This window comes from Ovis canadensis, chromosome 7 (assembly GCF_042477335.2).
Source record: "Ovis canadensis isolate MfBH-ARS-UI-01 breed Bighorn chromosome 7, ARS-UI_OviCan_v2, whole genome shotgun sequence".
Lineage (NCBI taxonomy): Eukaryota > Metazoa > Chordata > Mammalia > Artiodactyla > Bovidae > Ovis > Ovis canadensis.
The window spans coordinates 9407067-9477061 of NC_091251.1; positions in this window are offsets into that span (position 1 = coordinate 9407067).

Sequence of the window (69995 nt, forward strand, 5' to 3'; positions counted from 1 at the left end):
TTCCCACGAGGCTTTCCCACAGGGCTGTCCCACGTGCACACGTGGTGGGAGTCGATCCTCGGCTTGAACGTCAAGGCAGTGCAGGGAAAACAGGTTCCTCTGGAATGGACTGACACATCTGGGGGACACTTGGAATGGTGGCACGACCCTGGAGTTCCTCTCGCCTTTCCTGTGGAGAGCGCCTCCTCTTGAGATGCGACGGGAACGCCGGGAATTCTTTCCCTACGAAACAGGGAAAGGATCCCTCGTCTCGAGCTAGGAGGCGGAAACGGGGCTCCCCTGGATGTGTGCGGGACCCCACGTGCTTCCTCTCGAGTGGAGACGGGTATGTCGGGGAACTTCTTGAGTTGCAGCAATGGTGTGAAGGACCCTTTGGAAGTTCCAGTGGTTAGATGTGATTGGCCTCGAGAACCCTCAGAGGAAATGGGCCTCATCTCATCTGGAGGGCAAAACCTCCTGGATTTTCTAGAGTTGCGGCAGGTGCTCTCGAATTACGACGGGGACCTCAGGGAACCTCTCTGGTGGCCTCAGGAAAGGCCAGTCCCCATGCGAGTTCCTCGGGGGCGTCTCGGGATTCCTCTCCCGTCGATGCCAGGGCCTAAGACCTTGTGTGGAGTCGGGGCCGGAACCTGAGGATTCCTCTCCAGTGCTGACATGGATCTTGGGGTACTTCTGGAGTCTCCCCAGGGGAGTCAGTCCTCGTCTCGAATGCGGGCATGCATTGCGCTTTCCTCCAGAGCGGTAGCAGCAGTGTCACGCATTCCCCGCGTGGATCAAAGGATCTATGGTTTTCCCTCGAGTCTTTCCCACGAGGCTTTCCCACGAGGCTTTCCCACAGGGCTGTCCCACGTGCACACGTGGTGGGAGTCGATCCTCGGCTTGAACGTCAAGTGCAGGGAAAACAGGTTCCTCTGGAATGGACTGACACATCTGGGGGACTCTTGGAATGGTGGCACGACCCTGGAGTTCCTCTCGCCTTTCCTGTGGAGAGCGCCTCCTCTTGAGATGCGACGGGAACGCCGGGAATTCTTTCCCTACGAAACAGGGAAAGGATCCCTCATCTCGAGCTAGGAGGCGGAAACGGGGCTCCCCTGGATGTGTGCGGGACCCACGTGCTTCCTCTCGAGTGGAGACGGGTATGTTGGGGAACTTCTTGAGTTGCAGCAAGGGTGTGAAGGACCCTTTGGAAGTTCCAGTGGTTAGACGTGATTAGCCTCGAGAAGCCTCAACGGAAATGGGCCTCATCTCGCCTGGAGGGCAAAGCCTCGTGGATTTTCTCGAGTTGCGGCAGGTGCTCTCGACTTACGACGGGGACCTCAGGGACCCGCTCTGGTGGCCTCAGGAAAGGCCAGTCCCCATGCGAGTTCCTCGAGGGCCTCTCGGGATTCCTCTCCCGTCGATGCCGGGGCCTAAGACCTTGTGTGGAGTCGGGGCCGGAACCTGAGGATTCCTCTCCAGTGCTGACATGGATCTTGGGGTACTTCTGAAGTCTCCCCAGGGGAGTCAGTCCTCGTCTCGAATGCGGGCATGCACTTTCGCTTTCCTCCAGAGCGGTAGCAGCAGTGTCACGCAGTCCGCCGCGTGGATCAAAGGATCTATGGTTTTCCCTCGAGTCTTTCCCACGAGGCTTTCCCACGAGGCTTTCCCACAGGGCTGTCCCACGTGCACACGTGGTGGGAGTCGATCCTCGGCTTGAACGTCAAGGCAGTGCAGGGAAAACAGGTTCCTCTGGAATGGACTGACACATCTGGGGGACTCTTGGAATGGTGTCACGACCCTGGAGTTCCTCTCGCCTTTCCTGTGGAGAGCGCCTCCTCTTGAGATGCGACGGGCACGCCGGGAATTCTTTCCCTACGAAACAGGGAAAGGATCCCTCATCTCGAGCTAGGAGGCGGAAACGGGGCTCCCCTGGATGTGTGCGGGACTCCACGTGCTTCCTCTCGAGTGGAGACGGGTATGTCGGGGAAGTTCTTGAGTTGCAGCAAGGGTGTGAAGGACCCTTTGGAAGTTCCAGTGGTTAGATGTGATTGGCCTCGAGAAGCCTCAGCGGAAATGGGCCTCATCTCGCCTGGAGGGCAAAACCTCCTGGATTTTCTCGAGTTGCGGCAGGTGCTCTCGACTTACGACGGGGACCTCAGGGACCCGCTCTGGTGGCCTCAGGAAAGGCCAGTCCCCATGCGAGTTCCTCGGGGGCCTCTCGGTATTCCTCTCCCTTCGATGCCGGGGCCTAAGACCTTGTGTGGAGTCGGGGCCGGAACCTGAGGATTCCTCTCCAGTGCTGACATGGATCTTGGGGTACTTCTGGAGTCTCCCCAGGGGAGACAGTCCTCGTCTCGAAGGCGGGCATGCAATTGCGCTTTCCTCCAGAGCGGTAGCAGCAGTGTCACGCAGTTCGCCGCGTGGATCAAAGGATGTTTGGTTTTCCCTCGAGTCTTTCCCACGAGGCTTTCCCACGAGGCTTTCCCACAGGGCTGTCCCACGTGCACACGTGGTGGGAGTCGATCCTCGGCTTGAACGTCAAGGCAGTGCAGGGAAAACAGGTTCCTCTGGAATGGACTGACACATCTGGGGGACTCTTGGAATGGTGGCACGACCCTGGAGTTCCTCTCGCCTTTCCTGTGGAGAGCGCCTCCTCTTGAGATGCGACGGGAACGCCGGGAATTCTTTCCCTACGAAACAGGGAAAGGATCCCTCATCTCGAGCTAGGAGGCGGAAACGGGGCTCCCCTGGATGTGTGCGGGACCCCACGTGCTTCCTCTCGAGTGGAGACGGGTATGTCGGGGAACTTCTTGAGTTGCAGCAAGGGTGTGAAGGACCCTTTGGAAGTTCCAGTGGTTAGATGTGATTGGCCTCGAGAACCCTCAGAGGAAATGGGCCTCATCTCATCTGGAGGGCAAAACCTCCTGGATTTTCTAGAGTTGCGGCAGGTGCTCTCGAATTACGATGGGGACCTCAGGGAACCTCTCTGGTGGCCTCAGGAAAGGCCAGTCCCCATGCGAGTTCCTCGGGGGCGTCTCGGGATTCCTCTCCCGTCGATGCCAGGGCCTAAGACCTTGTGTGGAGTCGGGGCCGGAACCTGAGGATTCCTCTCCAGTGCTGACATGGATCTTGGGGTACTTCTGGAGTCTCCCCAGGGGAGTCAGTCCTCGTCTCGAATGCGGGCATGCATTGCGCTTTCCTCCAGAGCGGTAGCAGCAGTGTCACGCATTCCCCGCGTGGATCAAAGGATCTATGGTTTTCCCTCGAGTCTTTCCCACGAGGCTTTCCCACGAGGCTTTCCCACAGGGCTGTCCCACGTGCACACGTGGTGGGAGTCGATCCTCGGCTTGAACGTCAAGTGCAGGGAAAACAGGTTCCTCTGGAATGGACTGACACATCTGGGGGACTCTTGGAATGGTGGCACGACCCTGGAGTTCCTCTCGCCTTTCCTGTGGAGAGCGCCTCCTCTTGAGATGCGACGGGAACGCCGGGAATTCTTTCCCTACGAAACAGGGAAAGGATCCCTCATCTCGAGCTAGGAGGCGGAAACGGGGCTCCCCTGGATGTGTGCGGGACCCACGTGCTTCCTCTCGAGTGGAGACGGGTATGTTGGGGAACTTCTTGAGTTGCAGCAAGGGTGTGAAGGACCCTTTGGAAGTTCCAGTGGTTAGACGTGATTAGCCTCGAGAAGCCTCAACGGAAATGGGCCTCATCTCGCCTGGAGGGCAAAGCCTCGTGGATTTTCTCGAGTTGCGGCAGGTGCTCTCGACTTACGACGGGGACCTCAGGGACCCGCTCTGGTGGCCTCAGGAAAGGCCAGTCCCCATGCGAGTTCCTCGAGGGCCTCTCGGGATTCCTCTCCCGTCGATGCCGGGGCCTAAGACCTTGTGTGGAGTCGGGGCCGGAACCTGAGGATTCCTCTCCAGTGCTGACATGGATCTTGGGGTACTTCTGAAGTCTCCCCAGGGGAGTCAGTCCTCGTCTCGAATGCGGGCATGCACTTGCGCTTTCCTCCAGAGCGGTAGCAGCAGTGTCACGCAGTCCGCCGCGTGGATCAAAGGATCTATGGTTTTCCCTCGAGTCTTTCCCACGAGGCTTTCCCACGAGGCTTTCCCACAGGGCTGTCCCACGTGCACACGTGGTGGGAGTCGATCCTCGGCTTGAACGTCAAGGCAGTGCAGGGAAAACAGGTTCCTCTGGAATGGACTGACACATCTGGGGGACTCTTGGAATGGTGTCACGACCCTGGAGTTCCTCTCGCCTTTCCTGTGGAGAGCGCCTCCTCTTGAGATGCGACGGGCACGCCGGGAATTCTTTCCCTACGAAACAGGGAAAGGATCCCTCATCTCGAGCTAGGAGGCGGAAACGGGGCTCCCCTGGATGTGTGCGGGACTCCACGTGCTTCCTCTCGAGTGGAGACGGGTATGTCGGGGAAGTTCTTGAGTTGCAGCAAGGGTGTGAAGGACCCTTTGGAAGTTCCAGTGGTTAGATGTGATTGGCCTCGAGAAGCCTCAGCGGAAATGGGCCTCATCTCGCCTGGAGGGCAAAACCTCCTGGATTTTCTCGAGTTGCGGCAGGTGCTCTCGACTTACGACGGGGACCTCAGGGACCCGCTCTGGTGGCCTCAGGAAAGGCCAGTCCCCATGCGAGTTCCTCGGGGGCCTCTCGGTATTCCTCTCCCTTCGATGCCGGGGCCTAAGACCTTGTGTGGATTCGGGGCCGGAACCTGAGGATTCCTCTCCAGTGCTGACATGGATCTTGGGGTACTTCTGGAGTCTCCCCAGGGGAGACAGTCCTCGTCTCGAAGGCGGGCATGCAATTGCGCTTTCCTCCAGAGCGGTAGCAGCAGTGTCACGCAGTTCGCCGCGTGGATCAAAGGATGTTTGGTTTTCCCTCGAGTCTTTCCCACGAGGCTTTCCCACGAGGCTTTCCCACAGGGCTGTCCCACGTGTACACGTGGTGGGAGTCGATCCTCGGCTTGAACGTCAAAGCAGTGCAGGGAAAACAGGTTCCTCTGGAACGGACTGACACATCTGGGGGACTCTTGGAATGGTGGCACGACCCTGGAGTTCCTCTCGCCTTTCCTGTGGAGAGCGCCTCCTCTTGAGATGCGACGGGAACGCCGGGAATTCTTTCCCTACGAAACAGGGAAAGGATCCCTCATCTCGAGCTAGGAGGCAGAAACGGGGCTCCCCTGGATGTGTGCGGGACACCACGTGCTTCCTCTCGAGTGGAGACGGGTATGTTGGGGAACTTCTTGAGTTGCAGCAAGGGTGTGAAGGACCCTTTGGAAGTTCCAGTGGTTAGACGTGATTAGCCTCGAGAAGCCTCAACGGAAATGGGCCTCATCTCGCCTGGAGGGCAAAGCCTCGTGGATTTTCTCGAGTTGCGGCAGGTGCTCTCGACTTACGACGGGGACCTCAGGGACCCGCTCTGGTGGCCTCAGGAAAGGCCAGTCCCCATGCGAGTTCCTCGAGGGCCTCTCGGGATTCCTCTCCCGTCGATGCCGGGGCCTAAGACCTTGTGTGGAGTCGGGGCCGGAACCTGAGGATTCCTCTCCAGTGCTGACATGGATCTTGGGGTACTTCTGAAGTCTCCCCAGGGGAGTCAGTCCTCGTCTCGAATGCGGGCATGCACTTGCGCTTTCCTCCAGAGCGGTAGCAGCAGTGTCACGCAGTCCGCCGCGTGGATCAAAGGATCTATGGTTTTCCCTCGAGTCTTTCCCACGAGGCTTTCCCACGAGGCTTTCCCACAGGGCTGTCCCACGTGCACACGTGGTGGGAGTCGATCCTCGGCTTGAACGTCAAGGCAGTGCAGGGAAAACAGGTTCCTCTGGAATGGACTGACACATCTGGGGGACACTTGGAATGGTGGCACGACCCTGGAGTTCCTCTCGCCTTTCCTGTGGAGAGCGCCTCCTCTTGAGATGCGACGGGAACGCCGGGAATTCTTTCCCTACGAAACAGGGAAAGGATCCCTCATCTCGAGCTAGGAGGCGGAAACGGGTCTCCCCTGGATGTGTGCGGGACCCCACGTGCTTCCTCTCGAGTGGAGACGGGTATGTCGGGGAACTTCTTGAGTTGCAGCAATGGTGTGAAGGACCCTTTGGAAGTTCCAGTGGTTAGATGTGATTGGCCTCGAGAACCCTCAGAGGAAATGGGCCTCATCTCATCTGGAGGGCAAAACCTCCTGGATTTTCTAGAGTTGCGGCAGGCGCTCTCGAATTACGACGGGGACCTCAGGGAACCTCTCTGGTGGCCTCAGGAAAGGCCAGTCCCCATGCGAGTTCCTCGGGGGCGTCTCGGGATTCCTCTCCCGTCGATGCCAGGGCCTAAGACCTTGTGTGGAGTCGGGGCCGGAACCTGAGGATTCCTCTCCAGTGCTGACATGGATCTTGGGGTACTTCTGGAGTCTCCCCAGGGGAGTCAGTCCTCGTCTCGAATGCGGGCATGCATTGCGCTTTCCTCCAGAGCGGTAGCAGCAGTGTCACGCATTCCCCGCGTGGATCAAAGGATCTATGGTTTTCCCTCGAGTCTTTCCCACGAGGCTTTCCCACGAGGCTTTCCCACAGGGCTGTCCCACGTGCACACGTGGTGGGAGTCGATCCTCGGCTTGAACGTCAAGTGCAGGGAAAACAGGTTCCTCTGGAATGGACTGACACATCTGGGGGACTCTTGGAATGGTGGCACGACCCTGGAGTTCCTCTCGCCTTTCCTGTGGAGAGCGCCTCCTCTTGAGATGCGACGGGAACGCCGGGAATTCTTTCCCTACGAAACAGGGAATGGATCCCTCATCTCGAGCTAGGAGGCGGAAACGGGGCTCCCCTGGATGTGTGCGGGACCCACGTGCTTCCTCTCGAGTGGAGACGGGTATGTTGGGGAACTTCTTGAGTTGCAGCAAGGGTGTGAAGGACCCTTTGGAAGTTCCAGTGGTTAGACGTGATTAGCCTCGAGAAGCCTCAACGGAAATGGGCCTCATCTCGCCTGGAGGGCAAAGCCTCGTGGATTTTCTCGAGTTGCGGCAGGTGCTCTCGACTTACGACGGGGACCTCAGGGACCCGCTCTGGTGGCCTCAGGAAAGGCCAGTCCCCATGCGAGTTCCTCGAGGGCCTCTCGGGATTCCTCTCCCGTCGATGCCGGGGCCTAAGACCTTGTGTGGAGTCGGGGCCGGAACCTGAGGATTCCTCTCCAGTGCTGACATGGATCTTGGGGTACTTCTGAAGTCTCCCCAGGGGAGTCAGTCCTCGTCTCGAATGCGGGCATGCACTTGCGCTTTCCTCCAGAGCGGTAGCAGCAGTGTCACGCAGTCCGCCGCGTGGATCAAAGGATCTATGGTTTTCCCTCGAGTCTTTCCCACGAGGCTTTCCCACGAGGCTTTCCCACAGGGCTGTCCCACGTGCACACGTGGTGGGAGTCGATCCTCGGCTTGAACGTCAAGGCAGTGCAGGGAAAACAGGTTCCTCTGGAATGGACTGACACATCTGGGGGACTCTTGGAATGGTGTCACGACCCTGGAGTTCCTCTCGCCTTTCCTGTGGAGAGCGCCTCCTCTTGAGATGCGACGGGAACGCCGGGAATTCTTTCCCTACGAAACAGGGAAAGGATCCCTCATCTCGAGCTAGGAGGCGGAAACGGGGCTCCCCTGGATGTGTGCGGGACTCCACGTGCTTCCTCTCGAGTGGAGACGGGTATGTCGGGGAAGTTCTTGAGTTGCAGCAAGGGTGTGAAGGACCCTTTGGAAGTTCCAGTGGTTAGATGTGATTGGCCTCGAGAAGCCTCAGCGGAAATGGGCCTCATCTCGCCTGGAGGGCAAAACCTCCTGGATTTTCTCGAGTTGCGGCAGGTGCTCTCGACTTACGACGGGGACCTCAGGGACCCGCTCTGGTGGCCTCAGGAAAGGCCAGTCCCCATGCGAGTTCCTCGGGGGCCTCTCGGTATTCCTCTCCCGTCGATGCCGGGGCCTAAGACCTTGTGTGGAGTCGGGGCCGGAACCTGAGGATTCCTCTCGAGTGCTGACATGGATCTTGGGGTACTTCTGGAGTCTCCCCAGGGGAGACAGTCCTCGTCTCGAAGGCGGGCATGCAATTGCGCTTTCCTCCAGAGCGGTAGCAGCAGTGTCACGCAGTTCGCCGCGTGGATCAAAGGATGTTTGGTTTTCCCTCGAGTCTTTCCCACGAGGCTTTCCCACGAGGCTTTCCCACAGGGCTGTCCCACGTGTACACGTGGTGGGAGTCGATCCTCGGCTTGAACGTCAAAGCAGTGCAGGGAAAACAGGTTCCTCTGGAACGGACTGACACATCTGGGGGACTCTTGGAATGGTGGCACGACCCTGGAGTTCCTCTCGCCTTTCCTGTGGAGAGCGCCTCCTCTTGAGATGCGACGGGAACGCCGGGAATTCTTTCCCTACGAAACAGGGAAAGGATCCCTCATCTCGAGCTAGGAGGCAGAAACGGGGCTCCCCTGGATGTGTGCGGGACACCACGTGCTTCCTCTCGAGTGGAGACGGGTATGTCAGGGAACTTCTTGAGTTGCAGCAAGGGTGTGAAGGACCCTTTGGAAATCCAGTGGTTAGACGTGATTAGCCTCGAGAAGCCTCAGCGGAAATGGGCCTCATCTCGCCTGGAGGGCAAAACCTCCTGGATTTTCTCGAGTTGCGGCAGGTGCTCTCGACTTACGACGGGGACCTCAGGGACCCGCTCTGGTGGCCTCAGGAAAGGCCAGTCCCCATGCGAGTTCCTCGGGGGCCTCTCGGGATTCCTCTCCCGTCGATGCCGGGGCCTAAGACCTTGTGTGGAGTCGGGGCCGGAACCTGAGGATTCCTCTCCAGTGCTGACATGGATCTTGGGGTACTTCTGGAGTCTCCCCAGGGGAGTCAGTCCTCGTCTCGAATGCGGGCATGCACTTGCGCTTTCCTCCAGAGCGGTAGCAGCAGTGTCACGCAGTCCGCCGCGTGGATCAAAGGATGTTTGGTTTTCCCTCGAGTCTTTCCCACGAGGCTTTCCCACGAGGCTTTCCCACAGGGCTGTCCCACGTGTACACGTGGTGGGAGTCGATCCTCGGCTTGAACGTCAAGGCAGTGCAGGGAAAACAGGTTCCTCTGGAACGGACTGACACATCTGGGGGACTCTTGGAATGGTGGCACGACCCTGGAGTTCCTCTCGCCTTTCCTGTGGAGAGCGCCTCCTCTTGAGATGCGACGGGAACGCCGGGAATTCTTTCCCTACGAAACAGGGAAAGGATCCCTCATCTCGAGCTAGGAGGCGGAAACGGGGCTCCCCTGGATGTGTGCGGGACACCACGTGCTTCCTCTCGAGTGGAGACGGGTATGTCAGGGAACTTCTTGAGTTGCAGCAAGGGTGTGAAGGACCCTTTGGAAGTTCCAGTGGTTAGATGTGATTGGCCTCGAGAAGCCTCAGCGGAAATGGGCCTCATCTCGCCTGGAGGGCAAAACCTCCTGGATTTTCTCGAGTTGCGGCAGGTGCTCTCGACTTACGACGGGGACCTCAGGGACCCGCTCTGGTGGCCTCAGGAAAGGCCAGTCCCCATGCGAGTTCCTCGGGGGCCTCTCGGGATTCCTCTCCCGTCGATGCCGGGGCCTAAGACCTTGTGTGGAGTCGGGGCCGGAACCTGAGGATTCCTCTCCAGTGCTGACATGGATCTTGGGGTACTTCTGGAGTCTCCCCAGGGGAGTCAGTCCTCGTCTCGAATGCGGGCATGCACTTGCGCTTTCCTCCAGAGCGGTAGCAGCAGTGTCACGCAGTCCTCCGCGTGGATCAAAGGATCTATGGTTTTCCCTCGAGTCTTTCCCACGAGGCTTTCCCACGAAGCTTTCCCACAGGGCTGTCCCACGTGCACACGTGGTGGGAGTCGATCCTCGGCTTGAACGTTAAGGCAGTGCAGTGAAAACAGTTTCCTCTGGAATGGACTGACACATCTGGGGGACTCTTGGAATGGTGGCACGACCCTGGAGTTCCTCTCGCCTTTCCTGTGGAGAGCGCCTCCTCTTGAGATGCGACGGGAACGCCGGGAATTCTTTCCCTACGAAACAGGGAGAGGATCCCTCATCTCGAGCTAGGAGGCGGAAACGGGGCTCCCCTGGATGTGTGCGGGACCCCACGTGCTTCCTCTCGAGTGGACACGGGTATGTCGTGGAACTTCTTGAGTTGCAGCAATGGTGTGAAGGACCCTTTGGAAGTTCCAGTGGTTAGATGTGATTGGCCTCGAGAACCCTCAGCGGAAATGGGCCTCATCTCACCTGGAGGGCAAAACCTCCTGGATTTTCTAGAGTTGCGGCAGGTGCTCTCGACTTACGACGGGGTCCTCAGGGAACCGCTCTGGTGGCCTCATGAAAGGCCAGTCCCCATGCGAGTTCCTCGGGGGCCTCTCGGGATTCCTCTCCCGTCGATGCCGGGGCCTAAGACCTTGTGTGGAGTCGGGGCCGGAACCTGAGGATTCCTCTCCAGTGCTGACATGGATCTTGGGGTACTTCTGGAGTCTCCCCAGGGGAGTCAGTCCTCGTCTCGAATGCGGGCATGCACTTGCGCTTTCCTCCAGAGCGGTAGCAGCAGTGTCACGCAGTCCGCCGCGTGGATCAAAGGATCTATGGTTTTCCCTCGAGTCTTACCCACGAGGCTTTCCCACGAGGCTTTCCCACAGGGCTGTCCCACGTGCACACGTGGTGGGAGTCGATCCTCGGCTTGAACGTCAAGGCAGTGCAGGGAAAACAGGTTCCTATGGAATGGACTGACACATCTGGGGGACTCGGAATGGTGGCACGACCCTGGAGTTCCTCTCGCCTTTCCTGTGGAGAGCGCCTCCTCTTGACATGCGACGGGAATGCCGGGAATTCTTTCCCTACGAAACAGGGAAAGGATCCCTCATCTCGAGCTAGGAGGCGGAAATGGGGCTCCCCTGGATGTGTGCGGAACGCACGTGCTTCCTCTCGAGTGGAGACGTGTATGTCGGGGAACTTCTTGAGTTGCAGCAAGGGTGTGAAGGACCCTTTGGAAGTTCCAGTGGTTAGACGTGATTAGCCTCGAGAAGCCTCAGGGGAAATGGGCCTCATCTCGCCTGGAGGGCAAAACCTCCTGGATTTTCTCGAGTTGCGGCAGGTGCTCTCGACTTACGACGGGGACCTCAGGGACCCGCTCTGGTGGCCTCAGGAAAGGCCAGTCCCCATGCGAGTTCCTCGGGGTTGTCTCGGGATTCCTCTCCCGTCGATGCCGGGGCCTAAGACCTTGTGTGGAGTCGGGGCCGGAACCTGAGGATTCCTCTCCAGTGCTGACATGGATCTTGGGGTACTTCTGGAGTCTCCCCAGGGGAGTCAGTCCTCGTCTCGAATGCGGGCATGCACTTGCGCTTTCCTCCAGAGCGGTAGCAGCAGTGTCACGTAGTCCGCCGCGTGGATCAAAGGATCTATGGTTTTCCCTCGAGTCTTTCCCACGAGGCTTTCCCACGAGGCTTTCCCACAGGGCTGTCCCACGTGCACACGTGTTGGGAGTCGATCCTCGGCTTGAACGTCAAGGCAGTGCAGGGAAAACAGGTTCCTCTGCAATGGACTGACACATCTGGGGGACTCTTGGAATGGTGGCATGACCCTGGAGTTCCTCTCGCCTTTCCTGTGGAGAGCGCCTCCTCTTGAGATGCGACGGGAACGCCGGGAATTCTTTCCCTACGAAACAGGGAAAGGATCCCTCATCTCGAGCTAGGAGGCGGAAACGGGGCTCCCCTGGATGTGTGCGGGACACCACGTGCTTCCTCTCGAGTGCAAACGGGTATGTTGGGGAACTTCTTGAGTTGCAGCAAGGGTGTAAAGGACCCTTTGGAAGTTCCAGTGGTTAGATGTGATTGGCCTCGAGAAGCCTCAGCGGAAATGGGCCTCATCTCGCCTGGAGGGCAATACCTCCTGGATTTTCTCGAGTTGCGGCAGGTGCTCTCGACTTACGACGGGGACCTCAGGGACGCGCTCTGGTGGCCTCAGGAAAGGCCAGTCCCCATGCGAGTTCCTCGGGGGCCTCTCGGGATTCCTCTCCCGTCGATGCTGGGGCCTAAGACCTTGTGTGGAGTCGGGGCCGGAACCTGAGGATTCCTCTCCAGTGCTGACATGGATCTTGGGGTACTTCTGGAGTCTCCCCAGGGGAGTCAGTCCTCGTCTCGAATGCGGGCATGCACTTGCGCTTTCCTCCAGAGCGGTAGCAGCAGTGTCACGCAGTCCGCCGCGTGGATCAAAGGATCTATGGTTTTCCCTCGAGCCTTTCCCACGAGGCTTTCCCACGAGGCTTTCCCACAGGGCTGTCCCAGGTGCACACGTGGTGGGAGTCGATCCTCGGCTTGAACGTCAAGGCAGTGCAGGGAAAACAGGTTCCTCTGGAATGGACTGACACATCTGGGGGACACTTGGCATGGTGGCACGACCCTGGAGTTCCTCTCGCCTTTCCTGTGGAGAGCGCCTCCTCTTGAGATGCGACGGGAACGCCGGGAATTCTTTCCCTACGAAACAGGGAAAGGATCCCTCATCTCGAGCTAGGAGGCGGAAACGGGGCTCCCCTGGATGTGTGCGGGACCCCACGTGCTTCCTCTCGAGTGGAGACGGGTATGTCGGGGAACTTCTTGAGTTGCAGCAATGGTGTGAAGGACCCTTTGGAAGTTCCAGTGGTTAGATGTGATTGGCCTCGAGAACCCTCAGCGGAAATGGGCCTCATCTCATCTGGAGGGCAAAACCTCCTGGATTTTCTAGAGTTGCGGCAGGTGCTCTCGACTTACGACGGGGACCTCAGGGAACCGCTCTGGTGGCCTCAGGAAAGGCCAGTCCCCATGCGAGTTCCTCGGGGGCGTCTCGGGATTCCTCTCCCGTCGATGCCAGGGCCTAAGACCTTGTGTGGAATCGGGGCCGGAACCTGAGGATTCCTCTCCAGTGCTGACATGGATCTTGGGGTACTTCTGGAGTCTCCCCAGGGGAGTCAGTCCTCGTCTCGAATGCGGGCATGCATTGCGCTTTCCTCCAGAGCGGTAGCAGCAGTGTCACGCATTCCCCGCATGGATCAAAGGATCTATGGTTTTCCCTCGAGTCTTTCCCACGAGGCTTTCCCACGAGGCTTTCCCACAGGGCTGTCCCACGTGCACACGTGGTGGGAGTCGATCCTCGGCTTGAACGTCAAGTGCAGGGAAAACAGGTTCCTCTGGAATGGACTGACACATCTGGGGGACTCTTGGAATGGTGGCACGACCCTGGAGTTCCTCTCGCCTTTCCTGTGGAGAGCGCCTCCTCTTGAGATGCGACGGGAACGCCGGGAATTCTTTCCCTACGAAACAGGGAAAGGATCCCTCATCTCGAGCTAGGAGGCGGAAACGGGGCTCCCCTGGATGTGTGCGGGACCCACGTGCTTCCTCTCGAGTGGAGACGGGTATGTTGGGGAAATCCTAGAGTTGCAGCAAGGGTGTGAAGGACCCTTTGGAAGTTCCAGCGGTTAGACGTGATTAGCCTCGAGAAGCCTCAGCGGAAATGGGCCTCATCTCGCCTGGAGGGCAAAACCTCCTGGATTTTCTCGAGTTGCGGCAGGTGCTCTCGACTTACGACGGGGACCTCAGGGACCCGCTCTGGTGGCCTCAGGAAAGGCCAGTCCCCATGCGAGTTCCTCGAGGGCCTCTCGGGATTCCTCTCCCGTCGATGCCGGGGCCTAAGACCTTGTGTGGAGTCGGGGCCGGAACCTGAGGATTCCTCTCCAGTGCTGACATGGATCTTGGGGTACTTCTGAAGTCTCCCCAGGGGAGTCAGTCCTCGTCTCGAATGCGGGCATGCACTTGCGCTTTCCTCCAGAGCGGTAGCAGCAGTGTCACGCAGTCCGCCGCGTGGATCAAAGGATCTATGGTTTTCCCTCGAGTCTTACCCTCGAGGCTTTCCCACGAGGCTTTCCCACAGGGCTGTCCCACGTGCACACGTGGTGGGAGTCGATCCTCGGCTTGAACGTCAAGGCAGTGCAGGGAAAACAGGTTCCTCTGGAATGGACTGACACATCTGGGGGACTCTTGGAATGGTGTCACGACCCTGGAGTTCCTCTCGCCTTTCCTGTGGAGAGCGCCTCCTCTTGAGATGCGACGGGCACGCCGGGAATTCTTTCCCTACGAAACAGGGAAAGGATCCCTCATCTCGAGCTAGGAGGCGGAAACGGGGCTCCCCTGGATGTTTGCGGGACTCCACGTGCTTCCTCTCGAGTGGAGACGGGTAAGTCGGGGTACTTCTTGAGTTGCAGCAATGGTGTGAAGGACCCTTTGGAAGTTCCAGTGGTTAGATGTGATTGGCCACGAGAAGCCTCAGCGGAAATGGGCCTCATCTCGCCTGGAGGGCAAAACCTCCTGGATTTTCTCGAGTTGCGGCAGGTGCTCTCGACTTACGACGGGGACCTCAGGGACCCGCTCTGGTGGCCTCAGGAAAGGCCAGTCCCTATGCGAGTTCCTCGGGGACGTCTCGGGATTCCTCTCCCGTCGATGCCGGGGCCTAAGACCTTGTGTGGAGTCGGGGCCGGAACCTGAGGATTCCTCTCCAGTGCTGACATGGATCTTGGGGTACGTCTGGAGTCTCCCCAGGGGAGTCAGTCCTCGTCTCGAATGCGGGCATGCATTGCGCTTTCCTCCAGAGCGGTAGCAGCAGTGTCACGCATTCCGCCCCGTGGATCAAAGGATCTATGGTTTTCCCTCGAGTCTTTCCCACGAGGCTTTCCCACAGGGCTGTCCCACGTGCACACGTGGTGGGAGTCGATCCTCGGCTTGAACGTCAAGGCAGTGCAGGGAAAACAGGTTCCTCTGGAATGGACTGACACATCTGGGGGACTCTTGGAATGGTGTCACGACCCTGGAGTTCCTCTCCCCTTTCCTGTGGAGAGCGCCTCCTCTTGAGATGCGACGGGAACGCCGGGAATTCTTTCCCTACGAAACAGGGAAAGGATCCCTCATCTCGAGCTAGGAGGCGGAAACGGGGCTCCCCTGGATGTGTGCGGGACCCCACGTGCTTCCTCTCGAGTGGAGACGGGTATGTCGGGGAACTTCTTGAGTTGCAGCAATGGTGTGAAGGACCCTTTGGAAGTTCCAGTGGTTAGATGTGATTGGCCTCGAGAAGCCTCAGCGGAAATGGGCCTCATCTCGCCTGGAGGGCAAAACCTCTTGGATTTTCTCGAGTTGCGGCAGGTGCTCTCGACTTACGACGGGGACCTCAGGGACCCGTTCTGGTGGCCTCAGGAAAGGCCAGTCCCCATGCGAGTTCCTCGGGGGCGTCTCGGGATTCCTCTCCCGTAGATGCCGGGGCCTAAGACCTTGCGTGGAGTCGGGGCCGGAACCTGAGGATTCCTCTCCAGTGCTGACTTGGATCTTGGGGTACTTCTGGAGTCTCCCCATGGGAGTCAGTCCTCGTCTCGAATGCGGGCATGCACTTGCGCTTTCCTCCAGAGCGGTAGCAGCAGTGTCACGCAGTCCGCCGCGTGGATCAAAGGATCTATGGTTTTCCCTCGAGTCTTTCCCACGAGGCTTTCCCACGAGGCTTTCCCACAGGGCTGTCCCACGTGCACACGTGTTGGGAGTCGATCCTCGGCTTGAACGTCAAGGCAGTGCAGGGAAAACAGGTTCCTCTGGAATGGACTGACACATCTGGGGGACTCTTGGAATGGTGGCACGACCCTGGAGTTCCTCTCGCCTTTCCTGTGGAGAGCGCCTCCTCTTGAGATGCGACGGGAACGCCGGGAATTCTTTCCCTACGAAACAGGGAAAGGATCCCTCATCTCGAGCTAGGAGGCGGAAACGGGCTCCCCTGGATGTGTGCGGGACACCACGTGCTTCCTCTCGAGTGGAGACGGGTATGTCGGGGAACATCTTGAGTTGCAGCAATGGTGTGAAGGACCCTTTGGAAGTTCCAGTGGTTAGATGTGATTGGCCTCGAGAAGCCTCACCGGAAATGGGCCTCATCTCGCCTGGAGGGCAAAACCTCCTGGATTTTCTCGAGTTGCGGCAGGTGCTCTCGACTTACGACTGGGACCTCAGGGACCCGCTCTGGTGGCCTCAGGAAAGGCCAGTCCCCAAGCGAGTTCCTCGGGGGCGTCTCGGGATTCCTCTCCCGTAGATGCCGGGGCCTAAGACCTTGCGTGGAGTCGGGGCCCGAACCTGAGGATTCCTCTCCAGTGCTGACATGGATCTTGGGGTACTTCTGGAGTCTCCCCAGGGGCGTCAGTCCTCCTCTCGAATGCGGGTATGCACTTGCGCTTTCCTCCAGAGTGGTAGCAGCAGTGTCACGCAGTCCGCCGCGTGGATCAAAGGATCTATGGTTTTCCCTCGAGTCTTTCCCACGAGGCTTTCCCACGAGGCTTTCCCACAGGGCTGTCCCACGTGCACACGTGGTGGGAGTCGATCCTCGGCTTGAACGTCAAGACAGTGCAGGGAAAACAGGTACCTCTGGAATGGACTGAAACATCTTGGGGACTCTTGGAATGGTGGCACGACCCTGGAGTTCCTCTCGCCTTTCCTGTGGAGAGCGCCTCCTCTTGAGATGCGACGGGAACGCCGGGAATTCTTTCCCTACGAAACAGGGAAAGGATCCCTCATCTCGAGCTAGGAGGCGGAAACGGGGCTCCCCTGGATGTGTGCGGGACCCACGTGCTTCCTCTCGAGTGGAGACGGGTATGTCGGGGAACTTCTTGAGTTGCAGCAATGGTGTGAAGGACCCCTGGAAGTTCCAGTGGTTAGATGTGATTGGCCTCGAGGAGCCTCAGCGGAAATGGGCCTCATCTCGCCTGGAGGGCAAAACCTCCTGGATTTTCTCGAGTTGCGGCAGGTGCTCTCGACTTACGACGGGGACCTCAGGGACCCGCTCTGGTGGCCTCAGGAAAGGCCAGTCCCCATGCGAGTTCCTCGGTTGGCCTCTCGGGATTCCTCTCCCGTCGATGCCGGGGCCTAATACCTTGTGTGGAGTCGGGGCCGGAACCTGAGGATTCCTCTCCAGTGGTGACATGGATCTTGGGGTACTTCTGGAGTCTCCCCAGGGGAATCAGTCCTCGTCTCGAATGCGGGCATGCACTTGCGCTTTCCTCCAGAGCGGTAGCAGCAGTGTCACGCAGTCCGCCGCGTGGATCAAAGGATCTATGGTTTTCCCTCGAGTCTTTCCCACGAGGCTTTCCCACGAGGCTTTCCCACAGGGCTGTCCCACGTACACACGTGGTGGGAGTCGATCCTCGGCTTGAACGTCAAGGCAGTGCTGGGAAAACAGGTTCCTCTGGAATGGACTGACACATCTGGGGGACTCTTGGAATGGTGGCACGACCCTGGAGTTCCTCTCGCCTTTCCTGTGGAGAGCGCCTCCTCTTGAGATGCGACGGGAACGCCGGGAATTCTTTCCCTACGAAACAGGGAAAGGATCCCTCATCTCGAGCTAGGAGGCGGAAAAGGGGCTCCCCTGGATGTGTGCGGGACCCACGTGCTTCCTCTCGAGTGGAGACGGGTATGTCGGGGAACTTCTTGAGTTGCAGCAAGGGTGTGAAGGACCCTTTGGAAGTTCCAGTGGTTAGACGTGATTAGCCTCGAGAAGCCTCAGCGGAAATGGGCCTCATCTCGCCTGGAGGGCAAAACCTCCTGGATTTTTTCGAGTTGCGGCAGGTGCTCTCGACTTACGACGGGGACCTCAGGGACCCGCTCTGGTGGCCTCAGGAAAGGCCAGTCCCCATGCGAGTTCCTCGGGGGCCTCTCGGGTTACCTCTCCCGTCGATGCCGGGGCCTAAGACCTTGTGTGGAGTCGGGGCCGGAACCTGAGGATTCCTCTCCAGTGCTGACATGAATCTTGGGGTATGTCTGGAGTCTCCCCAGGGGAGTCAGTCCTCGTCTCGAATGCGGGCATGCACTTGCACTTTCCTCCAGAGCGGTAGCAGCAGTGTCACGCAGTCCTCCGCGTGGATCAAAGGATCTATGGTTTTCCCTCGAGTCTTTCCCACGAGGCTTTCCCACGAGGCTTTCCCACAGGGCTGTCCCACGTGCACACGTGGTGGGAGTCGATCCTCGGCTTGAAAGTCAAGGCAGTGCAGGGAAAACAGGTTCCTCTGGAATGGACTGACACATCTGGGGGTCTCTTGGAATGGTGGCACGACCCTTGAGTTCCTCTCCCCTTTCCTGTGGAGAGCGCCTCCTCTTGAGATGCGACGGGAACGCCGGGAATTCTTTCCCTACGAAACAGGGAAAGGATCCCTCATCTCGAGCTAAGAGGCGGAAACGGGCTCCCCTGGATGTGTGCGGGACCCCACGTGCTTTCTCTCGAGTGGAGACGGGTATGTCGGGGAAGTTCTTGAGTTGCAGCAAGGGTGTGAAGGACCCTTTGGAAGTTCCAGTGGTTAGACGTGATTAGCCTCGAGAAGCCTCAGCGGAAATGGGCCTCATCTCGCCTGGAGGGCAAAACCTCCTGGATTTTCTCGAGTTGCGGCAGGTGCTCTCGACTTACGACGGGGACCTCAGGGACCCGCTCTGGTGGCCTCAGGAAAGGCCAGTCCCCATGCGAGTTCCTCGGGGGCCTCTCGGGATTCCTCTCCCGTAGATGCCTGGGCCTAAGACCTTGTGTGGAGTCGGGGCCGGAACCTGAGGATTCCTCTCCAGTGCTGACATGGATCTTGGGGTTCTTCTGGAGTCTCCCCAGGGGAGTCAGTCCTCGTCTCGAATGCGGGCATGCACTTGCGCTTTCCTCCAGAGCGGTAGCAGCAGTGTCACGCAGTCCGCCGCGTGGATCAAAGGATCTATGTTTTTCCCTCGAGTCTTTCGCACGAGGCTTTCCCACGAGGCTTTCCCACAGGGCTGTCCCACGTGCACACGTGGTGGGAGTCGATCCTCGGCTTGAACGTCAAGGCAGTGCAGGGAAAACAGTTTCCTCTGGAATGGACTGACACATCTGGGGGACTCTTGGAATGGTGTCACGACCCTGGAGTTCCTCTCGCCTTTCCTGTGGAGAGCGCCTCCTCTTGAGATGCGACGGGAACGCCGGGAATTCTTTCCCTACGAAACAGGGAAAGGATCCCTCATCTCGAGCTAGGAGGCGGAAACGGGGCTCCCCTGGATGTGTGCGGGACCCCACGTGCTTCCTCTCGAGTGGAGACGGGTATGTCGGGGAACTTCTTGAGTTGCAGCAATGGTGTGAAGGACCCTTTGGAAGTTCCAGTGGTTAGATGTGATTGGCCTTGAGAAGCCTCAGCGGAAATGGGCCTCATCTCGCCTGGAGGGCAAAACCGCCTGGATTTTGTCGAGTTGCGGCAGGTACTCTCGACTTACGACGGGGACCTCAGGGACCCGCTCTGGTGGCCTCAGGAAAGGCCAGTATCCATGCGATTTCCTCGGGGGCCTCTGGGGATTCCTCTCCCGTCGATGCCGGGGCCTAAGACCTTGTGTGGAGTCGGGGCCGGAACCTGAGGATTCCTCTCGAGTGCTGACATGGATCTTGGGGTACTTCTGGAGTCTCCCCAGGGGAGACAGTCCTCGTCTCGAAGGCGGGCATGCAATTGCGCTTTCCTCCAGAGCGGTAGCAGCAGTGTCACGCAGTTCGCCGCGTGGATCAAAGGATGTTTGGTTTTCCCTCGAGTCTTTCCCACGAGGCTTTCCCACGAGGCTTTCCCACAGGGCTGTCCCACGTGTACACGTGGTGGGAGTCGATCCTCGGCTTGAACGTCAAAGCAGTGCAGGGAAAACAGGTTCCTCTGGAACGGACTGACACATCTGGGGGACTCTTGGAATGGTGGCACGACCCTGGAGTTCCTCTCGCCTTTCCTGTGGAGAGCGCCTCCTCTTGAGATGCGACGGGAACGCCGGGAATTCTTTCCCTACGAAACAGGGAAAGGATCCCTCATCTCGAGCTAGGAGGCAGAAACGGGGCTCCCCTGGATGTGTGCGGGACACCACGTGCTTCCTCTCGAGTGGAGACGGGTATGTCAGGGAACTTCTTGAGTTGCAGCAAGGGTGTGAAGGACCCTTTGGAAATCCAGTGGTTAGACGTGATTAGCCTCGAGAAGCCTCAGCGGAAATGGGCCTCATCTCGCCTGGAGGGCAAAACCTCCTGGATTTTCTCGAGTTGCGGCAGGTGCTCTCGACTTACGACGGGGACCTCAGGGACCCGCTCTGGTGGCCTCAGGAAAGGCCAGTCCCCATGCGAGTTCCTCGGGGGCCTCTCGGGATTCCTCTCCCGTCGATGCCGGGGCCTAAGACCTTGTGTGGAGTCGGGGCCGGAACCTGAGGATTCCTCTCCAGTGCTGACATGGATCTTGGGGTACTTCTGGAGTCTCCCCAGGGGAGTCAGTCCTCGTCTCGAATGCGGGCATGCACTTGCGCTTTCCTCCAGAGCGGTAGCAGCAGTGTCACGCAGTCCGCCGCGTGGATCAAAGGATGTTTGGTTTTCCCTCGAGTCTTTCCCACGAGGCTTTCCCACGAGGCTTTCCCACAGGGCTGTCCCACGTGTACACGTGGTGGGAGTCGATCCTCGGCTTGAACGTCAAGGCAGTGCAGGGAAAACAGGTTCCTCTGGAACGGACTGACACATCTGGGGGACTCTTGGAATGGTGGCACGACCCTGGAGTTCCTCTCGCCTTTCCTGTGGAGAGCGCCTCCTCTTGAGATGCGACGGGAACGCCGGGAATTCTTTCCCTACGAAACAGGGAAAGGATCCCTCATCTCGAGCTAGGAGGCGGAAACGGGGCTCCCCTGGATGTGTGCGGGACACCACGTGCTTCCTCTCGAGTGGAGACGGGTATGTCAGGGAACTTCTTGAGTTGCAGCAAGGGTGTGAAGGACCCTTTGGAAGTTCCAGTGGTTAGATGTGATTGGCCTCGAGAAGCCTCAGCGGAAATGGGCCTCATCTCGCCTGGAGGGCAAAACCTCCTGGATTTTCTCGAGTTGCGGCAGGTGCTCTCGACTTACGACGGGGACCTCAGGGACCCGCTCTGGTGGCCTCAGGAAAGGCCAGTCCCCATGCGAGTTCCTCGGGGGCCTCTCGGGATTCCTCTCCCGTCGATGCCGGGGCCTAAGACCTTGTGTGGAGTCGGGGCCGGAACCTGAGGATTCCTCTCCAGTGCTGACATGGATCTTGGGGTACTTCTGGAGTCTCCCCAGGGGAGTCAGTCCTCGTCTCGAATGCGGGCATGCACTTGCGCTTTCCTCCAGAGCGGTAGCAGCAGTGTCACGCAGTCCTCCGCGTGGATCAAAGGATCTATGGTTTTCCCTCGAGTCTTTCCCACGAGGCTTTCCCACGAAGCTTTCCCACAGGGCTGTCCCACGTGCACACGTGGTGGGAGTCGATCCTCGGCTTGAACGTTAAGGCAGTGCAGTGAAAACAGTTTCCTCTGGAATGGACTGACACATCTGGGGGACTCTTGGAATGGTGGCACGACCCTGGAGTTCCGCTCGCCTTTCCTGTGGAGAGCGCCTCCTCTTGAGATGCGACGGGAACGCCTGGAATTCTTTCCCTACGAAACAGGGAGAGGATCCCTCATCTCGAGCTAGGAGGCGGAAACGGGGCTCCCCTGGATGTGTGCGGGACCCCACGTGCTTCCTCTCGAGTGGACACGGGTATGTCGTGGAACTTCTTGAGTTGCAGCAATGGTGTGAAGGACCCTTTGGAAGTTCCAGTGGTTAGATGTGATTGGCCTCGAGAACCCTCAGCGGAAATGGGCCTCATCTCACCTGGAGGGCAAAACCTCCTGGATTTTCTAGAGTTGCGGCAGGTGCTCTCGACTTACGACGGGGTCCTCAGGGAACCGCTCTGGTGGCCTCATGAAAGGCCAGTCCCCATGCGATTTCCTCGGGGGCCTCTCGGGATTCCTCTCCCGTCGATGCCGGGGCCTAAGACCTTGTGTGGAGTCGGGGCCGGAACCTGAGGATTCCTCTCCAGTGCTGACATGGATCTTGGGGTACTTCTGGAGTCTCCCCAGGGGAGTCAGTCCTCGTCTCGAATGCGGGCATGCACTTGCGCTTTCCTCCAGAGCGGTAGCAGCAGTGTCACGCAGTCCGCCGCGTGGATCAAAGGATCTATGGTTTTCCCTCGAGTCTTACCCACGAGGCTTTCCCACGAGGCTTTCCCACAGGGCTGTCCCACGTGCACACGTGGTGGGAGTCGATCCTCGGCTTGAACGTCAAGGCAGTGCAGGGAAAACAGGTTCCTATGGAATGGACTGACACATCTGGGGGACTCTTGGAATGGTGGCACGACCCTGGAGTTCCTCTCGCCTTTCCTGTGGAGAGCGCCTCCTCTTGACATGCGACGGGAATGCCGGGAATTCTTTCCCTACGAAACAGGGAAAGGATCCCTCATCTCGAGCTAGGAGGCGGAAATGGGGCTCCCCTGGATGTGTGCGGAACGCACGTGCTTCCTCTCGAGTGGAGACGTGTATGTCGGGGAACTTCTTGAGTTGCAGCAAGGGTGTGAAGGACCCTTTGGAAGTTCCAGTGGTTAGACGTGATTAGCCTCGAGAAGCCTCAGGGGAAATGGGCCTCATCTCGCCTGGAGGGCAAAACCTCCTGGATTTTCTCGAGTTGCGGCAGGTGCTCTCGACTTACGACGGGGACCTCAGGGACCCGCTCTGGTGGCCTCAGGAAAGGCCAGTCCCCATGCGAGTTCCTCGGGGTTGTCTCGGGATTCCTCTCCCGTCGATGCCGGGGCCTAAGACCTTGTGTGGAGTCGGGGCCGGAACCTGAGGATTCCTCTCCAGTGCTGACATGGATCTTGGGGTACTTCTGGAGTCTCCCCAGGGGAGTCAGTCCTCGTCTCGAATGCGGGCATGCACTTGCGCTTTCCTCCAGAGCGGTAGCAGCAGTGTCACGTAGTCCGCCGCGTGGATCAAAGGATCTATGGTTTTCCCTCGAGTCTTTCCCACGAGGCTTTCCCACGAGGCTTTCCCACAGGGCTGTCCCACGTGCACACGTGTTGGGAGTCGATCCTCGGCTTGAACGTCAAGGCAGTGCAGGGAAAACAGGTTCCTCTGCAATGGACTGACACATCTGGGGGACTCTTGGAATGGTGGCATGACCCTGGAGTTCCTCTCGCCTTTCCTGTGGAGAGCGCCTCCTCTTGAGATGCGACGGGAACGCCGGGAATTCTTTCCCTACGAAACAGGGAAAGGATCCCTCATCTCGAGCTAGGAGGCGGAAACGGGGCTCCCCTGGATGTGTGCGGGACACCACGTGCTTCCTCTCGAGTGCAAACGGGTATGTTGGGGAACTTCTTGAGTTGCAGCAAGGGTGTAAAGGACCCTTTGGAAGTTCCAGTGGTTAGATGTGATTGGCCTCGAGAAGCCTCAGCGGAAATGGGCCTCATCTCGCCTGGAGGGCAATACCTCCTGGATTTTCTCGAGTTGCGGCAGGTGCTCTCGACTTACGACGGGGACTTCAGGGACGCGCTCTGGTGGCCTCAGGAAAGGCCAGTCCCCATGCGAGTTCCTCGGGGGCCTCTCGGGATTCCTCTCCCGTCGATGCTGGGGCCTAAGACCTTGTGTGGAGTCGGGGCCGGAACCTGAGGATTCCTCTCCAGTGCTGACATGGATCTTGGGGTACTTCTGGAGTCTCCCCAGGGGAGTCAGTCCTCGTCTCGAATGCGGGCATGCACTTGCGCTTTCCTCCAGAGCGGTAGCAGCAGTGTCACGCAGTCCGCCGCGTGGATCAAAGGATCTATGGTTTTCCCTCGAGCCTTTCCCACGAGGCTTTCCCACGAGGCTTTCCCACAGGGCTGTCCCACGTGCACACGTGGTGGGAGTCGATCCTCGGCTTGAACGTCAAGGCAGTGCAGGGAAAACAGGTTCCTCTGGAATGGACTGACACATCTGGGGGACACTTGGCATGGTGGCACGACCCTGGAGTTCCTCTCGCCTTTCCTGTGGAGAGCGCCTCCTCTTGAGATGCGACGGGAACGCCGGGAATTCTTTCCCTACGAAACAGGGAAAGGATCCCTCATCTCGAGCTAGGAGGCGGAAACGGGGCTCCCCTGGATGTGTGCGGGACCCCACGTGCTTCCTCTCGAGTGGAGACGGGTATGTCGGGGAACTTCTTGAGTTGCAGAAATGGTGTGAAGGACCCTTTGGAAGTTCCAGTGGTTAGATGTGATTGGCCTCGAGAACCCTCAGCGGAAATGGGCCTCATCTCATCTGGAGGGCAAAACCTCCTGGATTTTCTAGAGTTGCGGCAGGTGCTCTCGACTTACGACGGGGACCTCAGGGAACCGCTCTGGTGGCCTCAGGAAAGGCCAGTCCCCATGCGAGTTCCTCGGGGGCGTCTCGGGATTCCTCTCCCGTCGATGCCAGGGCCTAAGACCTTGTGTGGAATCGGGGCCGGAACCTGAGGATTCCTCTCCAGTGCTGACATGGATCTTGGGGTACTTCTGGAGTCTCCCCAGGGGAGTCAGTCCTCGTCTCGAATGCGGGCATGCATTGCGCTTTCCTCCAGAGCGGTAGCAGCAGTGTCACGCATTCCCCGCATGGATCAAAGGATCTATGGTTTTCCCTCGAGTCTTTCCCACGAGGCTTTCCCACGAGGCTTTCCCACAGGGCTGTCCCACGTGCACACGTGGTGGGAGTCGATCCTCGGCTTGAACGTCAAGTGCAGGGAAAACAGGTTCCTCTGGAATGGACTGACACATCTGGGGGACTCTTGGAATGGTGGCACGACCCTGGAGTTCCTCTCGCCTTTCCTGTGGAGAGCGCCTCCTCTTGAGATGCGACGGGAACGCCGGGAATTCTTTCCCTACGAAACAGGGAAAGGATCCCTCATCTCGAGCTAGGAGGCGGAAACGGGGCTCCCCTGGATGTGTGCGGGACCCACGTGCTTCCTCTCGAGTGGAGACGGGTATGTTGGGGAAATCCTAGAGTTGCAGCAAGGGTGTGAAGGACCCTTTGGAAGTTCCAGCGGTTAGACGTGATTAGCCTCGAGAAGCCTCAGCGGAAATGGGCCTCATCTCGCCTGGAGGGCAAAACCTCCTGGATTTTCTCGAGTTGCGGCAGGTGCTCTCGACTTACGACGGGGACCTCAGGGACCCGCTCTGGTGGCCTCAGGAAAGGCCAGTCCCCATGCGAGTTCCTCGAGGGCCTCTCGGGATTCCTCTCCCGTCGATGCCGGGGCCTAAGACCTTGTGTGGAGTCGGGGCCGGAACCTGAGGATTCCTCTCCAGTGCTGACATGGATCTTGGGGTACTTCTGAAGTCTCCCCAGGGGAGTCAGTCCTCGTCTCGAATGCGGGCATGCACTTGCGCTTTCCTCCAGAGCGGTAGCAGCAGTGTCACGCAGTCCGCCGCGTGGATCAAAGGATCTATGGTTTTCCCTCGAGTCTTACCCTCGAGGCTTTCCCACGAGGCTTTCCCACAGGGCTGTCCCACGTGCACACGTGGTGGGAGTCGATCCTCGGCTTGAACGTCAAGGCAGTGCAGGGAAAACAGGTTCCTCTGGAATGGACTGACACATCTGGGGGACTCTTGGAATGGTGTCACGACCCTGGAGTTCCTCTCGCCTTTCCTGTGGAGAGCGCCTCCTCTTGAGATGCGACGGGCACGCCGGGAAGTCTTTCCCTACGAAACAGGGAAAGGATCCCTCATCTCGAGCTAGGAGGCGGAAACGGGGCTCCCCTGGATGTTTGCGGGACTCCACGTGCTTCCTCTCGAGTGGAGACGGGTAAGTCGGGGTACTTCTTGAGTTGCAGCAATGGTGTGAAGGACCCTTTGGAAGTTCCAGTGGTTAGATGTGATTGGCCACGAGAAGCCTCAGCGGAAATGGGCCTCATCTCGCCTGGAGGGCAAAACCTCCTGGATTTTCTCGAGTTGCGGCAGGTGCTCTCGACTTATGACGGGGACCTCAGGGACCCGCTCTGGTGGCCTCAGGAAAGGCCAGTCCCTATGCGAGTTCCTCGGGGACGTCTCGGGATTCCTCTCCCGTCGATGCCGGGGCCTAAGACCTTGTGTGGAGTCGGGGCCGGAACCTGAGGATTCCTCTCCAGTGCTGACATGGATCTTGGGGTACGTCTGGAGTCTCCCCAGGGGAGTCAGTCCTCGTCTCGAATGCGGGCATGCATTGCGCTTTCCTCCAGAGCGGTAGCAGCAGTGTCACGCATTCCGCCCCGTGGATCAAAGGATCTATGGTTTTCCCTCGAGTCTTTCCCACGAGGCTTTCCCACAGGGCTGTCCCACGTGCACACGTGGTGGGAGTCGATCCTCGGCTTGAACGTCAAGGCAGTGCAGGGAAAACAGGTTCCTCTGGAATGGACTGACACATCTGGGGGACTCTTGGAATGGTGTCACGACCCTGGAGTTCCTCTCCCCTTTCCTGTGGAGAGCGCCTCCTCTTGAGATGCGACGGGAACGCCGGGAATTCTTTCCCTACGAAACAGGGAAAGGATCCCTCATCTCGAGCTAGGAGGCGGAAACGGGGCTCCCCTGGATGTGTGCGGGACCCCACGTGCTTCCTCTCGAGTGGAGACGGGTATGTCGGGGAACTTCTTGAGTTGCAGCAATGGTGTGAAGGACCCTTTGGAAGTTCCAGTGGTTAGATGTGATTGGCCTCGAGAAGCCTCAGCGGAAATGGGCCTCATCTCGCCTGGAGGGCAAAACCTCTTGGATTTTCTCGAGTTGCGGCAGGTGCTCTCGACTTACGACGGGGACCTCAGGGACCCGTTCTGGTGGCCTCAGGAAAGGCCAGTCCCCAAGCGAGTTCCTCGGGGGCGTCTCGGGATTCCTCTCCCGTAGATGCCGGGGCCTAAGACCTTGCGTGGAGTCGGGGCCGGAACCTGAGGATTCCTCTCCAGTGCTGACTTGGATCTTGGGGTACTTCTGGAGTCTCCCCATGGGAGTCAGTCCTCGTCTCGAATGCGGGCATGCACTTGCGCTTTCCTCCAGAGCGGTAGCAGCAGTGTCACGCAGTCCGCCGCGTGGATCAAAGGATCTATGGTTTTCCCTCGAGTCTTTCCCACGAGGCTTTCCCACGAGGCTTTCCCACAGGGCTGTCCCACGTGCACACGTGTTGGGAGTCGATCCTCGGCTTGAACGTCAAGGCAGTGCAGGGAAAACAGGTTCCTCTGGAATGGACTGACACATCTGGGGGACTCTTGGAATGGTGGCACGACCCTGGAGTTCCTCTCGCCTTTCCTGTGGAGAGCGCCTCCTCTTGAGATGCGACGGGAACGCCGGGAATTCTTTCCCTACGAAACAGGGAAAGGATCCCTCATCTCGAGCTAGGAGGCGGAAACGGGCTCCCCTGGATGTGTGCGGGACACCACGTGCTTCCTCTCGAGTGGAGACGGGTATGTCGGGGAACATCTTGAGTTGCAGCAATGGTGTGAAGGACCCTTTGGAAGTTCCAGTGGTTAGATGTGATTGGCCTCGAGAAGCCTCACCGGAAATGGGCCTCATCTCGCCTGGAGGGCAAAACCTCCTGGATTTTCTCGAGTTGCGGCAGGTGCTCTCGACTTACGACTGGGACCTCAGGGACCCGCTCTGGTGGCCTCAGGAAAGGCCAGTCCCCAAGCGAGTTCCTCGGGGGCGTCTCGGGATTCCTCTCCCGTAGATGCCGGGGCCTAAGACCTTGCGTGGAGTCGGGGCCCGAACCTGAGGATTCCTCTCCAGTGCTGACATGGATCTTGGGGTACTTCTGGAGTCTCCCCAGGGGCGTCAGTCCTCCTCTCGAATGCGGGTATGCACTTGCGCTTTCCTCCAGAGTGGTAGCAGCAGTGTCACGCAGTCCGCCGCGTGGATCAAAGGATCTATGGTTTTCCCTCGAGTCTTTCCCACGAGGCTTTCCCACGAGGCTTTCCCACAGGGCTGTCCCACGTGCACACGTGGTGGGAGTCGATCCTCGGCTTGAACGTCAAGACAGTGCAGGGAAAACAGGTACCTCTGGAATGGACTGAAACATCTTGGGGACTCTTGGAATGGTGGCACGACCCTGGAGTTCCTCTCGCCTTTCCTGTGGAGAGCGCCTCCTCTTGAGATGCGACGGGAACGCCGGGAATTCTTTCCCTACGAAACAGGGAAAGGATCCCTCATCTCGAGCTAGGAGGCGGAAACGGGGCTCCCCTGGATGTGTGCGGGACCCACGTGCTTCCTCTCGAGTGGAGACGGGTATGTCGGGGAACTTCTTGAGTTGCAGCAATGGTGTGAAGGACCCCTGGAAGTTCCAGTGGTTAGATGTGATTGGCCTCGAGGAGCCTCAGCGGAAATGGGCCTCATCTCGCCTGGAGGGCAAAACCTCCTGGATTTTCTCGAGTTGCGGCAGGTGCTCTCGACTTACGACGGGGACCTCAGGGACCCGCTCTGGTGGCCTCAGGAAAGGCCAGTCCCCATGCGAGTTCCTCGGTTGGCCTCTCGGGATTCCTCTCCCGTCGATGCCGGGGCCTAATACCTTGTGTGGAGTCGGGGCCGGAACCTGAGGATTCCTCTCCAGTGGTGACATGGATCTTGGGGTACTTCTGGAGTCTCCCCAGGGGAGTCAGTCCTCGTCTCGAATGCGGGCATGCACTTGCGCTTTCCTCCAGAGCGGTAGCAGCAGTGTCACGCAGTCCGCCGCGTGGATCAAAGGATCTATGGTTTTCCCTCGAGTCTTTCCCACGAGGCTTTCCCACGAGGCTTTCCCACAGGGCTGTCCCACGTACACACGTGGTGGGAGTCGATCCTCGGCTTGAACGTCAAGGCAGTGCTGGGAAAACAGGTTCCTCTGGAATGGACTGACACATCTGGGGGACTCTTGGAATGGTGGCACGACCCTGGAGTTCCTCTCGCCTTTCCTGTGGAGAGCGCCTCCTCTTGAGATGCGACGGGAACGCCGGGAATTCTTTCCCTACGAAACAGGGAAAGGATCCCTCATCTCGAGCTAGGAGGCGGAAAAGGGGCTCCCCTGGATGTGTGCGGGACCCACGTGCTTCCTCTCGAGTGGAGACGGGTATGTCGGGGAACTTCTTGAGTTGCAGCAAGGGTGTGAAGGACCCTTTGGAAGTTCCAGTGGTTAGACGTGATTAGCCTCGAGAAGCCTCAGCGGAAATGGGCCTCATCTCGCCTGGAGGGCAAAACCTCCTGGATTTTTTCGAGTTGCGGCAGGTGCTCTCGACTTACGACGGGGACCTCAGGGACCCGCTCTGGTGGCCTCAGGAAAGGCCAGTCCCCATGCGAGTTCCTCGGGGGCCTCTCGGGTTACCTCTCCCGTCGATGCCGGGGCCTAAGACCTTGTGTGGAGTCGGGGCCGGAACCTGAGGATTCCTCTCCAGTGCTGACATGAATCTTGGGGTATGTCTGGAGTCTCCCCAGGGGAGTCAGTCCTCGTCTCGAATGCGGGCATGCACTTGCACTTTCCTCCAGAGCGGTAGCAGCAGTGTCACGCAGTCCTCCGCGTGGATCAAAAGATCTATGGTTTTCCCTCGAGTCTTTCCCACGAGGCTTTCCCACGAGGCTTTCCCACAGGGCTGTCCCACGTGCACACGTGGTGGGAGTCGATCCTCGGCTTGAAAGTCAAGGCAGTGCAGGGAAAACAGGTTCCTCTGGAATGGACTGACACATCTGGGGGTCTCTTGGAATGGTGGCACGACCCTTGAGTTCCTCTCCCCTTTCCTGTGGAGAGCGCCTCCTCGTGAGATGCGACGGGAACGCCGGGAATTCTTTCCCTACGAAACAGGGAAAGGATCCCTCATCTCGAGCTAAGAGGCGGAAACGGGCTCCCCTGGATGTGTGCGGGACCCCACGTGCTTTCTCTCGAGTGGAGACGGGTATGTCGGGGAAGTTCTTGAGTTGCAGCAAGGGTGTGAAGGACCCTTTGGAAGTTCCAGTGGTTAGACGTGATTAGCCTCGAGAAGCCTCAGCGGAAATGGGCCTCATCTCGCCTGGAGGGCAAAACCTCCTGGATTTTCTCGAGTTGCGGCAGGTGCTCTCGACTTACGACGGGGACCTCAGGGACCCGCTCTGGTGGCCTCAGGAAAGGCCAGTCCCCATGCGAGTTCCTCGGGGGCCTCTCGGGATTCCTCTCCCGTAGATGCCTGGGCCTAAGACCTTGTGTGGAGTCGGGGCCGGAAACTGAGGATTCCTCTCCAGTGCTGACATGGATCTTGGGGTTCTTCTGGAGTCTCCCCAGGGGAGTCAGTCCTCGTCTCGAATGCGGGCATGCACTTGCGCTTTCCTCCAGAGCGGTAGCAGCAGTGTCACGCAGTCCGCCGCGTGGATCAAAGGATCTATGTTTTTCCCTCGAGTCTTTCGCACGAGGCTTTCCCACGAGGCTTTCCCACAGGGCTGTCCCACGTGCACACGTTGTGGGAGTCGATCCTCGGCTTGAACGTCAAGGCAGTGCAGGGAAAACAGTTTCCTCTGGAATGGACTGACACATCTGGGGGACTCTTGGAATGGTGTCACGACCCTGGAGTTCCTCTCGCCTTTCCTGTGGAGAGCGCCTCCTCTTGAGATGCGACGGGAACGCCGGGAATTCTTTCCCTACGAAACAGGGAAAGGATCCCTCATCTCGAGCTAGGAGGCGGAAACGGGGCTCCCCTGGATGTGTGCGGGACCCCACGTGCTTCCTCTCGAGTGGAGACGGGTATGTCGGGGAACTTCTTGAGTTGCAGCAATGGTGTGAAGGACCCTTTGGAAGTTCCAGTGGTTAGATGTGATTGGCCTTGAGAAGCCTCAGCGGAAATGGGCCTCATCTCGCCTGGAGGGCAAAACCGCCTGGATTTTGTCGAGTTGCGGCAGGTACTCTCGACTTACGACGGGGACCTCAGGGACCCGCTCTGGTGGCCTCAGGAAAGGCCAGTATCCATGCGAGTTCCTCGGGGGCCTCTGGGGATTCCTCTCCCGTCGATGCCGGGGCCTAAGACCTTGTGTGGAGTCGGGGCCGGAACCTGAGGATTCCTCTCCAGTGCTGACATGGATCTTGGGGTGCTTCTGGAGTCTCCCCAGGGGAGTCAGTCCTCGTCTCGAATGCGGGCATGCACTTGCGCTTTCCTCCAGAGCGGTAGCAGCAGTGTCACACAGTCCGCCGCGTGGATCAAAGGATCTATGGTTTTCCCTCGAGTCTTTCCCACGAGGCTTTCCCACGAGGCTTTCCCACAGGGCTGTCCCACGTGCACACGTGGTGGGAGTGGATCCTCGGCTTGAACGTCAAGGCAGTGCAGGGAAAACAGGTTCCTCTGAAATGGACTGACACATCTGGGGGACTCTTGGAATGGTGTCTCGACCCTGGAGTTCCTCTCGCCTCTCCTGTGGAGAGCGCCTCCTCTTGAGATGCGACGGGAACGCCGGGAATTCTTTCCCTACGAAACAGGGAAAGGATCCCTCATCTCGAGCTAGGAGGCGCAAACGGGGCTCCCCTGGATGTATGCGGGACACCACGTGCTTCCTCTCGAGTGCAGTCGGATATGTCGGGGAACTTCTTGAGTTGCAGCAATGGTGTGAAGGACCCTTTGGAAGTTCCAGTGGTTAGATGTGATTGGCCTCGAGAAGCCTCAGCGGAAATGGGCCTCATCTCGCCTGGAGGGCAAAACCTCCTGGATTTTCTCGAGTTGCGGCACGTGCTCTCGACTTACGACGGGGACCTCAGGGACCCGCTCTGGTGGCCTCAGGAAAGGCCAGTCCCCATGCGAGTTCCTCGGGGGCCTCTCGGGATTCCTCTCCCGTCGATGCCGGGGCCTAAGACCTTGTGTGGAGTCGGGGCCGGAACCTGAGGATTCCTCTCCAGTGCTGACATGGAACTTGGGGTACTTCTGGAGTCTCCCCAGGGGAGTCAGTCCTCGTCTCGAATGCGGGCATGCACTTGCGCTTTCCTCCAGAGCGGTAGCAGCAGTGTCACGCAGTCCGCCGCGTGGATCAAAGGATCTATGGTTTTCCCTCCAGTCTTTCCCACGAGGCTTTCCCACGAGGCTTTCCCACAGGGCTGTCCCACGTGCACACGTGGTGGTAGTCGATCCTCGGCTTGAACGTCAAGGCAGTGCAGGGAAAACAGGTTCCTCTGGAATGGACTGACACATCTGGGGGACTCTTGGAATGGTGGCATGACCCTGGAGTTCCTCTCGCCTTTCCTGTGGAGAGCGCCTCCTCTTGAGATGCGACGGGAACGCCGGGAATTCTTTCCCTACGAAACAGGGAGAGGATCCCTCATCTCGAGCTAGGAGGCGCAAACAGGGCTCCCCTGGATGTATGCGGGACACCACGTGCTTTCTCTCGAGTGCAGTCGGGTATGTCGGGGAACTTCTTGAGTTGCAGCAATGGTGTGAAGGACCCTTTGGAAGTTCCAGTGGTTAGATGTGATTGGCCTCGAGAAGCCTCAGCGGAAATGGGCCTCATCTCGCCTGGAGGGCAAAACCTCCTGGATTTTCTCGAGTTGCGGCAGGTGCTCTCGACTTACGACGGGGACCTCAGGGACCCGCTCTGGTGGCCTCAGGAAAGGCCAGTCCCCATGCGAGTTCCTCGGTGGCCTCTCGGGATTCCTCTCCCGTCGATGCCGGGGCCTAAGACCTTGTGTGGAGTCGGGGCCGGAACCTGAGGATTCCTCTCCAGTGCTGACATGGATCTTGGGGTACTTCTGGAGTCTCCCCAGGGGAGTCAGTCCTCGTCTCGAATGCGGGCATGCACTTGCGCTTTCCTCCAGAGCGGTAGCAGCAGTGTCACGCAGTCCGCCGCGTGGATCAAAGGATCTATGGTTTTCCCTCGAGTCTTTCCCACGAGGCTTTCCCACGAGGCTTTCCCACAGGGCTGTCCCACGTGCACACGTGGTGGGAGTCGATCCTCGGCTTGAACGTCAAGGCAGTGCAGGGAAAACAGGTTCCTCTGGAATGGACTGACACATCTGGGGGACTCTTGGAATGGTGGCACGACCCTGGAGTTCCTCTCGCCTATCCTGTGGAGAGCGCCTCCTCTTAGATGCGACGGGAACGCCGGGAATTCTTTCCCTACGAAACAGGGAAAGGATCCCTCATCTCGAGCTAGGAGGCGGAAACGGGGCTCCCCTGGATGTGTGCGGGACCCCACGTGCTTCCTCTCGAGTGGAGACGGGTATGTCGGGGAACTTCTTGAGTTGCAGCAAGGGTGTGAAGGACCCTTTGGAAGTTCCAGTGGTTAGATGTGATTGGCCTCGAGAAGCCTCAGCGGAAATGGGCCTCATCTCGCCTGGAGGGCAAAACCTCCTGGATTTTCTCGAGTTGCGGCAGGTGCTCTCGACTTACGACGGGGACCTCAGGGACCCGCTCTGGTGGCCTCAGGAAAGGCCAGTCCTCATGCGAGTTCCTCCGGGGCGTCTGGGGATTCCTCTCCCGTCGATGCCGGGGCCTAAGACCTTGTGTGGAGTCGGGGCCGGAACCTGAGGATTCCTCTCCAGTGCTGACATGGATCTTGGGGTACTTCTGGAGTCTCCCCAGGGGAGTCAGTCCTCGTCTCGAATGCGGGCATGCACTTGCGCTTTCCTCCAGAGCGGTAGCAGCAGTGTCACGCAGTCCGCCGCGTGGATCAAAGGATCTATGGTTTTCCCTCGAGTCTTTCCCACGAGGCTTTCCCACGAGGCTTTCCCACAGGGCTGTCCCACGTGCACACGTGGTGGGAGTCGATCCTCGGCTTGAACGTCAAGGCAGTGCAGGGAAAACAGGTTCCTCTGGAATGGACTGACACATCTGGGGGACTCTTGGAATGGTGGCATGACCCTGGAGTTCCTCTCGCCTTTCCTGTGGAGAGCGCCTCCTCTTGAGATGCGACGGGAACGCCGGGAATTCTTTCCCTACGAAACAGGGAAAGGATCCCTCATCTCGAGCTAGGAGGCGCAAACGGGGCTCCCCTGGATGTATGCGGGACACCACGTGCTTCCTCTCGAGTGCAGTCGGGTATGTCGGGGAACTTCTTGAGTTGCAGCAATGGTGTGAAGGACCCTTTGGAAGTTCCAGTGGTTAGATGTGATTGGCCTCGAGAAGCCTCAGCGGAAATGGGCCTCATCTCGCCTGGAGGGCAAAACCTCCTGGATTTTCTCGAGTTGCGGCAGGTGCTCTCGACTTACGACGGGGACCTCAGGGACCCGCTCTGGTGGCCTCAGGAAAGGCCAGTCCCCATGCGAGTTCCTCGGGGGCGTCTCGGGATTCCTCTCCCGTCGATGCCGGGGCCTAAGACCTTGTGTGGAGTCGGGGCCGGAACCTGAGGATTCCTCTCCAGTGCTGACATGGATCTTGGGGTACTTCTGGAGTCTCCCCAGGGGAGTCAGTCCTCGTCTCGAATGCGGGCATGCACTTGCGCTTTCCTCCAGAGCGGTAGCAGCAGTGTCACGCAGTCCGCCGCGTGGATCAAAGGATCTATGGTTTTCCCTCGAGTCTTTCCCACGAGGCTTTCCCACGAGGCTTTCCCACAGGGCTGTCCCACGTGCACACGTGGTGGTAGTCGATCCTCGGCTTGAACGTCAAGGCAGTGCAGGGAAACAGGTTCCTCTGGAATGGACTGACACATCTGGGGGACTCTTGGAATGGTGGCATGACCCTGCAGTTCCTCTCGCCTTTCCTGTGGAGAGCGCCTCCTCTTGAGATGCGACGGGAACGCCGGGAATTCTTTCCCTACGAAACAGGGAAAGGATCCCTCATCTCGAGCTAGGAGGCGCAAACAGGGCTCCCCTGGATGTATGCGGGACACTACGTGCTTTCTCTCGAGTGCAGTCGGGTATGTCGGGGAACTTCTTGAGTTGCAGCAATGGTGTGAAGGACCCTTTGGAAGTTCCAGTGGTTAGATGTGATTGGCCTCGAGAAGCCTCAGCGGAAATGGGCCTCATCTCGCCTGGAGGGCAAAACCTCCTGGATTTTCTCGAGTTGCGGCAGGTGCTCTCGACTTACGACGGGGACCTCAGGGACCCGCTCTGGTGGCCTCAGGAAAGGCCAGTCCCCATGCGAGTTCCTCGGGGGCCTCTCGGGATTCCTCTCCCGTCGATGCCGGGGCCTAAGACCTTGTGTGGAGTCGGGGCCGGAACCTGAGGATTCCTCTCCAGTGCTGACATGGATCTTGGGGTACTTCTGGAGTCTCCCCAGGGGAGTCAGTCCTCGTCTCGAATGCGGGCATGCACTTGCGCTTTCCTCCAGAGCGGTAGCAGCAGTGTCACGCAGTCCGCCGCGTGGATCAAAGGATCTATGGTTTTCCCTCTAGTCTTTCCCACGAGGCTTTCCCACGAGGCTTTCCCACAGGGCTGTCCCACGTGCACACGTGGTGGTAGTCGATCCTCGGCTTGAACGTCAAGGCAGTGCAGGGAAAACAGGTTCCTCTGGAATGGACTGACACATCTGGGGGACTCTTGGAATGGTGGCATGACCCTGGAGTTCCTCTCACCTTTCCTGTGGAGAGCGCCTCCTCTTGAGATGCGACGGGAACGCCGGGAATTCTTTCCCTACGAAACAGGGAAAGGATCCCTCATCTCGAGCTAGGAGGCGCAAACGGGGCTCCCCTGGATGTATGCGGTACACCACGTGCTTCCTCTCGAGTGCAGTCGGGTATGTCGGGGAACTTCTTGAGTTGCAGCAATGTTGTGAAGGACCCTTTGGAAGTTCCAGTGGTTAGATGTGATTGGCCTCGAGAAGCCTCAGCGGAAATGGGCCTCATCTCGCCTGGAGGGCAAAACCTCCTGGATTTTCTCGAGTTGCGGCAGGTGCTCTCGACTTACGACGGGGACCTCAGGGACCCGCTCTGGTGGCCTCAGGAAAGGCCAGTCCCCATGCGAGTTCCTCGGTGGCCTCTCGGGATTCCTCTCCCGTCGATGCCGGGGCCTAAGACCTTGTGTGGAGTCGGGGCCGGAACCTGAGGATTCCTCTCCAGTGCTGACATGGATCTTGGGGTACTTCTGGAGTCTCCCCAGGGGAGTCAGTCCTCGTCTCGAATGCGGGCATGCACTTGCGCTTTCCTCCAGAGCGGTAGCAGCAGTGTCACGCAGTCCGCCGCGTGGATCAAAGGATCTATGGTTTTCCCTCGAGTCTTTCCCACGAGGCTTTTCCACGAGGCTTTCCCACAGGGCTGTCCCACGTGCACACGTGGTGGGAGTCGATCCTCGGCTTGAACGTCAAGGCAGTGCAGGGAAAACAGGTTCCTCTGGAATGGACTGACACATCTGGGGGACTCTTGGAATGGTGGCATGACCCTGGAGTTCCTCTCGCCTTTCCTGTGGAGAGCGCCTCCTCTTGAGATGCGACGGGAACGCCGGGAATTCTTTCCCTACGAAACAGGGAATGGATCCCTCATCTCGAGCTAGGAGGCGCAAACGGGGCTCCCCTGGATGTATGCGGGACACCACGTGCTTCCTCTCGAGTGCAGTCGGATATGTCGGGGAACTTCTTGAGTTGCAGCAATGGTGTGAAGGACCCTTTGGAAGTTCCAGTGGTTAGATGTGATTGGCCTCGAGAAGCCTCAGCGGAAATGGGCCTCATCTCGCCTGGAGGGCAAAACCTCCTGGATTTTCTCGAGTTGCGGCACGTGCTCTCGACTTACGACGGGGACCTCAGGGACCCGCTCTGGCGGCCTCAGGAAAGGCCAGTGCCCATGCGAGTTCCTCGGGGGCCTCTCGGGATTCCTCTCCCGTCGATGCCGGGGCCTAAGAACTTGTGTGGAATCGGGGCCAGAACCTGAGGATTCCTCTCCAGTGCTGACATGGATCTTGGGGTACTTCTGGAGTCTCCCCAGGGGAGTCAGTCCTCGTCTCGAATGCGGGCATGCACTTGCGCTTTCCTCCAGAGTGGTAGCAGCAGTGTCACGCAGTCCGCCGCGTGGATCAAAGGATCTATGGTTTTCCCTCGAGTCTTTCCCACGAGGCTTTCCCACGAGGCTTTCCCACAGGGCTGTCCCACGTGCACACGTGGTGGGAGTCGATCCTCGGCTTGAACGTCAAGGCAGTGCAGGGAAAACAGGTTCCTCTGGAATGGACTGACACATCTGGGGGACTCTTGGAATGGTGGCACGACCCTGGAGTTCCTCTCGCCTTTCCTGTGTAGAGCGCCTCCTCTTGAGATGCGACGGGAACGCCGGGAATTCTTTCCCTACGAAACAGGGAAAGGATCCCTCATCTCGAGCTAGGAGGCGGAAACGGGGCTCCCCTGGATGTGTGCGGGACCCCACGTGCTTCCTCTCGAGTGGAGACGGGTATGTCGGGGAACTTCTTGAGTTGCAGCAAGGGTGTGAAGGACCCTTTGGAAGTTCCAGTGGTTAGACGTGATTGGCCTCGAGAAGCCTCAGCGGAAATGGGCCTCATCTCGCCTGGAGGGCAAACCTCCTGGATTTTCTCGAGTTGCGGCAGGTGCTCTCGACTTACGACGGGGACCTCAGGGACCCGCTCTGGTGGCCTCAGGAAAGGCCAGTCCTCATGCGAGTTCCTCCGGGGCGTCTGGGGATTCCTCTCCCATCGATGCCGGGGCCTAAGACCTTGTGTGGAGTCGGGGCCGGAACCTGAGGATTCCTCTCCAGTGCTGACATGGATCTTGGGGTACTTCTGCAGTCTCCCCAGGGGAGTCAGTCCTCGTCTCGAATGCGGGCATGCACTTGCGCTTTCCTCCAGAGCGGTAGCAGCAGTGTCACGCAGTCCGCCGCGTGGATCAAAGGATCTATGGTTTTCCCTCCAGTCTTTCCCACGAGGCTTTCCCACGAGGCTTTCCCACAGGGCTGTCCCACGTTCACACGTGGTGGGAGTCGATCCTTGGCTTGAACGTCAAGGCAGTGCAGGAAAACAGGTTCCTCTGGAATGGACTGACACATCTGGGGGACTCTTGGAATGGTGGCACGACCCTGGAGTTTCTCTCCCCTTTCCTGTGGAGAGCGCCTCCTCTTGAGATGCGACGGGAACGCCGGGAATTCTTTCCCTACGAAACAGGGAAAGGATCACTCATCTCGAGCTAGGAGGCGGAAACGGGGCTCCCCTGGATGTGTGCGGGACACCACGTGCTTCCTCTCGAGTGGAGACGGGTATGTCGGGGAACTTCTTGAGTTGCAGCAAGGGTGTGAAGGACCCTTTGGAAGTTCCAGTGGTTAGACGTGATTAGCCTCGAGAAGCCTCAGCGGAAATGGGCCTTATCTCGCCTGGAGGGCAAAACCTCCTGGATTTTCTCGAGTTGCGGCAGGTGCTCTCGACTTACGACGGGGACCTCAGGGACCCGCTCTGGTGGCCTCAGGAAAGGCCAGTCCCCATGCGAGTTCCTCGGGGGCGTCTCGGGATTCCTCTCCCGTCGATGCCGGGGCCTAAGACCTTGTGTGGAGTCGGGGCCGGAACCTGAGGATTCCTCTCCAGTGCTGACATGGATCTTGGGGTACTTCTGGAGTCTCCCCAGGGGAGTCAGTCCTCGTCTCGAATGCGGGCATGCACTTGCGCTTTCCTCCAGAGCGGTAGCAGCAGTGTCACGCAGTCCGCCGCGTGGATCAAAGGATCTATGGTTTTCCCTCGAGTCTTTCCCACGAGGCTTTCCCACGAGGCTTTCCCACAGGGCTGTCCCATGTGCACACGTGGTGGGAGTCGATCCTCGGCTTGAACGTCAAGCAGTGCAGGGAAACAGGTTCCTCTGGAATGGACTGACACATCTGGGGGACTCTTGGAATGGTGGCACGACCCTGGATTTCCTCTCGTCTTTCCTGTGGAGAGCGCCTCCTCTTGAGATGCGACGGGAACGCCGGGAATTCTTTCCCTACGAAACAGGGAAAGGATCCCTCATCTCGAGCTAGGAGGCGGAAACGGGGCTCCCCTTGATGTGTGCGGGACCCACGTGCTTCCTCTCGAGTGGAGACGGGTATGTCGGGGAACTTCTTGAGTTGCAGCAAGGGTGTGAAGGACCCTTTGGAAGTTCCAGTGGTTAGATGTGATTGGCCTCGAGAAGCCTCAGCGGAAATGGGCCTCATCTCGCCTGGAGGGCAAAACCTCCTGGATTTTCTCGAGTTGCGGCAGGTGCTCTCGACTTACGACGGGGACCTCAGGGAACCGCTCTGGTGGCCTCAGGAAAGGCCAGTCCCCATGCGAGTTCCTCAGGGGCGTCTCTGGATTCCTCTCCCGTCGATGCCGGAGCCTAAGACCTTGTGTGGATTCGTGGCCGGAACCTGAGGATTCCTCTCCAGTGCTGACATGGATCTTGGGGGACGTCTGGAGTCTCCCTAGGGGAGTCAGTCCTCGTCTCGAAGTCGGGCATGCATTGCGCTTTCCTCCAGAGCGGTAGCAGCAGTGTCACGCAGTCCGCCGCGTGGATCAAAGGATCTATGGTTTTCCCTCGAGTCTTTCCCACGAGGCTTTCCCACGAGGCTTTCCCACAGGGCTGTCCCACGTGCACACGTGGTGGGAGTCGATCCTCGGCTTGAACGTCAAGGCAGTGCAGGGAAAACAGGTTCCTCTGGAATGGACTGACACATCTGGGGGACTCTTGGAATGGTGGCACGACCCTGGAGTTCCTCTCGCCTTTCCTGTGGTGAGCGCCTCCTCTTGAGATGCGACGGGAACGCTGGGAATTCTTTCCCTACGAAACAGGGAAAGGATCCCTCATCTCGAGCTAGGAGGCGGAAACGGGGCTCCCCTGGATGTGTGCGGGACACCACGTGCTTCCTCTCGAGTGGAGCCGGGTATGTCGGGGAACTTCTTGAGTTACAGCAAGGGTGTGAAGGACCCTTTGGAAGTTCCAGTGGTTAGATGTGATTGGCCTCGAGAAGCCTCAGTGGAAATGGGCCTCATCTCGCCTGGAGGGCAAAACCTCCTGGATTTTCTCGAGTTGCGGCACGTGCTCTCGACTTACGACGGGGACCTCAGGGACCCGCTCTGGTGGCCTCAGGAAAAGCCAGTCCCCATGCGAGTTCCTCGGGGGCCTCTCGGGATTTTTCTCCCGTCGATGCCGGTGCCTAAGACATTGTGTGGAGTCGGGGCCGGAACCTGAGGATTCCTCTCCAGTGCTGACATGGATCTTGGGGTACTTCTGGAGTCTCCCCAGGGGAGTCAGTCCTCGTCTCGAATGCGGGCATGCACTTGCGCTTTCCTCCAGAGCGGTAGCAGCAGTGTCACGCAGTCCGCCGCGTGGATCAAAGGATCTATGGTTTTCCCTCGAGTCTTTCCCACGAGGCTTTCCCACGAGGCTTTCCACAGGGCTGTCCCACGTGCACACGTGGTGGGAGTCGATCCTCGGCTTGAACGTCAAGGCAGTGCAGGGAAAACAGGTTCCTCTGGAATGGACTGACACATCTGGGGGACTCTTGGAATGGTGGCACGACCCTGGAGTTCCTCTCGCCTTTCCTGTGGAGAGCGCCTCCTCTTGAGATGCGACGGGAACGCCGGGAATTCTTTCCCTACGAAACAGGGAAAGGATCCCTCATATCGAGCTAGGAGGCGGAAACGGGGCTCCACTGTATGTGTGCGGGACACCACGTGCTTCCTCTCGAGTGGAGACGGGTATGTCGGGGAACTTCTTGAGTTGCAGCAAGGGTGTGAAGGACCCTTTGGAAGTTCCAGTGGTTAGATGTGATTGGCCTCGAGAAGCCTCAGCGGAAATGGGCCTCATCGCGCTTGGAGGGCAAAACCTCCTGGATTTTCTCGAGTTGCGGCAGGTGCTCTCGACTTACGACGGGGTCTTAGGCCCCCGTCTTACGACCTCAGGGACCCGCTCTGGTGGCCTCAGGAAAGGCCAGTCCCCATGCGAGTTCCTCGGGGGCCTCTCGGGATTCTTCCCCGTCGATGCCGGTGCCTAAGACCTTGTGTGGAGTCGGGGCCGGAACCTGAGGATTCCTCTCCAGTGGTGACATGGATCTTGGGGTACTTCTGGAGTCTCCCCAGGGGAGTCAGTCCTCGTCTCGAATGTGGGCATGCACTTGCGCTTTCCTCCAGAGCGGTAGCAGCAGTGTCACGCAGTCCGCCGCGTGGATCAAAGGATCTATGGTTTTCCCTCGAGTCTTTCCCACGAGGCTTTCCCACGAGGCTTTCCCACAGGGCTGTCCCACGTGCACACGTGGTGGGAGTCGATCCTCGGCTTGAACGTCAAGGCAGTCCAGGGAAAACAGGTTCCTCTGGAATGGACTGACACATCTGGGGGACTCTTGGAATGGTGGCACGACCCTGGAGTTCCTCTCGCCTTTCCTGTGGAGAGCGCCTCCTCTTGAGATGCGATGGGAACACCGGCAATTCTTTCCCTACGAAACAGGGAAAGGATCCCTCATCTCGAGCTAGGAGGCGGAAACGGGGCTCCCCTGGATGTGTGCGGGACCCACGTGCTTCCTCTCGAATGGAGACGGGTATGTCGGGGAACTTCTTGAGTTGCAGCAATGGTGTGAAGGACCCTTTGGAAGTTCCAGTGGTTAGATGTGATTGGCCTCGAGAAGCCTCAGCGGAAATGGGCCTCATCGCGCCTGGAGGGCAAAACCTCCTGGATTTTCTCGAGTTGCGGCAGGTGCTCTCGACTTACGACGGGGACCTCAGGGAACCGCTCTGGTGGCCTCAGGAAAGGCCAGTCCCCATGCGAGTTCCTCGGGGGCGTCTCGGGATTCCTCTCCCGTCGATGCCGGGGCCTAAGACCTTGTGTGGAGTCGGGGCCGGAACCTGAGGATTCCTCTCCAGTGCTGACATGGATCTTGGGGTACTTCTGGAGTCTCCCCAGGGGAGTCAGTCCTCGTCTCGAATGCGGGCATGCACTTGCGCTTTCCTCCAGAGCGGTAGCAGCAGTGTCACGCAGTCCGCCGCGTGGATCAAAGGATCTATGGTTTTCCCTCGAGTCTTTCCCACGAGGCTTTCCCACGAGGCTTTCCCACAGGGCTGTCCCACGTGCACACGTGGTGGGAGTCGATCCTCGGCTTGAACGTCACGGCAGTGCAGGGAAACAGGTTCCTCTGGAATGGACTGACACATCTGGGGGACTCTTGGAATGGTGGCATGACCCTGGAGTTCCTCTCGCCTTTCCTGTGGAGAGCGCCTCCTCTTGAGATGCGACGGGAACGCCGGGAATTCTTTCCCTACGAAACAGGGAAAGGATCCCTCATCTCGAGCTAGGAGGCGGAAACGGGTCTCTCCTGGATGTGTGCGGGACACCACGTGCTTCCTCTCGAGTGGAGACGGGGATGTCGGGGAACTTCTTGAGTTGCAGCAAGGGTGTGAAGGACCCTTTGGAAGTTCCAGTGGTTAGATGTGATTGGCCTCGAGAAGCCTCAGCGGAAATGGGCCTCATCTCGCCTGGAGGGCAAAACCTCCTGGATTTTCTCGAGTTGCGGCAGGTGCTCTCGACTTACGACGGGGACCTCAGGGACCCGCTCTGGTGGCCTCAGGAAAGGCCAGTCCCCATGCGAGTTCCTCGGGGGCCTCTGGGGATTCCTCTCAGGTCGATGCCGGGGCCTAAGACCTTGTGTGGAGTCGGGGCCGGAACCTGAGGATTCCTCTCCCGTGCTGACATGGATCTTGGGGTACTTCTGGAGTCTCCCCAGGGGAGTCAGTCCTCGTCTCGAATGCGGGCATGCACTTGCGCTTTCCTCCAGAGCGGTAGCAGCAGTGTCACGCAGTCCGCCGCGTGGAACAAAGGATCTATGGTTTTCCCTCGAGTCTTTCCCACGAGGCTTTCCCACGAGGCTTTTCCACAGGGCTGTCCCACGTGCACACGTGGTGGGAGTCGATCCTCGGCTTGAACGTCAAGGCAGTGCAGGGAAAACTGGTTCCTCCGGAATGGACTGACACATCTGGGGGACTCTTGGAATGGTGGCAAGACCCTGGAGTTCCTCTCGCCTTTCCTGTGGAGAGCGCCTCCTCTTGAGATGCGACGGTTACGCCGGGAATTCTTTCCCTACGACACAGGGAAAGGATCCCTCATCTCGAGCTAGGGGGCGGAAACGTGTCTCCCCTGGATATGTGCGGGACACCACGTGCTTCCTCTCGAGTGCAGACGGGTATGTCGGGGAACTTCTTGAGTTGCAGCAAGGGTGTGAAGGACCCTTTGGAAGTTCCAGTGGTTAGATGTGATTGGCCTCGAGAAGCCTCAGCGGAAATGGGCCTCATCTCGCCTGGAGGGCAAAACCTCCTGGATTTTCTCGAGTTGCGGCAGGTGCTCTCGACTTACGACGGGGACCTCAGGGACCCGCTCTGGTGGCCTCAGGAAAGGCCAGTCCCCATGCGAGTTCCTCGGGGGCCTCTCGGGATTCCTCTCAGGTCGATGCCGGGGCCTAAGACCTTGTGTGGAGTCGGGGCCGGAACCTGAGGATTCCTCTCCAGTGCTGACATGGATCTTGGGGTACTTCTGGAGTCTCCCCAGGGGAGTCAGTCCTCGTCTCGAATGCGGGCATGCACTTGGGATTTCCTCCAGAGCGGTAGCAGCAGTGTCACGCAGTCCGCCGCGTGGAACAAAGGATCTATGGTTTTCCCTCGAGTCTTTCCCATGAGGCTTTCCCACGAGGCTTTCCCACAGGCCTGTCCCACGTGCACACGGGGTGGGAGTCGATCCTCGGCTTGAACGTCAAGGCAGTGCAGGGAAAACAGGTTCCTCTGGAATGGACTGACACATCTGGGGGAGTCTTGGAATGGTGGCACGACCCTGGAGTTCCTCTCGCCTTTCCTGTGGAGAGCGCCTCCTCTTGAGATGCGAAGGGAACACCGGGAATTCTTTCCCTACGAAACAGGGAAAGGATCCCTCATCTCGAGCTAGGAGGCGGAAACGGGGCTCCCCTGGATGTGTGCGGGACACCACGTGCTTCCTCTCGAGTGGAGACGTGTATGTCGGGGAACTTCTTGAGTTGCAGCAAGGGTGTGAAGGACCCTTTGGAAGGTCCAGTGGTTAAATGTGATTGGCCTCGAGAAGCCTCAGCGGAAATGGGCCTCATCTCGCCTGGAGGGCAAAACCTCCTGGATTTTCTCGAGTTGCGGCAGGTGCTCTCGACTTACGACGGGGACCTCAGGGACCCGCTCTGGTGGCCTCAGGAAAGGCCAGTCCCCATGCGAGTTCCTCGGGGGCCTCTCGGGATTCTTCTCCCGTCGATGCCGGTGCCTAAGACCTTGTGTGGAGTCGGGGCCGGAACCTGAGGATTCCTCTCCAGTGCTGACATGGATCTTGGGGTACTTCTGGAGTCTCCCCAGGGGAGTCAGTCCTCGTCTCGAATGCGGGCATGCACTTGCGCTTTCCTCCAGAGCGGTTGCAGCATTGTCACGCAGTCCGCCGCGTGGATCAAAGAATCTATGGTTTTCCCTCGAGTCTTTCCCACGAGGCTTTCCCTCGAGGCTTTCCCACAGGGCTGTCCCACGTGCACACGTGGTGGGAGCCGATCCTCGGCTTGAACGTCAAGGCAGTGCAGGGAAAACAGGTTCCTCTGCAATGGACTGACACATCTGGGGGACTCTTGGAATGGTGGCATGACCCTGGAGTTCCTCTCGCCTTTCCTGTGGAGATCGCCTCCTATTGAGATGCGACGGGAACGCCGGGAATTCTTTCCCTACGAAACAAGGAAAGGATCCCTCATCTCGAGCTAGGAGGCGGAAACGGGTCTCCCCTGGATGTGTTCGGGACACCACGTGCTTCCTCTCGAGTGCAGACGGGTATGTCGGGGAACTTTTTGAGTTGCAGCAAGGGTGTGAAGGACCCTTTGGAAGTTCCAGTGGTTAAATGTGATTCGCCTCGAAAAGCCTCAGCGGAAATGGGCCTCATCTCGACTGGAGGGCAAAACCTTCTGGATTTTCTCGAGTTGCGGCAGGTGCTCTGGACTTACGACGGGGACCTCAGGGACCCGCTCTGGTGGCCTCAGGAAAGGCCAGTCCCCATGCGAGTTCCTCGGGGGCCTCTGGGGATTCCTCTCAGGTCGATGCCGGGGCCTAAGACCTTGTGTGGAGTCGGGGCCGGAACCTGAGGATTCCTCTCCAGTGCTGACATGGATCTTGGGGTACTTCTGGAGTCTCCCCAGGGGAGTCAGTCCTCGTCTCGAATGCGGGCATGCACTTGCGCTTTCCTCCAGAGCGGTAGCAGCAGTGTCACGCAGTCCGCCGCGTGGAACAAAGGATCTATTGTTTTCCCTCGAGTCTTTCCCACGAGGCTTTCCCACGAGGCTTTCCCACAGGGCTGTCCCACGTGCACACGTGGTGGGAGTCGATCCTCGGCTTGAACGTCAAGGCAGTGCAGGGAAAACAGGTTCCTCTGGAATGGACTGACACATCTGGGGGACTCTTGGAATGGTGGCACGACCCTGGAGTTCCTCTCGCCTTTCCTGTGGAGAGCGCCTCCTATTGAGATGCGACGGGAACGCGGGGAATTCTTTCCCTACGAAACAGGGAAAGGATCCCTCATCTCGAGCTAGGAGGTGGAAACGGGTCTCCCCTGGATGTGTGCGGGACACCACGTGCTTCCTCTCGAGTGCAGACGGGTATGTCGGGGAACTTCTTGAGTTGCAGCAAGGGTGTGAAGGACCCTTTTTAAGTTCCAGTGGTTAGATGTGATTGGCCTCGAGAAGCCTCAGCGGAAATGGGCCTCATCTCGCCTGGAGGGCAAAACCTCCTCGATTTTCTCGAGTTGCGACAGGTGCTCTCGACTTACGACGGGGACCTCAGGGACCAGCTCTGGTGGCCTCAGGAAAGGCCAGTCCCCATGCGACTTCCTCGGGGGCCTCTCGGGATTCCTCTCAGGTCGATGCCGGGGCCTAAGACTTTGTGTGGAGTCGGGGCCGGAACCTGAGGATTCCTCTCCAGTGCTGACATGGATCTTGGGGTACTTCTGGAGTCTCCCCAGGGGAGTCAGTCCTCGTCTCGAATGCGGGCATGCACTTGCGATTTCCTCCAGAGCGGTAGCAGCAGTGTCACGCAGTCCGCCGCGTGGAACAAAGGATCTATGGTTTTCCCTCGAGTCTTTCCCACGAGGCTTTCCCACGAGGCTTTCCCACAGGCCTGTCCCACGTGCACACGTGGTGGGAGTCGATCCTCGGCTTGAACGTCAAGGCAGTGCAGGGAAAACAGGTTCCTCTGGAATGGACTGACATATCTGGGGGACTCTTGGAATGGTGGCATGACCCTGGAGTTCCTCTCGCCTTTCCTGTGGAGAGCGCCTCCTCTTGTGATGCGACGGGAACGCCGGGAATTCTTTCCCTACGAAACAGGGAAAGGATCCCTCATCTCGAGATAGGAGGCGGAAACGGGGCTCCCCTGGATGTGTGCGGGACACCACGTGCTTCCTCTCGAGTGGAGACGGGTATGTCGGGGAACTTCTGGAGTTGCAGCAAGGGTGTGAAGGACCCTTTGGAAGTTCCAGTGGTTAGACGAGATTAGCCTCGAGAAGCCTCAGCGGAAATGGGCCTCATCGCGCCTGGAGGGCAAAACCTCCTGGATTTTTTCGAGTTGCGGCAGGTGCTCTCGACTTACGACGGGGACCTCAGGGACCCGCTCTGGTGGCCTCAGGAAAGGCCAGTCCCCATGCGAGTTTCTCGGGGGCCTCTCGGGATTCCTCTCCCGTCGATGCCGGGGCCTAAGACCTTGTGTTGAGTCGGGGCCGGAACCTGAGGATTCCTCTCCAGTGCTGACATGGATCTTGGGGTACTTCTGGAGTCTCCCCAGGGGAGTCAGTCCTCGTCTCGAATGCGGGCATGCACTTGCGCTTTCCTCCAGAGCGGTAGCAGCAGTGTCACGCAGTCCGCCGCGTGGATCAAAGGATCTATGGTTTTCCCTCGAGTCTTTCCCACGAGGCTTTCCCACGAGGCTTTCCCACAGGGCTGTCCCACGTGCACACGTGGTGGGAGTCGATCCTCGGCTTGAACGTCAAGGCAGTGCAGGGAAAACAGGTTCCTCTGGAATGGACTGACACATCTGGGGGACTCTTGGAATGGTGGCATGACCCTGGAGTTCCTCTCGCCTTTCCTGTGGAGAGCGCCTCCTCTTGAGATGCGACGGGAACGCCGGGAATTCTTTCCCTACGAAACAAGGAAAGGATCCCTCATCTCGAGCTAGGAGGCGGAAACGGGTCTCCCCTGGATGTGTGCGGGACACCACGTGCTTCCTCTCGAGTGCAGACGGGTATGTCGGGGAACTTCTTGAGTTGCAGCAAGGGTGCGAAGGACCCTTTCAAGTTCCAGTGGTTAAATGTGATTCGCCTCGAGAAGCCTCAGCGGAAATGGGCCTCATCTCGACTGGAGGGCAAAACCTCCTGGATTTTCTCGAGTTGCGGCAGGTGCTCTGGACTTACGACGGGGACCTCAGGGACCCGCTCTGTTGGCCTCAGGAAAGGCCAGTCCCCATGCGAGTTTCTCGGGGGCCTCTGGGGATTCCTCTCAGGTCGATGCCGGGGCCTAAGACCTTGTGTGGAGTCGGGGCCGGAACCTGAGGATTCCTCTCCAGTGCTGACATGGATCTTGGGGTACTTCTGGAGTCTCCCCAGGGGAGTCAGTCCTCCTCTCGAATGCGGGCATGCACTTGCGCTTTCCTCCAGAGCGGTAGCAGCAGTGTCACGCAGTCCGCCGCATGGATCAAAGGATCTATGGTTTTCCCTCGAGTCTTTCCCACGAGGCTTTCCCACGAGGCTTTCCCACAGGGCTGTCCCACGTGCACACGTGGTGGGAGTCGATCCTCGGCTTGAACGTCAAGGCAGTGCAGGGAAAACAGGTTCCTCTGGAATGGACTGACACATCTGGGGGACTCTTGGAATGGTGGCACGACCCTGGAGTTCCTCTCGCCTTTCCTGTGGAGAGCGCCTCCTCTTGAGATGCGACGGGAACGCGGGGAATTCTTTCCCTACGAAACAGGGAAAGGATCCCTCATCTCGAGCTGGGAGGCGGAAACGGGTCTCCCCTGGATGTGTGCGGGACACCACGAGCTTCCTCTCGAGTGCAGACGGGTATGTCGGGAAACTTCTTGAGGTGCAGCAAGGGTGTGAAGGACCCTTTGGAATTTCCAGTGGTTAGATGTGATTGGCCTCGAGAAGCCTCAGCGGAAATGGGCCTCATCTCGCCTGGAGGGCAAAACCTCCTGGATTTTCTCGAGTTGCGGCAGGTGCTCTCTACTTACGATGGGGACCTCAGGGACCCGCTCTGGTGGCCTCAGGAAAGGCCAGTCCCCATGCGAGTTCCTCGGGGGCCTCTCGGGATTCCTCTCAGTTCGATGCCGGGGCCTAAGACCTTGTGTGGAGTTGGGGCCGGAACCTGAGGATTCCTCTCCAGTGCTGACATGGATCTTGGGGTACTTCTGGAGTCTCCCCAGGGGAGTCAGTCCTCGTCTCGAATGCGGGCATGCACTTGCGATTTCCTCCAGAGCGGTAGCAGCAGTGTCACGCAGTCCGCCGCGTGGAACAAAGGATCTATGGTTTTCCCTCGAGTCTTTCCCACGAGGCTTTCCCACGAGGCTTTCCCACAGGGCTGTCCCACGTGCACACGTGGTGGGAGTCGATCCTCGGCTTGAACGTCAAGGCAGTGCAGGGAAAACAGGTTCCTCTGGAATGGACTGACACATCTGGGGGACTCTTGGAATGGTGGCATGACCCTGGAGTTCCTCTCGCCTTTCCTGTGGAGAGCGCCTCCTCTTGAGATGCGACGGGAACGCCGGGAATTCTTTCCCTACGAAACAGGGAAAGGATCCCTCATCTCGAGCTAGGAGGCGGAAACGGGTCTCCTTTGGATGTGTGCGGGACACCACGTGCTTCCTCTCGGGTGGAGACGGGTATGTCGGGGAACTTCTTGAGTTGCAGCAAGGGTGTGAAGGACCCTTTGGAAGTTCCAGTGGTTAGATGTGATTGGCCTCGAGAAGCCTCAGCGGAAATGGGCCTCATCTCGCCTGGAGGGCAAAACCTCCTGGATTTTCTCGAGTTGCGGCAGGTGCTCTCGACTTACGACGGGGACCTCAGGGAACCGCTCTGGTGGCCTCAGGAAAGGCCAGGCCCCATGCGAGTTCCTCGGGGGCGTCTCGGGATTACTCTCCCGTCGATGCCGGAGCCTAAGACCTTGTGTGGAGTCGGGGCCGGAACCTGAGGATTCCTCTCCAGTGCTGACATGGATCTAGGGGTACTTCTGGAGTCTTCCCAGGGAAGTCAGTCCTCGTCTCGAATGCGGGCATGCATTGCGCTTTCCTCCAGAGCGCTAGCACAGTGTCACCCAGTCCGCCGCGTGGATCAAAGGATCTATGGTTTTCCCTCGAGTCTTTCCCACGAGGCTTTCCCACGAGGCTTTCCCACAGGGCTGTCCCACGTGCACACGTGGTGGGAGTCGATCCTCGGCTTGAACGTCAAGGCAGTGCAGGGAAAACAGGTTCCTCTGGAATGGACTGACACATCTGGGGGACTCTTGGAATGGTGGCACGACCCTGGAGTTCCTCTCGCCTTTCCTGTGGAGAGCGCCTCCTCTTGAGATGCGATGGGAACGCCGGGAATTCTTTCCCTACGAAACAGGGAAAGGATCCCTCATCTCGAGCTAGGAGGCGGAAACGGGGCTCCCCTGGATGTGTGCGGGACGCACGTACTTCCTCTCGAGTGGAGACGTGTATGTCGGGGAACTTCTTGAGTTGCAGCAAGGGTGTGAAGGACCCTTTGGAAGTTCCAGTGGTTAGACGAGATTAGCCTCGAGAAGCCTCAGCGGAAATGGGCCTCATGTCGCCTGGAGGGCAAAACCTCCTGGATTTTTTCGAGTTGCGGCAGGTGCTCTCGACTTACGACGGGGACCTCAGGGACCCGCTCTGGTGGCCTCAGGAAAGGCCAGTCCCCATGCGAGTTCCTCGGGGGCCTCTCGGGATTCCTCTCCCGTCGATGCCGGGGCCTAAGACCTTGTGTGGAGTCGGGGCCGGAACCTGAGGATTCCTCTCCAGTGCTGACATGGATCTTGGGGTACTTCTGGAGTCTCCCCAGGGGAGTCAGTCCTCGTCTCGAATGCGGGCATGCACTTGTGCTTTCCTCCAGAGTGGTAGCAGCAGTGTCACGCAGTCCGCCCCGTGGATCAAAGGATCTATGGTTTTCCCTCGAGTCTTTCCCACGAGGCTTTCCCACGAGGCTTTCCCACAGGGCTGTCCCACGTGCACACGTGGTGGGAGTCGATCCTCGGCTTGAACGTCAAGGCAGTGCAGGAAAAACAGGTTCCTCTGGAATGGACTGACACATCTGGGGGACTCTTGGAATGGTGGCACGACCCTGGAGTTCCTCTCGCCTTTCCTGTGGAGAGCGCCTCCTCTTGAGATGCGAAGGGAACACCGGGAATTCTTTCCCTACGAAACAGGGAAAGGATCCCTCATCTCGAGCTAGGAGGCGGAAACGGGGCTCCCCTGGATGTGTGCGGGACCCACGTGCTTCCTCTCGAGTGGAGACGGGTATGTCGGGGAACTTCTTGAGTTGCAGCAAGGATGTGAAGGACCCTTTGGAAGTTCCAGTGGTTAGACGAGATTAGCCTCGAGAAGCCTCAGCGGAAATGGGCCTCATCGCGCCTGGAGGGCAAAACCTCCTGGATTTTTTCGAGTTGCGGCAGGTGCTCTCGACTTACGATGGGGACCTCAGGGACCCGCTCTGGTGGCCTCAGGAAAGGCCAGTCCCCATGCGAGTTCCTCGGGGTCCCCTCGGGATTCCTCTCAGGTCGATGCCAGGGCCTAAGACCTTGTGTGGAGTCGGGGCCGGAACCTGAGGATTCCTCTCCAGTGCTGACATGGATCTTGGGGTACTTCTGGAGTCTCCCCAGGGGAGTCAGTCCTCGTCTCGAATGCGGGCATGCACTTGGGATTTCCTCCAGAGCGGTAGCAGCAGTGTCACGCAGTCCGCCGCGTGGAACAAAGGATCTATGGTTTTCCCTCGAGTCTTTCCCACGAGGCTTTCCCACAGGCCTGTCCCACGTGCACACGTGGTGGGAGTCGATCCTCGGCTTGAACGTCAAGGCAGTGCAGGGAAAACAGGTTCCTCTGGAATGGACTGACACATCGGGGGGACTCTTGGAATGGTGGCATGACCCTGGAGTTCCTCTCGCCTTTCCTGTGGAGAGCGCCTCCTCTTGAGATGCGACGGGAACGCCGGGAATTCTTTCCCTACGAAACAGGGAAAGGATACCTCATCTCGAGCTAGGAGGCGGAAACGGGGCTCCCCTGGATGTTTGCGGGACACCACGTGCTTCCTCTCGAGTGCAGACGGGTATGTCCGGGAACTTCTTGAGTTGCAGCAAGGGTGTGAAGGACCCTTTGGAAGTTCCAGTGGTTAGACGAGATTAGCCTCGAGAAGCCTCAGCGGAAATGGGCCTCATGTCGCCTGGAGGGCAAAACCTCCTGGATTTTTTCGTGTTGCGGCAGGTGCTCTCGACTTACGACGGGGACCTCAGGGACCCGCTCTGGTGGCCTCAGGAAAGGCCAGTCCCCATGCGAGTTCCTCGGGGGCCTCTCGGGATTCCTCTCCCGTCGATGCCGGGGCCTAAGACCTTGTGTGGAGTCGGGGCCGGAACCTGAGGATTCCTCTCCAGTGCTGACATGGATCTTGGGGTACTTCTGGAGTCTCCCCAGGGGAGTCAGTCCTCGTCTCGAATGCGGGCATGCACTTGTGCTTTCCTCCAGAGTGGTAGCAGCAGTGTCACGCAGTCCGCCGCGTGGATCAAAGGATCTATGGTTTTCCCTCGAGTCTTTCCCACGAGGCTTTCCCACGAGGCTTTCCCACAGGGCTGTCCCACGTGCACACGTGGTGGGAGTCGATCCTCGGCTTGAACGTCAAGGCAGTGCAGGAAAAACAGGTTCCTCTGGAATGGACTGACACATCTGGGGGACTCTTGGAATGGTGGCACGACCCTGGAGTTCCTCTCGCCTTTCCTGTGGAGAGCGCCTCCTCTTGAGATGCGAAGGGAACACCGGGAATTCTTTCCCTACGAAACAGGGAAAGGATCCCTCATCTCGAGCTAGGAGGCGGAAACGGGGCTCCCCTGGATGTGTGCGGGACCCACGTGCTTCCTCTCGAGTGGAGACGGGTATGTCGGGGAACTTCTTGAGTTGCAGCAAGGATGTGAAGGACCCTTTGGAAGTTCCAGTGGTTAGACGAGATTAGCCTCGAGAAGCCTCAGCGGAAATGGGCCTCATCGCGCCTGGAGGGCAAAACCTCCTGGATTTTTTCGAGTTGCGGCAGGTGCTCTCGACTTACGATGGGGACCTCAGGGACCCGCTCTGGTGGCCTCAGGAAAGGCCAGTCCCCATGCGAGTTCCTCGGGGTCCTCTCGGGATTCCTCTCAGGTCGATGCCGGGGCCTAAGACCTTGTGTGGAGTCGGGGCCGGAACCTGAGGATTCCTCTCCAGTGCTGACATGGATCTTGGGGTACTTCTGGAGTCTCCCCAGGGGAGTCAGTCCTCGTCTCGAATGCGGGCATGCACTTGGGATTTCCTCCAGAGCGGTAGCAGCAGTGTCACGCAGTCCGCCGCGTGGAACAAAGGATCTATGGTTTTCCCTCGAGTCTTTCCCATGAGGCTTTCCCACGAGGCTTTCCCACAGGCCTGTCCCACGTGCACACGTGGTGGGAGTCGATCCTCGGCTTGAACGTCAAGGCAGTGCAGGGAAAACAGATTCCTCTGGAATGGACTGACACATCTGGGGGACTCTTGGAATGGTGGCATGACCCTGGAGTTCCTCTCGCCTTTCCTGTGGAGAGCGCCTCCTCTTGAGATGCGACGGGAACGCCGGGAATTCTTTCCCTACGAAACAGGGAAAGGATACCTCATCTCGAGCTAGGAGGCGGAAACGGGGCTCCCCTGGATGTTTGCGGGACACCACGTGCTTCCTCTCGAGTGCAGACGGGTATGTCCGGGAACTTCTTGAGTTGCAGCAAGGGTGTGAAGGACCCTTTGCAAGTTCCAGTGGTTAAATGTGATTCGCCTCGAGAAGCCTCATCGGAAATGGGCCTCATCTCGCCTGGAGGGCAAAACCTCCTGGATTTTCTCGAGTTGTGGCAGGTGCTCTGGATTTACGACGGGGACCTCAGGGACCCGCTCTGGTGGCCTCAGGAAAGGCCAGTCCCCATGCGAGTTCCTCGGGGGCCTCTCGGGAATCCTCTCAGGTCGATGCCGGGGCCTAAGACCTTGTGTGGAGTCGGGGCCGGAACCTGAGGATTCCTCTCCAGTGCTGACATGGATCTTGGGGTACTTCTGGAGTCTCCCCAGGGGAGTCAGTCCTCGTCTCGAATGCGGGCATGCACTTGGGATTTCCTCCAGAGCGGTAGCAGCAGTGTCACGCAGTCCGCCGCGTGGAACAAAGGATCTATGGTTTTCCCTCGAGTGTTTCCCACGAGGCTTTCCCACGAGGCTTTCCCACAGGCCTGTCCCACGTGCACACGTGGTGGGAGTCGATCCTCGGCTTGAACGTCAAGGCAGTGCAGGGAAAACAGGTTCCTCTGGAATGGACTGACACATCTGGGGGACTCTTGGAATGGTGGCATGACCCTGGAGTTCCTCTCGCCTTTCCTGTGGAGAGCGCCTCCTCTTGAGATGCGCCGGGAACGCCGGGAATTCTTTCCCTACGAAACAGGGAAAGGATCCCTCATCTCGAGCTAGGAGGCGGAAACGGGTCTCCCCTGGATGTGTGCGGGACACCACGTGCTTCCTCTCGAGTGCAGACGGGTTTGTCGGGGAACTTCTTGAGTTGCAGCAAGGGTGTGAAGGACCCTTTGGAAGTTCCAGTGGTTAGACGTGATTAGCCTCGAGAAGCCTCAGCGGAAATGGGCCTCATCTCGCCTGGAGGGCAAAACCTCCTGGATTTTCTCGAGTTGTGGCAGGTGCTCTGGACTTACGACTGGGACCTCAGGGACCCGCTCTGGTGGCCTCAGGAAAGGCCAGTCCCCATGCGAGTTCCTCGGGGGCCTCTGGGGATTCCTCTCAGGTCGTTGCCGGGGCCTAAGACCTTGTGTGGAGTCGGGGCCGGAACCTGAGGATTCCTCTCCAGTGCTGACATGGATCTTGGGGTACTACTGGAGTCTCCCCAGGGGAGTCAGTCCTCGTCTCGAATGCGGGCATGCACTTGCGCTTTCCTCCAGAGCGGTAGCAGCAGTGTCACGCAGTCTGCCACGTGGAACAAAGGATCTATGGTTTTCCCTCGAGTCTTTCCCACGAGGCTTTCCCACGAGGCTTTCCCACAGGGCTGTCCCACGTGCACACGTGGTGGGAGTCGATCCTCGGCTTGAACGTCAAGGCAGTGCAGGGAAAACAGGTTCCTCTGGAATGGACTGACACATATGGGGGACTCTTGGAATGGTGGCACGACCCTGGAGTTCCTCTCGCCTTTCCTGTGGAGAGCGCCTCCTCTTGAGATGCGACGGGAACGCCGGGAATTCTTTCCCTACGAAACAGGGAAAGGATCCCTCATCTCGAGCTAGGAGGCGGAAACGGGGCTCCCCTGGATGTGTGCGGGACGCACGTGCTTCCTCTCGAGTGGAGACGTTTATGTCGGGGAACTTCTTGAGTTGCAGCAAGGGTGTGAAGGACCCTTTGGAAGTTCCAGTGGTTAGACGAGATTAGCCTCGAGAAGCCTCAGCGGAAATGGGCCTCATCTCGCCTGGAGGGCAAAACCTCCTGGATTTTTTCGAGTTGCGGCAGGTGCTCTCGACTTACGACGGGGACCTCAGGGACCCGCTCTGGTGGCCTCAGGAAAGGCCAGTCCCCATGCGAGTTCCTCGGGGGCCTCTCGGGATTCCTCTCCCGTCGATGCCGGGGCCTAAGACCTTGTGTGGAGTCGGGGCCGGAACCTGAGGATTCCTCTCCAGTGCTGACATGGATCTTGGGGTACTTCTGGAGTCTCCCCAGGGGAGTCAGTCCTCCTCTCGAATGCGGGCATGCACTTGTGCTTTCCTCCAGAGCGGTAGCAGCAGTGTCACGCAGTCCGCCGCGTGGATCAAAGGATCTATGGTTTTCCCTCGAGTCTTTCCCACGAGGCTTTCCCACGAGGCTTTCCCACAGGGCTGTCCCACGTGCACACGTGGTGGGAGTCGATCCTCGGCTTGAACGTCAAGGCAGTGCAGGAAAAACAGGTTCCTCTGGAATGGACTGACACATCTGGGGGACTCTTGGAATGGTGGCACGACCCTGGAGTTCCTCTCGCCTTTCCTGTGGAGAGCGCCTCCTCTTGAGATGCGAAGGGAACACCGGGAATTCTTTCCCTAAGAAACAGGGAAAGGATCCCTCATCTCGAGCTAGGAGGCGGAAACGGGGCTCCCCTGGATGTGTGCGGGACCCACGTGCTTCCTCTCGAGTGGAGACGGGTATGTCGGGGAACTTCTTGAGTTGCAGCAAGGATGTGAAGGACCCTTTGGAAGTTCCAGTGGTTAGACGAGATTAGCCTCGAGAAGCCTCAGCGGAAATGGGCCTCATCGCGCCTGGAGGGCAAAACCTCCTGGATTTTTTCGAGCTGCGGCAGGTGCTCTCGACTTACGATGGGGACCTCAGGGACCCGCTCTGGTGGCCTCAGGAAAGGCCAGTCCCCATGCGAGTTCCTCGGGGGCCTCTCGGGATTCCTCTCAGGTCGATGCCGGGGCCTAAGACCTTGTGTGGAGTCGGGGCCGGAACCTGAGGATTCCTCTCCAGTGCTGACATGGATCTTGGGGTACTTCTGGAGTCTCCCCAGGGGAGTCAGTCCTCGTCTCGAATGCGGGCATGCACTTGCGATTTCCTCCAGAGCGGTAGCAGCAGTGTCACGCAGTCCGCCGTGTGGAACAAAGGATCTATGGTTTTCCCTCGAGACTTTCCCACGAGGCTTTCCCACAGGCCTGTCCCACGTGCACACGTGGTGGGAGTCGATCCTCGGCTTGAACGTCAAGGCAGTGCAGGGAAAACAGGTTCCTCTGGAATGGACTGACACATCTGGGGGACTCTTGGAATGGTGGCATGACCCTGGAGTTCCTCTCGCCTTTCCTGTGGAGAGCGCCTCCTCTTGAGATGCGACGGGAACGCCGGGAATTCTTTCCCTACGAAACAGGGAAAGGATACCTCATCTCGAGCTAGGAGGCGTAAACGGGGCCCCCCTGGATGTGTGCGGGACACCACGTGCTTCCTCTCGAGTGCAGACGGGTATGTCCGGGAACTTCTTGAGTTGCAGCAAGGGTGTGAAGGACCCTTTGCAAGTTCCAGTGGTTAAATGTGATTCGCCTCGAGAAGCCTCATCGGAAATGGGCCTCATCTCGCCTGGAGGGCAAAACCTCCTGGATTTTCTCGAGTTGTGGCAGGTGCTCTGGATTTACGACGGGGACCTCAGGGACCCGCTCTGGTGGCCTCAGGAAAGGCCAGTCCCCATGCGAGTTCCTCGGGCGCCTCTGGGGATTCCTCTCAGGTCGATGCCGGGGCCTAAGACCTTGTGTGGAGTCGGGGCCGGAACCTGAGGATTCCTCTCCAGTGCTGACATGGATTTTGGGGTACTTCTGGAGTCTCCCCAGGGGAGTCAGTCCTCGTCGCGAATGCGGGCATGCACTTGCGCTTTCCTCCAGAGCGGTAGCAGCAGTGTCACGCAGTCCGCCGCGTGGAACAAAGGATCTATGGTTTTCCCTCGAGTCTTTCCCACGAGGCTTTCCCACGAGGCTTTCCCACAGGGCTGTCCCACGTGCACACGTGGTGGGAGTCGATCCTCGGCTTGAACGTCAAGGCAGTGCAGGGAAAACAGGTTCCTCTGGAATGGACTGACACATCTGGGGGACTCTTGGAATGGTGGCACGACCCTGGAGTTCCTCTCGCCTTTCCTGTGGAGAGCGCCTCCTCTTGAGATGCGACGGGAACGCGGGGAATTCTTTCCCTACGAAACAGGGAAAGGATCCCTCATCTCGAGTTAGGAGGCGGAAACGGGTCTCCCCTGGATGTGTGCGGGACACCACGTGTTTCCTCTCGAGTGCAGACGGGTATGTCGGGGAACTTCTTGAGTTGCAGCAAGGGTGTGAAGGACCCTTTGGAAGTTCCAGTGGTTAGATGTGATTGGCCTCGAGAAGCCTCAGCGGAAATGGGCCTCATCTCGCCTGGAGGGCAAAACCTCCTGGATTTTCTCGAGTTGCGGCAAGTGCTCTCGACGTACGACGGGGACCTCAGGGACCCGCTCTGGTGGCCTCAGGAAAGGCCATTCCCCATGCGAGTTCCTCGGGGGCCTCTCGGGAATCCTCTCAGGTCGATGCCGGGGCCTAAGACCTTGTGTGGAGTCGGGGCCGGAACCTGAGGATTCCTCTCCAGTGCTGACATGGATCTTGGGGTACTTCTGGAGTCTCCCCAGGGGAGTCAGTCCTCGTCTCGAATGCGGGCATGCACTTGCGCTTTCCTCCAGAGCGGTAGCAGCAGTGTCTCGCAGTCCGCCGCGTGGAACAAAGGATCTATGGTTTTCCCTCGAGTGTTTCCCACGAGGCTTTCCCACGAGGCTTTCCCACAGGCCTGTCCCACGTGCACACGTGGTGGGAGTCGATCCTCGGCTTGAACGTCAAGGCAGTGCAGGGAAAACAGGTTCCTCTGGAATGGACTGACACATCTGGGGGACTCTTGGAATGGTGGCATGACCCTGGAGTTCCTCTCGCCTTTCCTGTGGAGAGCGCCTCCTCTTGAGATGCGACGGGAACGCCGGGAATTCTTTCCCTACGAAACAAGGAAAGGATCCCTCATCTCGAGCTAGGAGGCGGAAACGGGTCTCCCCTGGATGTGTGCGGGACACCACGTGCTTCCTCTCGAGTGCAGACGGGTATGTCGGGGAACTTCTTGAGTTGCAGCAAGGGTGTGAAGGACCCTTTGGAAGTTCCAGTGGTTAGATGTGATTGGCCTCGAGAAGCCTCAGCGGAAATGGGCCTCATCTCGCCTGGAGGGCAAAACCTCCTGGATTTTCTCGAGTTGCGGCATGTGCTCTCGACTTACGACGGGGACCTCAGGGACCCGTTCTGGTGGCCTCAGGAAAGGCCAGTCCCCATGCGAGTTCCTCGGGGGCCTCTCGGGATTCCTCTCAGGTCGATGCCGGGGCCTAAGACCTTGTGTGGAGTCGGGGCCGGAACCTGAGGATTCCTCTCCAGTGCTGACATGGATCTTGGGGTACTTCTGGAGTCTCCCCAGGGGAGTCAGTCCTCGTCTCGAATGCGGGCATGCACTTGCGCTTTCCTCCAGAGCGGTAGCAGCAGTGTCACGCAGTCCGCCGCGTGGATCAAAGGATCTATGGTTTTCCCTCGAGTCTTTCCCACGAGGCTTTCCCACGAGGCTTTCCCACAGGGCTGTCCCACGTGCACACGTGGTGGGAGTCGATCCTCGGCTTGAACGTCAAGGCAGTGCAGGGAAAACAGGTTCCTCTGGAATGGACTGACACATCTGGGGGACTCTTGGAATGGTGGCATGACCCTGGAGTTCCTCTCGCCTTTCCTGTGGAGAGCGCCTCCTCTTGAGATGCGAAGGGAACACCGGGAATTCTTTCCCTACGAAACAGGGAAAGGATCCCTCATCTCGAGCTAGGAGGCGGAAACGGGGCTCCCCTGGATGTGTGCGGGACCCACGTGCTTCCTCTCGAGTGGAGACGGGTATGTCGGGGAACTTCTTGAGTTGCAGCAAGGGTGTGAAGGACCCTTTGGAAGTTCCAGTGGTGAGACGAGATTAGCCTCGAGAAGCCTCAGCGGAAATGGGCCTCATCGCGCCTGGAGGGCAATACCTCCTGGATTTTTTCGAGTTGCGGCAGGTGCTCTCGACTTACGACGGGGACCTCAGGGACCCGCTCTGGTGGCCTCAGGAAAGGCCAGTCCCCATGCGAGTTCCTCGGGGGCCTCTCGGGATTCCTCTCCCGTCGATGCCGGGGCCTAAGACCTTGTGTGGAGTCGGGGCCGGAACCTGAGGATTCCTCTCCAGTGCTGACATGGATCTTGGGGTACTTCTGGAGTCTCCCCAGGGGAGTCAGTCCTCGTCTCGAATGCGGGCATGCACTTGCGCTTTCCTCCAGAGCGGTAGCAGCAGTGTCACGCAGTCCGCCGCGTGGAACAAAGGATCTATTGTTTTCCCTCGAGTCTTTCCCACGAGGCTTTCCCACGAGGCTTTCCCACAGGGCTGTCCCACGTGCACACGTGGTGGGAGTCGATCCTCGGCTTGAACGTCAAGGCAGTGCAGGGAAAACAGGTTCCTCTGGAATGGACTGACACATCTGGGGGACTCTTGGAATGGTGGCACGACCCTGGAGTTCCTCTCGCCTTTCCTGTGGAGAGCGCCTCCTCTTGAGATGCGACGGGAACGCCGGGAATTCTTTCCCTACGAAACAGGGAAAGGATCCCTCATCTCGAGCTAGGAGGCGGAAACGGGTCTCCCCTGGATGTGTGCGGGACACCACGTGATTCCTCTCGAGTGCAGACGGGTATGTCGGGGAACTTCTTGAGTTGCAGCAAGGGTGTGAAGGACCCTTTGGAAGTTCCAGTGGTTAGATGTGATTGGCCTCGAGAAGCCTCAGCGGAAATGGGCCTCATCTCGCCTGGAGGGCAAAACCTCCTGGATTTTCTCGAGTTGCGGCAGGTGCTCTCGACTTACGACGGGGACCTCAGGGACCCGCTCTGGTGGCCTCAGGAAAGGCCAGTCCCCATGCGAGTTCCTCGGGGGCCTCTCGGGATTCCTCTCCCGTCGATGCCGGGGCCTAAGACCTTGTGTGGAGTCGGGGCCGGAACCTGAGGATTCCTCTCCAGTGCTGACATGGATCTTGGGGTACTTCTGGAGTCTCCCCAGGGGAGTCAGTCCTCGTCTCGAATGCGGGCATGCACTTGCGCTTTCCTCCAGAGCGGTAGCAGCAGTGTCACGCAGTCCGCCGCGTGGATCAAAGGATCTATGGTTTTCCCTCGAGTCTTTCCCACGAGGCTTTCCCACGAGGCTTTCCCACAGGGCTGTCCCACGTGCACACGTGGTGGGAGTCGATCCTCGGCTTGAACGTCAAGGCAGTGCAGGGAAAACAGGTTCCTCTGGAATGGACTGACACATCTGGGGGACTCTTGGAATGGTGGCATGACCCTGGAGTTCCTCTCGCCTTTCCTGTGGAGAGCGCCTCCTCTTGAGATGCCACGGGAACGCCGGGAATTCTTTCCCTACGAAACAAGGAAAGGATCCCTCATCTCGAGCTAGGAGGCGGAAACGGGTCTCCCCTGGATGTGTGCGGGACACCATGTGCTTCCTCTCGAGTGCAGACGGGTATGTCGGGGAACTTCTTGAGTTGCAGCAAGGGTGTGAAGGACCCTTTGGAATTTCCAGTGGTTAAATGTGATTCGCCTCGAGAAGCTTCAGCGGAAATGGGCCTCATCTCGCCTGGAGGGCAAAACCTCCTGGATTTTCTCGAGTTGCGGCAGGTGCTCTCGACTTACGACGGGGACCTCAGGGACCCGCTCTGGTGGCCTCAGGAAAGGCCAGTCCCCATGCGAGTTCCTCGGGGGCCTCTCGGGATTCCTCTCAGTTCGATGCCGAGGCCTAAGACCTTGTGTGGAGTTGGGGCCGGAACCTGAGGATTCCTCTCCAGTGCTGACATGGATCTTGGGGTACTTCTGGAGTCTCCTCAGGGGAGTCAGTCCTCGTCTCGAATGCGGGCATGCACTTGCGATTTCCTCCAGAGCGGTAGCAGCAGTGTCACGCAGTCCGCCGCGTGGAACAAAGGATCTATGGTTTTCCCTCGAGTCTTTCCCACGAGGCTTTCACACGAGGCTTTCCCACAGGGCTGTCCCACGTGCACACGTGGTGGGAGTCGATCCTCGGCTTGAACGTCAAGGCAGTGCAGGGAAAACAGGTTCCTCTGGAATGGACTGACACATCTGGGGGACTCTTGGAATGGTGGCATGACCCTGGAGTTCCTCTCGCCTTTCCTGTGGAGAGCGCCTCCTCTTGAGATGCGACGGGAACGCCGGGAATTCTTTCCCTACGAAACAGGGAAAGGATCCCTCATCTCGAGCTAGGAGGCGGAAACGGGTCTCCTTTGGATGTGTGCGGGACACCACGTGCTTCCTCTCGAGTGCAGACGGGTATGTCGGGGAACTTCTTGAGTTGCAGCAAGGGTGTGAAGGACCCTTTGGAAGTTCCAGTGGTTAGATGTGATTGGCCTCGAGAAGCCTCAGCGGAAATGGGCCTCATCTCGCCTGGAGGGCAAAACCTCCTGGATTTTCTCGAGTTGCGGCAGGTGCTCTCGACTTACGACGGGGACCTCAGGGAACCGCTCTGGTGGCCTCAGGAAAGGCCAGGCCCCATGCGAGTTCCTCGGGGGCGTCTCGGGATTACTCTCCCGTCGATGCCGGAGCCTAAGACCTTGTGTGGAGTCGGGGCCGGAACCTGAGGATTCCTCTCCAGTGCTGACATGGATCTAGGGGTACTTCTGGAGTCTCCCCAGGGAAGTCAGTCCTCGTCTCGAATGCGGGCATGCATTGCGCTTTCCTCCAGAGCGCTAGCACAGTGTCACCCAGTCCGCCGCGTGGATCAAAGGATCTATGGTTTTCCCTCGAGTCTTTCCCACGAGGCTTTCCCACGAGGCTTTCCCACAGGGCTGTCCCACGTGCACACGTGGTGGGAGTCGATCCTCGGCTTGAACGTCAAGGCAGTGCAGGGAAAACAGGTTCCTCTGGAATGGACTGACACATCTGGGGGACTCTTGGAATGGTGGCATGACCCTGGAGTTCCTCTCGCCTTTCCTGTGGAGAGCGCCTCCTCTTGAGATGCCACGGGAACGCCGGGAATTCTTTCCCTACGAAACAAGGAAAGGATCCCTCATCTCGAGCTAGGAGGCGGAAACGGGTCTCCCCTGCATGTGTGCGGGACACCACGTGCTTCCTCTCGAGTGCAGACGGGTATGTCGGGGAACTTCTTGAGTTGCAGCAAGGGTGTGAAGGACCCTTTGGAATTTCCAGTGGTTAAATGTGATTCGCCTCGAGAAGCTTCAGCGGAAATGGGCCTCATCTCGCCTGGAGGGCAAAACCTCCTGGATTTTCTCGAGTTGCGGCAGGTGCTCTCGACTTACGACGGGGACCTCAGGGACCCGCTCTGGTGGCCTCAGGAAAGGCCAGTCCCCATGCGAGTTCCTCGGGGGCCTCTCGGGATTCCTCTCAGTTCGATGCCGGGGCCTAAGACCTTGTGTGGAGTTGGGGCCGGAACCTGAGGATTCCTCTCCAGTGCTGACATGGATCTTGGGGTACTTCTGGAGTCTCCCCAGGGGAGTCAGTCCTCGTCTCGAATGCGGGCATGCACTTGCGATTTCCTCCAGAGCGGTAGCAGCAGTGTCACGCAGTCCGCCGCGTGGAACAAAGGATCTATGGTTTTCCCTCGAGACTTTCCCACGAGGCTTTCCCACAGGCCTGTCCCACGTGCACACGTGGTGGGAGTCGATCCTCGGCTTGAACGTCAAGGCAGTGCAGGGAAAACAGGTTCCTCTGGAATGGACTGACACATCTGGGGGCTCTTGGAATGGTGGCATGACCCTGGAATTCCTCTCGCCTTTCCTGTGGAGAGCGCCTCCTCTTGAGATGCGACGGGAACGCCGGGAATTCTTTCCCTACGAAACAGGGAAAGGATACCTCATCTCGAGCTAGGAGGCGTAAACGGGGCCCCCCTGGATGTGTGCGGGACACCACGTGCTTCCTCTCGAGTGCAGACGGGTATGTCCGGGAACTTCTTGAGTTGCAGCAAGGGTGTGAAGGACCCTTTGCAAGTTCCAGTGGTTAAATGTGATTCGCCTCGAGAAGCCTCATCGGAAATGGGCCTCATCTCGCCTGGAGGGCAAAACCTCCTGGATTTTCTCGAGTTGTGGCAGGTGCTCTGGATTTACGACGGGGACCTCAGGGACCCGCTCTGGTGGCCTCAGGAAAGGCCAGTCCCCATGCGAGTTCCTCGGGCGCCTCTGGGGATTCCTCTCAGGTCGATGCCGGGGCCTAAGACCTTGTGTGGAGTCGGGGCCGGAACCTGAGGATTCCTCTCCAGTGCTGACATGGATTTTGGGGTACTTCTGGAGTCTCCCCAGGGGAGTCAGTCCTCGTCTCGAATGCGGGCATGCACTTGCGCTTTCCTCCAGAGCGGTAGCAGCAGTGTCACGCAGTCCGCCGCGTGGAACAAAGGATCTATGGTTTTCCCTCGAGTCTTTCCCACGAGGCTTTCCCACGAGGCTTTCCCACAGGGCTGTCCCACGTGCACACGTGGTGGGAGTCGATCCTCGGCTTGAACGTCAAGGCAGTGCAGGGAAAACAGGTTCCTCTGGAATGGACTGACACATCTGGGGGACTCTTGGAATGGTGGCACGACCCTGGAGTTCCTCTCGCCTTTCCTGTGGAGAGCGCCTCCTCTTGAGATGCGACGGGAACGCGGGGAATTCTTTCCCTACGAAACAGGGAAAGGATCCCTCATCTCGAGTTAGGAGGCGGAAACGGGTCTCCCCTGGATGTGTGCGGGACACCACGTGTTTCCTCTCGAGTGCAGACGGGTATGTCGGGGAACTTCTTGAGTTGCAGCAAGGGTGTGAAGGACCCTTTGGAAGTTCCAGTGGTTAGATGTGATTGGCCTCGAGAAGCCTCAGCGGAAATGGGCCTCATCTCGCCTGGAGGGAAAAACCTCCTGGATTTTCTCGAGTTGCGGCAAGTGCTCTCGACGTACGACGGGGACCTCAGGGACCCGCTCTGGTGGCCTCAGGAAAGGCCATTCCCCATGCGAGTTCCTCGGGGGCCTCTCGGGAATCCTCTCAGGTCGATGCCGGGGCCTAAGACCTTGTGTGGAGTCGGGGCCGGAACCTGAGGATTCCTCTCCAGTGCTGACATGGATCTTGGGGTACTTCTGGAGTCTCCCCAGGGGAGTCAGTCCTCGTCTCGAATGCGGGCATGCACTTGCGATTTCCTCCAGAGCGGTAGCAGCAGTGTCACGCAGTCCGCCCCGTGGAACAAAGGATCTATGGTTTTCCCTCGAGTGTTTCCCACGAGGCTTTCCCACGAGGCTTTCCCACAGGGCTGTCCCACGTGCACACGTGGTGGGAGTCGATCCTCGGCTTGAACGTCAAGGCAGTGCAGGGAAAACAGGTTCCTCTGGAATGGACTGACACATCTGGGGGACTCTTGGAATGGTGGCATGACCCTGGAGTTCCTCTCGCCTTTCCTGTGGAGAGCGCCTCCTCTTGAGATGCGACGGGAACGCCGGGAATTCTTTCCCTACGAAACAAGGAAAGGATCCCTCATCTCGAGCTAGGAGGCGGAAACGGGTCTCCCCTGGATGTGTGCGGGACACCACGTGCTTCCTCTCGAGTGCAGACGGGTATGTCGGGGAACTTCTTGAGTTGCAGCAAGGGTGTGAAGGACCCTTTGGAAGTTCCAGTGGTTAGATGTGATTGGCCTCGAGAAGCCTCAGCGGAAATGGGCCTCATCTCGCCTGGAGGGCAAAACCTCCTGGATTTTCTCGAGTTGCGGCATGTGCTCTCGACTTACGACGGGGACCTCAGGGACCCGTTCTGGTGGCCTCAGGAAAGGCCAGTCCCCATGCGAGTTCCTCGGGGGCCTCTCGGGATTCCTCTCAGGTCGATGCCGGGGCCTAAGACCTTGTGTGGAGTCGGGGCCGGAACCTGAGGATTCCTCTCCAGTGCTGACATGGATCTTGGGGTACTTCTGGAGTCTCCCTAGGGGAGTCAGTCCTCGTCTCGAATGCGGGCATGCACTTGCGATTTCCTCCAGAGCGGGAGCAGCAGTGTCACGCAGTCCGCCGCGTGGATCAAAGGATCTATGGTTTTCCCTCGAGTCTTTCCCACGAGGCTTTCCCACGAGGCTTTCCCACAGGCCTGTCCCACGTGCACACGTGGTGGGAGTTGATCCTCGGCTTGAACGTCAAGGCAGTGAAGGGAAAACAGGTTCCTCTGGAATGGACTGACACATCTGGGGGACTCTTGGAATCGTGGCATGACCCTGGAGTTCCTCTCGCCTTTCCTGTGGAGAGCGCCTCCTCTTGAGATGCGACGGGAACGCCGGGAATTCTTTCCCTACGAAACAGGGAAAGGATCCCTCATCTCGAGATAGGAGGCGGAAACGGGTCTCCCCTGGATGTGTGCGGGACACCACGTGCTTCCTCTCGAGAGCAGACGGGTATGTCGGGGAACTGCTTGAGTTGCAGCAAGGGTGTGAAGGACCCTTTGTAAGACCCAGTGGTTAAATGTGATTCGCCTCGAGAAGCCTCAGCGGAAATGGGCCTCATCTCGACTGGAGGGCAAAACCTCCTGGATTTTCTCGAGTTGTGGCAGGTGCTCTGGACTTACGACGGGGACCTCAGGGACCCGCTCTGGTGGCCTCAGGAAAGGCCAGTCCCCATGCGAGTTCCTCGGGGGCCTCTGGGGATTCCTCTCAGGTCGATGCCGGGTCCTAAGACCTTGTGTGGAGTCGGGGCCGGAACCTGAGGATTCCTCTCCAGTGCTGACATGGATCTTGGGGTACTTCTGGAGTCTCCCCAGGGGAGTCAGTCCTCGTCTCGAATGCGGGCATGCACTTGCGCTTTCCTCCAGAGCGGTAGCAGCAGTGTCACGCAGTCCGCCGCGTGGATCAAAGGATCTATGGTTTTCCCTCGAGTCTTTCCCACGAGGCTTTCCCACGAGGCTTTCCCACAGGGCTGTCCCACGTGCACACGTGGTGGGAGTCGATCCTCGGCTTGAACGTCAAGGCAGTGCAGGGAAAACAGGTTCCTCTGGAATGGACTGACACATCTGGGGGACTCTTGGAATGGTGGCATGACCCTGGAGTTCCTCTCGCCTTTCCTGTGGAGAGCGCCTCCTCTTGAGATGCGAAGGGAACACCGGGAATTCTTTCCCTACGAAACAGGGAAAGGATCCCTCATCTCGAGCTAGGAGGCGGAAACGGGGCTCCCCTGGATGTGTGCGGGACCCACGTGCTTCCTCTCGAGTGGAGACGGGTATGTCGGGGAACTTCTTGAGTTGCAGCAAGGGTGTGAAGGACCCTTTGGAAGTTCCAGTGGTGAGACGAGATTAGCCTCGAGAAGCCTCAGCGGAAATGGGCCTCATCGCGCCTGGAGGGCAATACCTCCTGGATTTTTTCGAGTTGCGGCAGGTGCTCTCGACTTACGACGGGGACCTCAGGGACCCGCTCTGGTGGCCTCAGGAAAGGCCAGTCCCCATGCGAGTTCCTCGGGGGCCTCTCGGGATTCCTCTCCCGTCGATGCCGGGGCCTAAGACCTTGTGTGGAGTCGGGGCCGGAACCTGAGGATTCCTCTCCAGTGCTGACATGGATCTTGGGGTACTTCTGGAGTCTCCCCAGGGGAGTCAGTCCTCGTCTCGAATGCGGGCATGCACTTGCGCTTTCCTCCAGAGCGGTAGCAGCAGTGTCACGCAGTCCGCCGCGTGGAACAAAGGATCTATTGTTTTCCCTCGAGTCTTTCCCACGAGGCTTTCCCACGAGGCTTTCCCACAGGGCTGTCCCACGTGCACACGTGGTGGGAGTCGATCCTCGGCTTGAACGTCAAGGCAGTGCAGGGAAAACAGGTTCCTCTGGAATGGACTGACACATCTGGGGGACTCTTGGAATGGTGGCACGACCCTGGAGTTCCTCTCGCCTTTCCTGTGGAGAGCGCCTCCTATTGAGATGCGACGGGAACGCCGGGAATTCTTTCCCTACGAAACAGGGAAAGGATCCCTCATCTCGAGCTAGGAGGCGGAAACGGGTCTCCCCTGGATGTGTGCGGGACACCACGTGCTTCCTCTCGAGTGCAGACGGGTATGTCGGGGAACTTCTTGAGTTGCAGCAAGGGTGTGAAGGACCCTTTGGAAGTTCCAGTGGTTAGATGTGATTGGCCTCGAGAAGCCTCAGCGGAAATGGGCCTCATCTCGCCTGGAGGGCAAAACCTCCTGGATTTTCTCGAGTTGCGGCAGGTGCTCTCGACTTACGACGGGGACCTCAGGGACCCGCTCTGGTGGCCTCAGGAAAGGCCAGTCCCCATGCGAGTTCCTCGGGGGCCTCTCGGGATTCCTCTCCCGTCGATGCCGGGGCCTAAGACCTTGTGTGGAGTCGGGGCCGGAACCTGAGGATTCCTCTCCAGTGCTGACATGGATCTTGGGGTACTTCTGGAGTCTCCCCAGGGGAGTCAGTCCTCGTCTCGAATGCGGGCATGCACTTGCGCTTTCCTCCAGAGCGGTAGCAGCAGTGTCACGCAGTCCGCCGCGTGGATCAAAGGATCTATGGTTTTCCCTCGAGTCTTTCCCACGAGGCTTTCCCACGAGGCTTTCCCACAGGGCTGTCCCACGTGCACACGTGGTGGGAGTCGATCCTCGGCTTGAACGTCAAGGCAGTGCAGGGAAAACAGGTTCCTCTGGAATGGACTGACACATCTGGGGGACTCTTGGAATGGTGGCATGACCCTGGAGTTCCTCTCGCCTTTCCTGTGGAGAGCGCCTCCTCTTGAGATGCCACGGGAACGCCGGGAATTCTTTCCCTACGAAACAACGAAAGGATCCCTCATCTCGAGCTAGGAGGCGGAAACGGGTCTCCCCTGGATGTGTGCGGGACACCACGTGCTTCCTCTCGAGTGCAGACGGGTATGTCGGGGAACTTCTTGAGTTGCAGCAAGGGTGTGAAGGACCCTTTGGAATTTCCAGTGGTTAAATGTGATTCGCCTCGAGAAGCTTCAGCGGAAATGGGCCTCATCTCGCCTGGAGGGCAAAACCTCCTGGATTTTCTCGAGTTGCGGCAGGTGCTCTCGACTTACGACGGGGACCTCAGGGACCCGCTCTGGTGGCCTCAGGAAAGGCCAGTCCCCATGCGAGTTCCTCGGGGGCCTCTCGGGATTCCTCTCAGTTCGATGCCGGGGCCTAAGACCTTGTGTGGAGTTGGGGCCGGAACCTGAGGATTCCTCTCCAGTGCTGACATGGATCTTGGGGTACTTCTGGAGTCTCCCCAGGGGAGTCAGTCCTCGTCTCGAATGCGGGCATGCACTTGCGATTTCCTCCAGAGCGGTAGCAGCAGTGTCACGCAGTCCGCCGCGTGGAACAAAGGATCTATGGTTTTCCCTCGAGTCTTTCCCACGAGGCTTTCACACGAGGCTTTCCCACAGGGCTGTCCCACGTGCACACGTGGTGGGAGTCGATCCTCGGCTTGAACGTCAAGGCAGTGCAGGGAAAACAGGTTCCTCTGGAATGGACTGACACATCTGGGGGACTCTTGGAATGGTGGCATGACCCTGGAGTTCCTCTCGCCTTTCCTGTGGAGAGCGCCTCCTCTTGAGATGCGACGGGAACGCCGGGAATTCTTTCCCTACGAAACAGGGAAAGGATCCCTCATCTCGAGCTAGGAGGCGGAAACGGGTCTCCTTTGGATGTGTGCGGGACACCACGTGCTTCCTCTCGAGTGCACACGGGTATGTCGGGGAACTTCTTGAGTTGCAGCAAGGGTGTGAAGGACCCTTTGGAAGTTCCAGTGGTTAGATGTGATTGGCCTCGAGAAGCCTCAGCGGAAATGGGCCTCATCTCGCCTGGAGGGCAATACCTCCTGGATTTTCTCGAGTTGCGGCAGGTGCTCTCGACTTACGACGGGGACCTCAGGGAACCGCTCTGGTGGCCTCAGGAAAGGCCAGGCCCCATGCGAGTTCCTCGGGGGCGTCTCGGGATTACTCTCCCGTCGATGCCGGAGCCTAAGACCTTGTGTGGAGTCGGGGCCGGAACCTGAGGATTCCTCTCCAGTGCTGACATGGATCTAGGGGTACTTCTGGAGTCTCCCCAGGGAAGTCAGTCCTCGTCTCGAATGCGGGCATGCATTGCGCTTTCCTCCAGAGCGCTAGCACAGTGTCACCCAGTCCGCCGCGTGGATCAAAGGATCTATGGTTTTCCCTCGAGTCTTTCCCACGAGGCTTTCCCACGAGGCTTTCCCACAGGGCTGTCCCACGTGCACACGTGGTGGGAGTCGATCCTCGGCTTGAACGTCAAGGCAGTGCAGGGAAAACAGGTTCCTCTGGAATGGACTGACACATCTGGGGGACTCTTGGAATGGTGGCACGACCCTGGGGTTCCTCTCGCCTTTCCTGTGGAGAGCGCCTCCTCTTGAGATGCGACGGGAACGCCGGGAATTCTTTCCCTACGAAACAGGGAAAGGATCCCTCATCTCGAGCTAGGAGGCGGAAACGGGGCTCCCCTGGATGTGTGCGGGACGCACGTGCTTCCTCTCGAGTGGAGACGTGTATGTCGGGGAACTTCTTGAGTTGCAGCAAGGGTGTGAAGGACCCTTTGGAAGTTCCAGTGGTTAGACGAGATTAGCCTCGAGAAGCCTCAGCGGAAATGGGCCTCATGTCGCCTGGAGGGCAAAACCTCCTGGATTTTTTCGAGTTGCGGCAGGTGCTCTCGACTTACGACGGGGACCTCAGGGACCCGCTCTGGTGGCCTCAGGAAAGGCCAGTCCCCATGCGAGTTCCTCGGGGGCCTCTCGGGATTCCTCTCCCGTCGATGCCGGGGCCTAAGACCTTGTGTGGAGTCGGGGCCGGAACCTGAGGATTCCTCTCCAGTGCTGACATGGATCTTGGGGTACTTCTGGAGTCTCCCCAGGGGAGTCAGTCCTCGTCTCGAATGCGGGCATGCACTTGTGCTTTCCTCCAGAGCGGTAGCAGCAGTGTCACGCAGTCCGCCGCGTGGATCAAAGGATCTATGGTTTTCCCTCGAGTCTTTCCCACGAGGCTTTCCCACGAGGCTTTCCCACAGGGCTGTCCCACGTGCACACGTGGTGGGAGTCGATCCTCGGCTTTAACGTCAAGGCAGTGCAGGAAAAACAGGTTCCTCTGGAATGGACTGACACATCTGGGGGACTCTTGGAATGGTGGCACGACCCTGGAGTTCCTCTCGCCTTTCCTGTGGAGAGTGCCTCCTCTTGAGATGCGAAGGGAACACCGGGAATTCTTTCCCTACGAAACAGGGAAAGGATCCCTCATCTCGAGCTAGGAGGCGGAAACGGGTCTCCCCTGGATGTGTGCGGGACACCACGTGCTTCCTCTCGAGTGGAGACGGGTATGTCGGGGAACTTCTTGAGTTGCAGCAAGGATGTGAAGGACCCTTTGGAAGTTCCAGTGGTTAGACGAGATTAGCCTCGAGAAGCCTCAGCGGAAATGGGCCTCATCGCTCCTGGAGGGCAAAACCTCCTGGATTTTTTCGAGTTGCGGCAAGTGCTCTCGACTTACGATGGGGACCTCAGGGACCCGCTCTGGTGGCCTCAGGAAAGGCCAGTCCCCATGCGAGTTCCTCGGGGTCCTCTCGGGATTCCTCTCAGGTCGA